This window comes from Sorex araneus, chromosome X, assembly GCF_027595985.1.
Source record: "Sorex araneus isolate mSorAra2 chromosome X, mSorAra2.pri, whole genome shotgun sequence".
Taxonomy (NCBI): domain Eukaryota; kingdom Metazoa; phylum Chordata; class Mammalia; order Eulipotyphla; family Soricidae; genus Sorex; species Sorex araneus.
In genome coordinates this window covers 302,211,156-302,283,244 of record NC_073313.1, presented here as the reverse complement: position 1 = coordinate 302,283,244, position 72,089 = coordinate 302,211,156, and the positions used below count along the sequence as shown (strand labels likewise).

Genomic DNA, 72,089 nt, shown 5'->3' with positions numbered 1-72,089 from the left:
CCGCTCCAAGGGACCCAGCCCTGGTGGCTGAAGTCTGCTACCCAACTGCTGACATGCTCCAGGTTGCTTTCCACAGGCTAGTCTGAGCCTCATGCATAAGAGAATATATTCTTGGACTGCTTGGCCACAAAGCGGCTGCACAACACAGCATCATAAAAGGGAAATATATATATACCTCTCGGAGAGCTTGGCAGGTGATGGAGAGTATCCTGCCCACACAGAAGAGCCTGGCAAGCTCCCAGTGATGTATTCAATATGCCAAAAACCGTAACAATAACAGGTCTCATTCCCCTGACCCTGAAAAGAGCCTCCAATCTTTGGGAAAAAATGATTAAGGGATGGCTGCTAAAATATCAGAACTGGGACGAACAGAAACGTTACTCGTGCCGCTCAAGTAACTCCATGAACAACGGGATGACAGTAATACAGTGACAGCGATATTGTCTGCAAGTTTCATATTTTTAAAAGCAATAACTGAGGGACTGGAGTGATAATATAGCTGTTAGGGCATCTGCCTTGAATGCGGTTAACCCAGATATTCACTGGCATTGCACATGGTGCCCAGAGCACTGCCAGGAGTAATTCCTGAGTGTAGAGCCAGGGGAAATCCCTGAACATTGCTTGGTTTAGCTGAAAAAAACCAAATCAATCAATAAAAGCAATAACTATCTACACTTTGTGTATATGAATTGTTATAGCCTCACTTGTTACAGCATCACTTTTTGAACTAATTTCTTCATTTTCTTTTCTCCTTTGTCAAATATGTTAAATATATTTGTGAGTATGTGTTCGGTTCTTTGAATCTAATTGTGAGACATATGTCTATTGTATTTTTTAAGAACAAGTTTTTTTCTTTTAATTCTCTATTTTACCAGCTTTTAAAAATTAATGCTCTGATTTTTAAAGTTGAAATTATATAACATTGGTATAATATACTTAAACATAAGTTTTGGTATTGTGGTAAAGAAAATATATTTAAAATCTGCATGCAAGACAGTGAATATTTTTTAAGTTTCTTTAACTGCTATATCAATTTGCAATATTTTTTCCACAAGTGTCTTTCAGCTTCTTTTGTCGTCTTTCCATCCTTAAACTCTCCTACCTATGATATCAATCTCCTGATTTTGCATGGAGAATCTTCTACCTATAGTATTCAGAGTTTTTATGATTGTAAATCAAGCTACCCTTCTCCAAGTAAAGATAATGAGGCATTTGTTTATAAGTTTAGTCAACCAAGTCTTACTAAGTTGGAACCATATTTCAAGCATCGACATATGCTCTGGGGATACAGCAGTAAACCAAACTAAAAAAATATTTCCTTCTGTCTGTCGCATGTACTTGATATTTTAGGATTCAGATATAAAACAGAAAAATAGTTATTGTATTAGATTAGATGTCTAGATGGGGAAGATCAGATTCGAACAGGTATATTTGTAATAACCTCCAGAAATAGAAATATGTGTAACATAAGAAAGGAAAAGAAACAGAACAGTTACTCTTCAGTCAGTGATCTGTTCACTTCTTTTCAGAAATTTTCTCTTTTAAGTATAGTTTTTCCCTCCATTGTTTGTTGTATTTATTTATTTGGACCTCACCGGTGGACCTCACCTTACTTCTAACTCTGTGTTCAGTGGGGTCCATGTGTAGTGATGAGCACTGAGGTTTCAACTGGGTCAGGCTGTATGTAGGAGAAGCCCTTTAGCCTACATACTATCTCTCTGGCCTTTATAACTCTGACTTTGTAACCTTTGCAGTACCATCCACATCACCTTAATTTTTGCTAGTATTATCTTGAGTCAGTTTCTGTTATGCATATATAAAATATTTATCTTCAGAGTACTCTAATTGTCATCATATGGAAAATACTATTTCTGAGAAGAGTAGAGTTGTAGATGTTGGAGAGTGCTTTACATACCCTCCCCCCACACACACACCTATTGGTACCAAGGAGATATTTCAAAAAGGCAGAATGCATTGACCTGTATTATGATTTGAGGTTCCAGAGTCATGTGGTCCTGTGTACACTGCTGGATAGAGGCCGGGTGCTTCCTGCTTCCACTGGGCCTTGTAGCACCACATTGAAGAGCTTGAGATTTGCCAGACGGCATTGCCAGGACTAGCTAGAGAACCACCATCCCCCAATTTTCTCTTGCTGCTTCAGTGTTGTATCAAGCTCTGGATTTTTCATTGTTTTTTCTTGTTTTCAAAGGATCACTTTAATGTGGCAGGGTTATATTAAAGCAATCTTGGTTACACGTGTCTCATTCTAAATTATGACGATAACATGGATCTATTCAGTTTATCAAATGTTAAATATAAAAATATCAAAATTATAAGTATTTTAAAACATATTAAAAATATTAAAAAGTAAGATGTAGGTACTGTTGGTTTTGCAACACTATGTTTTACAGCACAAGTGCACAGGTAAATTTCAAAATTGATGCCACCACACCTTATTTAACCCTCAAAGTAACAGAATCTTCCACTGAAGCATACTGGGGGCTCTTTTACCTTTCAACACCATCCCACCCCCTTTGGTAGTCCCTACAGACAGGGTTTTTCATTTGCTTTTGTGTTTTACACATTTTTTTTTAACTTTACTATGGCCCACAGTTTCATAAAATTATCTAGTCTTTCTCTGACTGCACTGTTTTGTTTAGCATATTCCCCTCCAATTCTGTGCTGTCATACATTCTGTTGTGTCCATGTGCTGTGTACTAATGCACACAAAAATCATCGAACAATTGCATCCTGCCCATTTTTTTCTATCATAAAAGCACCTCAGTAAATGTGCATGCATATATATTTTTGAATTAATGTTTTTGGATAGGTACCTAACAAATATTGCTGAATCATAAGGTATATATTTTTAAAATATTTTGAGAAATATTTTAAAATAATACTAGATAGTACTGCAATAATGTTAGATATAACTGTCTTATTCTAAGTTTAACTTTTGAGCACACACATAATTACTTATCTTCATATGCCATATTCACTCACTAATATTATATGCAGCATATGATTATCAATAAATAATTTTATAATAAACAGAAAACAAAAAATTCCTTTAATAAAATTTCCCAGATTCCTTTGTTGAATATCTTTTCTCCCCTGTTTATTCCCTGCTAGTTCTCCAGCTTTTTCTACATATTAACATTTTGTACACCCTTCTGCTTTCAAATAAATCAAAATCAAAATAAAGCAATCTTAAGATTTAATGAGATCTGTGTATGTGTGTATATGCTTGTGCAATGTTATAAACAAATCTAAGTGCACTCATTATTTGGATGGCTAACTTATAAACAAGTAATGCTGTGCTTTTCCAGAATCAGCATTTTTGTGTGTGTTTAAAATTATGCTGGCACCGTGAGTACGACTTTAATTGTCTTTGGATAATTAGAAAAGAAGTAAACTTAATAAGTAAAAGACGACTTTGTGCCAAGTGAAAGTCAATTGATTCATAACATACTTTACAAATAAAGTTTTCACAATTCCTTAAGCAGAGAAATGTGAGAAATTGAGTCCTCAAAGGGCCCAAGGAAGTAGAAAACGCTGAGTCCAAAAAATCTTTACCATGGGAGTCAATAGCAGATTCCTAAATGAGTGGCAATTTAGTTCAGAAACACCCTCAACTGACACTTCAAATAAATGTAGTTAATTTGAATTTTATTGGTTTTTGTAGTATTTTCTCTTATTTAATGTATACATTTGTTTTAATTTTATGGTTGCATAAAAGCTATAACATTAGGAGTTTAAACTTTACTTTATGTTTATACATATTTAAGTAAGGTTATAGTCAAAATAATTCAATTCAACATTGAAAGACAGGCTTAGTTTCCTTTTAATAGCTATTTTTATATTAAATTAAACTGCATAAATAGCATTCTGGACCAACATTTTTATTTCCAAAGTCACATATTTCAATAGCATTAAAAATTAAGGTCAAAAGCATTAAAATATTTACTGCTAGTTATTGTTTTATCTCATTTTTACTATTGTGTTAAATTTTTCTTCTAATCCTCAGTTAATATATCAAATAAATATAAAATCATGGTACTGTGGCCTTAAATTTCTATGAAGTATTTATTGTATAATTATTAATATTTCATGTAAGACTCACCATTATTTTACTCTAAGAGATATTAAATTCTTGATGCTTTTTATAAATGAAAAATACTTTAAAATTATGCTTTGTCTACAGGAAAAAATTGTATCTGTACCTCCGCTTTTATACTCACTAATGTTTTCTAGAATTTAAAACTGATACCACTGATTTTCAATCTTTCTATTCCTGTGGACGGGCACAAGTCTATGGGATGGTGGTTGAAGACCTCTCCTTTCTGTTACATTGAGTAAAAGAACTCTACCCACTGATCCCTCTAGTATTTCCACAAGCATCATTAAGAAAAATTGCCCACGTCATGGATATATATGTGTATATGTATGTATATATATGCGTGAAGGAAAGTTATGATTGTATTATAAGGTGAAATGCATGTAAGATGAAATGGCATGATTTATGGAATACACTATGACAGTTAGACTGTAGGAACAGGGTATATTTTTCTGTCATAAATTATATACCATGCTGTGAAAAACATGAGGAAGCAATCAGCTGTCTCAGAATGAATATCTTTGAAAGGAGTTAAATGAAAAGTGCAGTATAAAAAAATTACAATAGGCAAAAGCAGAAATCATTCTTATACAGATTGTTATTATGTATAATTAATTTATAGCATTAATTTCATTATTACAGTGGAAATTATGTTTTTTTCAAGTGATACCCACTTCCAACTATTTTATCTAAGACTTATGCATTTATATAGATTATGATATAATGTTAGCACACCCACCACCAGAGTTCTAGTATCCCCCAGAATCCTTGCCACTATCCCTCCCTTGATATTTCCTCTGTCCTTTTAGTCCACTCACCTCTTACCCCTTTATTAACCTCAGACTTGATCTCAAAATATAAGAGTTCATTTTCACTGGACTTTGTATATTTCCTTGCTTTTTTTTCAGTATTTTTCACCTAAAAATAAAATTGGTATTAGCTTTTCTTCTAACATTTTGCTAACTTGACAAGAGTTGTCCCATCCATACTAAAGCAAAAGGCAAGATTTCATCTATTTCTGTAATAATTATTATACTATTATAACATAGCATGTAAGCTACAACTTTGTCCACTTATTTAAAGTTGGGTTGTATCCTCAGTTCACTATTGTAAAAAAGTGTCACAGTAAGCATAGGAGCACATGTATCTTTTTAATTAGTGTTTTTGTGTTCTGTGGATAGATGAATAGGTGTCAAATTGTTGAAACATATTAGATACATATTCATTTATTTGGAAAAATCTCTAAACTTTTAGGGCTGAGAAAGAGTACAGTGTATAGGGTACTTGCCTTGCATGTGGCTGACCCAGGTTTGATTATTGACACCTCGTGTGGTCCTCTGGGTCCCACCAGGAGTGATCCATGAGTGCTGAATCCTGTAGCAAGCCCTGAGCACAACTGGGTGTGGCCCCCAGCAAAAGCTAATATAAAAAATCTTCATATTTTCTTTGACAGAAACTGACTAAATTACATCGCCAGTAGTCGTTTACAAGGGTACCTTTTTCACTATACCACTGCAATGAAAATACTTGTTTCTGAGTATTTATTTATTTATTTATTTTTGCTTTTTTTTGGGGGGGGGGTCACACCCGGCGATGCACAGGGGTCACTCCTGGCTCATGCACTCAGGAATCACCCCTGGCAGTGCTCATATGGGATGCTGGGATTCGAACCCGGGTTGGCCGCGTGCAAGGCAAACGCCCTACCCGCTGTGCTATCACTCCAGCCCCATCTGAGTATTTATTTTTTTATGTTGACTATTCCTATAGAAGTAAGATGATATTTCACTGTTTTGTTGATTTGATATCCCAAATAATAAATGTAGTGACTTTTTTCTCACATATATGTTGACATATATAACAAAACTCCCAGAATAAAGCAACACAGAGTCTTTTGACCCCAATCCAGGCTGTCTTCAACGGGGCCCCTTCAGAAGGGGGGTGGGTTGAGTTTCCCTCCTTGCCCAGAGCAGAGCCCTGGCAGCCGAAGACCTCCAGAAACCAGCCACAACCATGCTCAAGGCTACTCTCCACACGCTCCGACAAGCCTCATGCATGAAGGAACCGGCAGAGGAACGCAGGTGTGCGGGACTCGGAGCTGAATTCTTCAAGCTTGCTTGAATCAGGACTGGGCTTCCTCCACCCAGATTCCCCCTTTTCCAGTAAATGGCAGTCACACCCACAAACTGCCACGCTGTGCTGTGTAATCTCATCAATAGCCAAGATCCAGAGACTATACAACAAAACTCCCAGAAGCACGTGGTTGCATTTGCGGCTGTGTGACCTCTTACTGTCTAGTTCTCCATTTAGGAGAACCCAACAAGCTACCAAGAGTATCCTGCCAGCATGGCAGAACCTGGCAAGCTCCCTATGGAGTATTCGGTATGCTGTAAACAGTAACTATGATAGGTCTCATTCTCCTGTCCCTGAAAGAGCCTCCAATGCAGCACCATTAGGAAGGACAAGTTAAGAGAGGCTGCTAAAATCTCAGGGTTAGGACAAATGGAGATATTACTGGCTCCCAGTTGAGCAAATTGATGATCAATGGGGTGACAGTGATGGCAGTGATACAGTGATACGTTGACAATAATTTTGCCTTTTTTTATATATCTATTGATTATTTGTATGTCTTTGTGAAATGTTTATTCAATCCTCACATTTTGATGCAGATATTTTTGTTGTTGTATCTAATGAGGCTTTACATATTTTGATTACTAGCCCTTTGTCAAATGTATTGGATGCAAATATTTTCTCCCACTAGCAGAATATCTTTTTGTTTATTTATTTTTAAAAATTATTTATTTACTTACGCTTTTTGGACCACACCTGGAGATGCACAGGGGTTACGCCTGGCTCTGCATTCAGAAATTATTCCTGAGGATGCTCGAGGGACCATATGGGATGCTGGGAATTAAACCCAGGTTGACTGCATGCAAGGCAAATGCCCTACCTGCTGTGCTGTCACTCCAGCCCCTTTTTGTTTATTTTTTCAGAACCTTTTTAGTTGTGTGATATTCCATTTAATTTGCCTTTGTTTTCCTCCCCATTAGAGCTGAATCTCCAAAGACATCACTGAAACCAATATTGCAGAATGTTTTGCTATTTTGTTTCATTCTTTCTATAATTTCAGTTTAACATACACTTAATGTTTAGAGAGGATATAGTTTCTAGATGAAAACTAGGTATTATATAGCTTTTATGTTCTTTGCACACGTGTTCTTTATATGTAGAGTAAATAAAATCCAGAAATGATAGCTACCAGAAAAGGAAGATAAAAGTGGAATATATTATAGAAAATCAAGGTTTTCAAAGTTGAATTTAGGTCCCTCCCCAGACATATTTCAGATATCTCTCTATTATAGTTGTTGCAGAAAATTGTTGTGTAGTCAAGCAAGAAATTACAGGAGACAAGGAATTGTTTTCTGAGTGTTGTTTTAGATTAACCATTTAAAAATATTTAATATTTCTTTGACTTGAGGTTGATTCAGATTGACTTTACTTTCACAAATAAGTAAAGCCAAGACTGATGAATAAACAAGAGAAAAATGAGTATGATCTTACTCACCTGTGGGGTATAGAGCAACAAGAAAAAAGTAATAGAAAGCATAAAATGATGGCAAGCCCTTGGTCCTGTATCAAGAAATGGAAATAATGAGATGAAGTGGTGGTAGCATAAGGACAATTGATTAAAGGTCTTGGATACCTTAGTGATATACCTTGGATACCTTAGAGGTGAGGTACTCTGTACATAAAAACCATAAGAGTTGACACTTTTATAAACAATGTGGCCAAACCAAAAAATATTCAATAAAAAGTGAGTTTTCTAGGGAAGTAAGGTAAGGTGTTGTAGGGGACCTTGGGATATTGGAAGGGGATGGGTTGAGTGTTGGAACATTGTATGCCTGGAACTCTATTACGAACAACTTTAAACTCTATTATTGTATATCAAGGTGTCAAAATAAAAATTAAAGGAAAATTAAATGTTCTCAATAAAAAAGATTAAGATTACCACCCTAGCACTACACGACACTATCAAAAATCCACCCATTTGGGAAATTAAAAGTACAAAGGACGGATTGCTAAAAGCTTAGAAAGAAATATGGCAAATACCCAAAGCATAAATGACTTTATTGTGTAAGTTATTGAAGGACAGACTTTAGATTCAAACTACTCTGAACATAATATTTATGAAGAAAAAAACATTTTATCTGCCAGTGTTCTAAAGTTTTAAATTATAGTTCATCAAATAGACTAAGTTTTCTATGGTTTGTTCACTGAAAATGAAAACTAGTGGTAAAGGAATTTCATATATTTTAAGAAAATATTTAAAGATTATAGAAGAATCATATTTTCCTATGGATGATTTAAAATATTCTTAAGAGTTTCAGTTTGCTTGGTCTAATCCATGTAAATGAGAACTCAGTGTAACAAGCCTGTCTTTCAAAAAAGAACTCTGGTCAAAATTTATCTAAACTATAGAGGGTTGTGAAGAGGATAGGAAAGGAAATCTTCATTAGCAACATAGATGGTTTTTAAAGCAAGTTAAATAAAGAGGGAGGTCATATGCTAACTCTTTACAGGAAGAAGATAAACTGCAGAAGAGTTTCTTTGTGGGTCTTTAAGGAAAGTTTTGCTGTTTCCTGAAGTATTACAAAGAAATACCATAAAAATATGCCAGTGCTAAAATTAACTGGTGGAGGGGTAAATGTCTTTCTATAAGCAGGAGAAACCAAATAAATATGTGGCAAAATAATATAATAACTAAGGGAAAACCAGGGAAGGAGCAAATCAAAGCAGAAATGTGACCTTATCTAAGAAGATAGAGAGTTTGAATGGATTTCATAACAATGATTGTACCTTTGATACAGGAGAATATTTCAGCTGATTATGAGAAAAAAAATAAATGGGAGAGATATCCCTTCTAGGTAGTTATTTTAAAAAGCCGATAAAAATACACCATATCTTGAAAAAGTATTGAAATAATGAGTTTCCAACAGGGTTAAGAATTAATCCCAATGAGAGCAACAATTGGAAAATCTTTATAAAAATGATTTTTAAATTCCCAATGCAGTGAATACAGCTTGAAGAAAGAAATCACTTAAGTAATTTTCACTTAATTTCTGAGCTGTAAAACCTGCATTATCTAGCGTCTTTTGAAATACCTGGCACAAAGCAATTCCTGGCACATTTCTTCTAGCCTACATCAGCCTGAGATATGTGTGTCTCCTCACCCTTTTTCCTATCTCCTTATATTTCTAAATAAAGCTGTTTTAATTCACACAACAATAAAATGAAATATCCATTTCGGAGGTTATTTTTCTCTAATGTATGTGATAGAGTTCTTTTGAAAAATATATTAACACTTTTGACTAAAGTGAAGATATTGACTTTTTTTATTCACAACTTGACCAAGAAATGTAGAGAGTATCAACTCTGTGTCCAATAGTAAGAAAACACAACTAGTCAGAAAGAATGAGGGAACGTGAGGTATTATTGTTTTATGATGTTCATTACTTCCTACTGTTACAAAAATTTCTTTAAAGATTTGAAAATTGAGGTCACTTTTATTCATAAGACTGTGAGTATATATGTTTTAGGTCTATGTTATTACCACACCACGCGAACCTCTATACTACTGATGTCTTTCTGCTAGAATCCATTGGACTCTGCTCTAAACTTTAAATCCACTAGTTTTTATTGGTTTGTTTTGAGGCCATGCCCAGTGGTGCTCATGGTTCCTCCAAGCTGTGTATTTAGCAACTACTCTCGGGGATCATATGAGGTGCCAAACATCCAGTCCCAAGTTCAATATTTTTCCAACCTCCGTGAATTGTCTTGCAGACTCTAAGTATCTGTTTCCATGACACATTTTCTGTTTCCCTATTTTGTTTCTTTTGCATATGTTTACAATTCCATTGGTATTTGCCCCATTCTGAATTATTTCACTTGCTTTGAGTCCCTCTAGTTTTATTCATGATGTAGCAAGAGGAAACATTTAATATTTTCTAACATTTGAGTAATAATTGATTGTATTTATATTCCACTTTTGCTTGTTTGTTTATGGACAACACCTAGCACTGCTCAGGGGGACCAAATAGGATGCTGAGAATAGAACCTGGGTCAGCTGCATGCAAGGCTCTATCTGCCATCTCATTCCAGTCCCTATATTTATCATTTTATCTTTTTGGGTTGTTTTTATATCTTGGCTATTGTTAATAGAACTTCAATGGACATGTGTTGCATATATCTTAAAATCAGTGCCCTTGTCTTTGAATACATATCGATTTATGGACTTATGAGGACATATGACATGTCTTTTTAAATTTTTTTTCTTTATTTTATATGCCTATTTTCTTTATTTTATTGTTCATTTTTCCTCATTTATTTGTGAGTCTACGTTGGTGAAGTACTTTGTTCAGCTTTATCTTTTTTCCTGATAAGAATATTTGGTTTTTATGTGAGTCCCTTATATATCTTGAATATTAGTCCATTATTAGAGACACGTTGTAAAGTATTTTCTTCTATTTATTATCTCTCAAGTTTAGTGGATTCCTTTAACTATGCAGAAGCTTTCTAGTTTTATAAAATCCAAGTTATGCAACTTTTTTCCAGTAAAACTGACATTTATTCCCCCTCTATTAAGATATTCCAGGAGCTGGAGTGATTGCACAGTGGCTGGGGCATTTGCCTTGCACGTTGTCAACCCGGGTTCGATTTCCAGCATCCCATATGGTCCTCTAAGCACCGCCAGGTGTAATTACTGAGTGCAGAGCCAGGAGTGACCCCTATGCATTGCCAGGTGTGACCCAAAAAAGCAAAAAAATAATGTTTCAGGGATTCAAGGTCAGTGCGTTGATAGCACAGATCTGATGAATCATAGCGATTTTGTTACTAATTTTTTGTAGGTCTTTTGATATTATACTATATTGATTATGTTACTGTCTATATTGATATAGAAGATATTAGATATTTGGCAAATTATTATTCAGAACTTATATTTATCCAGCACTTATATTTGGGGAATATATAATACATATAATATATTTTAAGGATTTGAGGAATGGTGTCTATATAACAATAAACAATTCATATTATATTTTACTTATGAAAAGGGAGTATTTAAGTTTTGGGAATATGTGTGCCTGATAGACAGAAATTGATGAATTTGTTTGATACTTTGGAATTTCAGGTCAGTCAGAGGAAGTTTAACTTTTAATATGCTTTTGAGAATAGAGCTTTAGTAAGTAAGTAAAGTTCAGTGTGAGAAGAATGAATACTTGGATTCTAGCAACTGAAGATACCATTGAGCAGTCAAGCAGAGATGGGGACAAGAGATACACCCCACATTCCTTCTGAGGTGATTGAGACTACTAGATGGTTCTTTATCTGCCAGCATGGTCTTTCTCCAGAATAGAAACTCACAAATCAGTTCTTGACCCATGGTATTCAGTAACAGAACACACACAAACAAAATAAACAAAAGGGATTGTAAACTGTGAGAACAGTATCAGAACTCTATGGTACTATAATAAGAATATATCTGCATTATAAGGATCCCAGAAGGGGAAGAGAGAAATTGTTAAAATGCCTCTGTGAAAAATAAATTAGGAATTTTTCCTCAATTTGAGTAGTAAACATCAATTCAAGAGACTTAAAGGGGGTTAAATAATAAACTCAAACTGACCACCCCCATCAAACATACTCAACAACAAAATACTATGATCATCAGAGGAAAAGAAGATTATGTATAAGGGAATTTCTATAAAACAATCTTACGTCTTTCCTAAGGAAACTACACTAAGAATAAAGAAAGGACACAAGTTCTGAGAATTACAATTATTTGAAAATCCTTTTAAAAAGATTTTCAATGGATATTACTCTACCCTGAAAGATGATCAATTAAGGTAAAAAGAAGAGTAGAGGTTTGTGGATAAACTAATATTAAAGCAATCCGTCACCACCAAAGTGGCCTTGCAAGAAATATTAAGGGTCTTCTGAAAAACAATTTTACATCGAAGTAGTAAAATACCAAAGTATAGAATATGGCATCTGTGTGAGTGAGTGCATGGGCGGGAAGAAATTAAAATGTGACCCACTAAAATAAAAGTAAGATCAACCTGTTTAATAGGTTATCATGATAAAACTTTATACACAAACCTCAGGATAACCTTAAATAAAATCTATGGAAGAGAAACATAAACTGCAGAAGAAACTCAAGCTCACTAAAAAAAAATGTTAAAGTATGAAAGAAGATATATGAAAACAGAAGACAAAGGCAATGCAAGAAAACATTTGAGACAAATAATAAAATAGCAATAAATACTCATATTTCATTAACTATTTTAAATGTTAAAAGTCTTAATTTAGCTATTGACAGATAAGAATTGATGAATGGATCAAGGAAAAAATTAAAATTTTTACTTCCTACAAGATACAGTAACGTTTTTTTTTAATTAGTGAATCACTGTGAGGGTACAGTTGCAGATTTATACATTTTTGTGCTCATGTTTCCCCCATACAAAGTTTGAGAACCTATCCCTTCACCAGTGCCCATTCTCCGCCACTAGTAAACCCAGCATCCCTCCCACCCTCCCCAGTCCCGTCTCCCCCCACCCAAACTGCCACTATGGCAGGGTATTCACTTTTGTTCTCTCTCTCTGATTAGGTGTTGTGGTTTGAAATAAAGGTGTTGAGCGGCCATTGTGTTCAGTCTCTAGTCTACATTCAACACGCATCACCCCTCCCCCGCATGACCTCCGACCACATTTTACTTGGTGTTCCCTTCTCTGAGTTGCCCAGAATGAGAGACCAGCCTCCAAGTCATGGAGTCAACCTCCTGGTACTTATTTCTACTATTCTTCGGTGTTAGACTCCTATTCTATTATCCTATATTCCACAGATGAGCGCAATCTTTCTATGTCTGTCTCTCTCTTTCTGACTCATTTCACTTAGCATGATACTTTCCATGCTGATCCACTTATATGCAAACTTCATGACCTCATTTTTTCTAACAGCTGCATAGTATTCCATTCTATAGATGTACCAAAGTTTCTTCAACCAGTCATCTGTTCTAGGGCACTCGGGTTTTTTCCAGATTCTGGCTGTTGTAAATAGTGCTGCGATGAACATATAAGTGCAGATGTCATTTCAACTGTACTTTTTTGCTCCTCTGGGATATATTCCCAGCAGTGGTATTGCTGGGTCAAATGGGACCTCAACCTCTAGTTCTTTGAGAATCGTCCATATTGTTTTCCAAAAGGGCTGGACTAGTTGGCATTCCCACCAGCAGTGTAGAAGGGTCCCTTTCTCCCCACATCCTCTCCAACAGTGGTTGCTTTTGTTCTTTTGCATGTGTGCTAGTCTCTGTGGTGTGAGGTGGTATCTCATGGTTGTTTTGATCTGCATCTCTCTGATGATTAGTGATGCAGAGCACTTTTTCATACGCCTTTTGGCCATTCGTATCTCTTCCTTGGGAAAGTTTTGATACAGTAGCTTTCAAGATTAACACAAGTTTAAAATTAGGAGCTAGAGATATAGTACATAGGTAGGGCCTTCCATGCAGCCAATCTGGGTTTGATCCACGGTATCCCATAGAGTCCCCTGAGCACTGCCAGGAGTTCAGTGCTTGGGGGATTATATGGGTATAACTCCTGAGCCCTCCTAACTGTGGCCCCAATTTTTTTTTTCACATTTTAATTTTATTTTTTAATTGAATCACCACGAGAGACACAGTTACAATGTGTTCATGATCACAGTTACAATGTTGTTCATGATTGTTTTTCAGTCAGACAATATTCCAATCCCCATCCCTTCATCAATGTATATTTTCCACCACTGATGTCCCCAGTTTCCCTCCTTCACACTCTCCACTTGCCCTACTCCCCCACCCCCTCACAAAGGCAAGCACTTTAAGCCTTGTACTATCTCTCCAGTCCTCCCAACCATTTTGGGGGGATTTTTTTGGCTTGTTTGTTTTTTTGTTTTAGAGCCCCACCCATCAATGCTCAGAGGTTAATCCTGGATGACTCTACACTCAGAAATCACTCCTGGTGGAGGTTAGAGGACCAGATGGGATGCCAGGGATCGAATCCTGGGTGGTGACCTGCAAGGCAAGCACCTTACCCACTATACTCTCACTCCAATCCCAGAAGGGCTAAAATTTTTTGTTAGTTTATTTTGAAGAGGGACACACACAGCAGTGCTCAGGGGTAACCCTGGCTCTTTGCTCAAGAATTACTCCTGGTAGTGCTCAGGATGGCCCAAAAATTTTTAAAAAATTAAATTTAAATTAAATTAAAAACTGTCTTGCAAATTTTAAAAGGCAGGCACAACTAAATGTATATGAGAAAATTATTTCCAGCCTTAAAAAGTAATTAGATAGACATTATACAATTATTATTAATTCTTAATAATTTATATGTACCAAATTCAAGGGACTTCAGCATTCTGATTTTTAGGAGTTTTCAATTTTTTCATATTTTACTTTTCCTTCATCTTAAACTCAGTTCAAAATGTATAACGTTTTATGTATCAAAATATATAACATTTTTCTGACACATTTGTCCTGAGAAAGCTTCCCTATTATTTAGCTTCCTTTGTTATGGCTATAATAATTGGTCATTTGTTACTCAAACATCTGCTCATGCTCCTTTCTCTCTCAGAAGCAATATATTGTCTGCTTTGTATATACATATAAATATGTACATACATATATACATAGCATACACATAAAATACATAACATATTTATGTTTATACATAACATCTCACATATGCCATTACATATGTATCACATATATGATTTATCCTTTTCTTTTAATGTTAATTATTAAATTTTACCATTGTTCAATCAAAATTACCTCAGTTTTAGATTTTTATCATCTTAATATTTATATTAATATATTTCAGTATAATCTTTGCATATGTGTATAATTTGTTCTGAGATGTATATATTGAATAAATATCAATGTTGCATGATGTATATTTATATATTTATATGTATATTGTCTAGGACATAAATATTTGAGAAATAAAAGCAAAAATTCAATGGCTTTGCATAACAAAAATATCAGATTCTTCACTTTAATTAGCCATCTCTTAATCACGTTCTTAATCAGGCTTTACAATTTTAGTCCACTTAATTTACTTTCCAGGTTTATTTCTAATCCAATACATTCAAGGTTATCTTTGCATGTGGGTTTTTAATCTCGCAGCTCAGCATTACAAGTCAACCATAGCTGATAGCCTGTTATAATTTATAGCCTTGGATTCTTTCCAAACATGGGTAATGATTAGCACTCAATCCAATGAAAATCAATATCTCTAACTTGAACTTTTGAAAAATTGTCAGTAAAAAAGAAAAATGGAAGTACTCCAAGTAAGGCTACAGAGACTTGTTGAAGAGACATTTATTTCCTATTTTGAACACAGTGGTAAAATATAATGTTGAACAAACTGTGCATTGTTATATTTGCATAAGATCCATTTTATTATGTTTACTATTTCCTGATGGAATATCAAAGTAATATTCCTGGTTCTGGAGAGATAGTGCAGCGGGTAGTGCATTGAAGGTAGACCTTGCATGTTGCCAACCAAGGTTTGATCCTTGGCACCACATATGGTTCCTTGAGTATCGCCAGGAATGATCCCTGAACAAAGAGCCAGGAATCAGCCCTGAGCACATCTGGATGTGGCCCCAAACCAAACAAATTTATAAAACAATTATAAAAGAGAATTATCCCTGTTTTCCTGTCAAAATTATTTAATAAAATTGCATATGTAGAGATATTTCTCCCAAGGACAACTTATCTTATTACATTTGATTCAGAAAAGATGAAGCGAATTACTTGTGAATGGTCCACAAATACTGGAGCATTTTAAAATTATTCTATATGCTCTAGTCTAGATAGAACACAAGCTGGCCCATGTAGAATTAATTTTTACTTAGTGCTATTTCAATTCATATTCCAAATTTTATAAATTCCTTTAAACTGCAGAAATTGTATCAAATGCTGAAGGCCTCTTGGTGAGGATGTTGCAGGATCTCTATAAATAACTGAGTCCCTTCATAGGGAGGATGAATGGGTAAAAACAGTACATGCAGGAAGAAAGGGACTCTCATTCATTGATGGCAGGAGTGCCAGCTGGTCCAACCTTGTTGGAAAGCATTCCTCAAAAAAATAGAAATTGATCTTCCACATGACCTAATAACACCATTTCTGTGAATATACCTTATGGGCCCCAAAATACAGTAGAAAAGCCATCTGTATTCTATATTCACTGCAGCTCTGTTCACAATAGAATCTGGAAACAACCAGAGTGCCCAAGAACAGATGAGAGGATGAAAAAAAACTATGGTACATATACACAATGGCATACTATGTAACCACCATGAAAACAGGAAATCATAAAATTTGGTTATATGTGAATAGGCATGAGGAGAATCACGCTGAGTGAAATTAGAGGGAGAGAGACAGACATAGAATGATTGTACTCATTTGCAGGATATTGAAAATAAACAATATGAGACTAATACCTAAGGACAGTAGAAATGAGGGAAAGAGGAATGATTCCTGGTTGGAAACTTGTCACATGTGGGGGATGGAGAGGATAGTTAGGACAGAGAAGGGACCACTATGAGGATGATATTTGGAAATGACCACTCTGGACAATAACTGAATGCTGAAGGGAGGTAATGTTGTAAGCATAACTTTTCAATCCGTATATTGAAAACCATAAAGCCAAGAAAGGAGAGAGAGAGAGAGAGAGAGAGAGAGAGAGAGAGAGAGAGAGAGAGAGAGAGAGAGAGAGAGAGAGAGAGAGGAGAGAGAGATGGGGACAGGCAGGGATGGGGAGAAAGTGAGAGAAAAAGTGTCTCCTATAGAGGTAGGTAGTGTGAGGGAAAATTAGGACACTGGTGATGGGAAATGTACACTGGTGAAGGGACAGGTGTTGGACCATTGTGTGATTAAAACTCAATCATAAAAAAATTATTGATGTATATCTCAGGGTGATTCAATTAAAAAGTTATTTCTAAAAAAAATATTGATAATTAATTAATTAGTATGCATTTTAAATTATGACACTGCTACTTAATATAATAACATATAACCAAGAATTGATGGTGTTGAATATAGCTGAGGCAAGCAAAGGGCTTGTAAGTAATATAAAAAAGTGGAGATATGAGGTACAGAAAATTGACAAAGTCATTCCTACAAGGAATAGTTAAAGTAGTATGTGCAATAAAATACGTACAATTACAATGCTACTATATTAGGGGTAAACTTAGCAATTTCTAGCTTTGGACTGAGAATGTAGCTCAGTAGAATACTTGATTTTTGTGTGTGAGGCCCAAGGTTCATCCCCTGGTGCAGTGGATAAAGAAAGAAAACGTAATAATAATAAGATAAAGAAGAACAACAAATTTCTGGTTAATTCCAGAAATGTAGTATTCCGCAGAAAGTAAATCTAAATAAAACCATAAAAATGAGAATTAGACTATAACATGCCTACAATTCTACTTTCTTGAAGTAAACTTTCAAATATAAAAAGACCATATTTTAATGCAGAATCAAATAATTTAATTGTACGTTCAATATACTGCAACTGAAGACTATACTCTTAATGATACATGTGACTTCTTTCTAAATGATGATTTTTAAAATTATACCATATTTTAACAATTGAAATTTATATGAGGTTTGACTTTATTCTTCAATATTAGTACAAACATCAGTCATTTTTACTTTTGACTTTAGGAATAATTCTAGGAGTTTATTCTGAAGAACAAGGTGTTCTATTGTTTTAACTGATCTTATTTATTATTTATTAAAGTACTTCCCATCTTTGTTTATTGTTTGAAAACGTTTAAGAAAAATTTTCAAAGGCAATTGTGTTTAGAACTTTGTAATGAATTTTGTTTCAAATATCCTATTTGGAATGGAATACCTCCAAATTTTATGCTTAAAATGACAATGACATGAGCATAGAGATCAGCTTTAGACATATGTTCCCTGCTAAATGCTGTTGGGTTTAACTGAGTGATCTGCATTTCCCTTGTCAAAGTCTTACATATGTTTCCATTAGACTAAAATCCCAGGTTGCATATAACCCATTACACATGCCCCAGTTGATTTCTTGAATCATCAAGCTGTGTAACAATTGGAGGCATTAATTAGATGCAATTGCTTACTAGAAGAATAATTTAAATACTTGATATAGAGGTGTAAAGTAAGCAAAATACTACATTAAAACGAATAGACTGGGGAGTTTGTTCATTCCATTAAATTGAAAGCAATGCAAAAAAGAAACATTTTTAGTTAAGAAAACCAACAAATGTGTGTTTGTAACCTTATACTTCAGTTGAGAATTTTTGCATTCTCAGCATCTTTATGGGTGAGTTTATTGTAAATTCAATCAGTTCTATTACTTTTTGTCTTTATTTTATGTTATTATCTATCACTATGGAAAATCAATTAAGAACACTGTCAGAATATGACAGATTCAGATGTCTGAGATTAAGTTTGTCCAAAGTAATATCTTCTATGTATTTTAATGTTTGCATAGGAAATAAGAGGGCAGATATTACATAACTGTAAAAAATACAAATGGCGCATGCGGAGAGGGTAATGTGTGTTGTGTTGTTCATGGGCTCTCGGCTTGGCGGCTTGGCGCTCTATCTCTCTGCCACTCGAGTTCTGTGTTCTTGAGCTGCTGTGTACAGACCGGATCCAGATGGCTCCTCCTTGTGCTCTGTTTCTGTGTGTGCCACTGTGCTCTCTTCTGTCTGTCTCTCTATCTCTGTCTCTGTCTCTGTAGTCTCTCCTATGGTCTCTTCCCACCTCTGTCTCTGCTTCTGTGTCTTCCCTCTTGCTTCTGTGTCTTCTCCTGTGTCTTCTCTCTGCTTCTGTCTCTTCTTGCTTCTGTCTTACCTCTCCCCTTTGCTCCACTTACAGTCTTAGTTTATATAGCAATTGCATAGGGTGCTGACACAAAGGTGGGCTGAACATTAACAAATCAACAAGGAGGGGTAAAAGGATTTCTCCAAGAGATTAACAAAATCTCATCTAAGGAGATTACTCCTGTTTACTAGGAATATCTGCTCAAGGGAGGGATCCAAACAAGGGTGTGTCACTTTCTTTCTTCCTCAGCTAGTAATCCACTTAAATAGTTAGAGTAAATTTATTTCTAATATTTCTAGCAATGTCATTCTGTATGAACACAGTAAGAGATATATCAGACTTAGAGTTTGATTCTTCCTGAGGACATTCACTATATATTCTAGACCACAGTCCTCAGGTCAGGTTAGTCTTCCTAACCCCAGCAGGGTCCTATTCTCATTGTTACTTTTGGATCATGACAGCATTTGTCTACAACCATGCTCTCAACTTATAGTTGAGTATTGTGGTGCTTTGGCCTGGCCCATTTCGATGCCACAGTAGCTCTGCCCTGCATTCATTGTGTCCCTCATACCCTGCTTTTGGGGTACTAGGAACTAAGGGCAACTGAGTTGATAAAGCAGATGCTCAGGATTAAATATTATGGGAGTCAATCAGCTCCCAAGTTACAAAGCATAATAATAACTGTTTTCCTATGTCCATATAGAAAAGGCATTGCTTTATGGTAAACTAAGTTCCCTGTGGCAAGCCTGAAAGGACAAAAGCAATGTTATCCTACACATAACAAACTATTTAACTAGTTAGTAAGCAAGTGTGTATTTGTATGTGTGTAGTTGTGTGTATAAGTGTGTATATGTGTGTGTTATGTCTTTGTTTCACTTCTCCCATGTCCCTTTTTAGCATCTGATTGGCATATAAATCACATTACAAAAATAATGCTTTGTGGGAGAGTGTTGAGTTATGTAATCATTATGATTTTTCCAATTTTTTATTCTCTTTCTCTCTCTCCTTTCTTTATCTTTTCTGCTTTTTTGGTTTGGAGATTGTACCCAGCTGTGCTCAGGGATTACTTCTGGCTCTATGTTTAGGGATCATTCCTTGTGGGACTCAGGGAAGCATATGGGATGCTGGTGGATTGAACCCCGGTTGACTTCATGCAAGGCATGTACCTAGCCACTGTACTCTCACTCTAACATATGCTTTGAAATTTTAAGGCTTTATCAAAAAATTGCAATTTATCAAGTGATGTAGCTGAAACTTTTTCTCATAATCTAAAATGATAACGGAATTAAAGAACTATCTATAAAATAAATTTAAGGGTAAGTCTAGATGAACAATGTAGCTGCTTTGAAATATTTGTTGTCAACTCAAATAATCTCTCTACTTTGAATTGTGATTGTGGTTGCAATATAGTTGTAGTGCAAGATATTGGAGATGAGTACATATTGCTTTCAAATATGTTGCACATCTGCTTGCTTGTTTGTTTGGGCCATGTCCGGCAATACTCAGGGCTTATTTATGGCTCTGTGCTTGGTGATCACTCTTGGCAGCATTGAGGGGACCTTAGGAAGTTTTAACTATTGAAACCCAGTTGGCTGCATGCGAAGCAAGTGCCTCACCCATTGTTCTAACTCTCTGACCTCTTTCTTTCTTTTATTTCTTTTGAGCAAGGGAATTTTTAAATTTTTTTTGTAGTTTAGGTATAGTACCAATATTTATAAATTTTAGTATACAAATTAGTGCACCCTTACCACTATTAAATGTCCATGACCCTCCACCACAGTCCTTCCTGATGTTATTTCTAGTCCACCTCTTCCTTTACCTGCTATTATATCACCTCACTGCTTGGTAATTTTATTATTGTAATCAAAGTTCTAGGGCACATCATCATTTTTGTTTGTCTGATTTTTGGAACCCAACTCATCTGTGTTAACTTTTGGCTCTCCATTGAGAGTAATTCCTGGTAGACTCAGGAGTCCATATGGGATGCCAGGGATAGGCTCTGGATCAGTCAAGTGAAAGGCAAATGTTCCACTTGCTATGCTCTTTCTCCATGGTGGAAATTGCTTGTGAGTTGGGAGATAAAAGCTAGCCTGAATCTGGAAAGTTTATAGGCTATTTTGAGGCTTTGCATCACCTCTGTGAGGCTGGAAACCATTAGTTCTGATCAAAGCTGTAAGAGAATTTGATTTATGTTTTAGGAATCTTTTGTCTCTCTATTGAAAGTACATCAGGGAAGCAAAAGGTACAATAATGAAAATTGTTTTAGAGAGCAAATGGCATAGGTTAGAAGGTTGGTGACTGAGTCTAAACAAGTGTAGTAAGGAATGACAAATATTTTGGATTTATACTGAACTAGTCAGCTTCAGTATGAAATGAAATGAATGAAAAGTACTAAATGAAAAGTACTAAATCACAAGAGGTAGCAGCTTTATTAGTATTATTTGGTTTAGATGTGGTAATGAAAGTCAAATTTTAGTTTAAAATGGATTTATTTTGAAAAAATATATCAATTTTCAAAGAATAGTAAAATAGGAAGTAAAATTTTATGAATTATTCACACAAAATGTACGTAGGTAGTATGCATCTATCTATCTATCTATCTATCTATCTATCTGTCTGTCTATCTATCCATCTATCTATCAATCTATCTGTTTTCTATCAATCTAGTCGTGGAGTTCACTCAGTGGTGCTTTGGGACTATTCCTGGCCCTGTGCTCAAGAATCAATCCTGCTGGAATTAAATCAACACCAGCAGTGCATACACCTTAAAATCTATATTATATCTCTGCTCCCCACAATAACATTTTTAAGTTAGTGCTGAGAAGGGTGTCGTGATTTGAGAATAAAATACTGCTTTAGGACTGGATCCTGGGACGTTCTAATGCCTAGAAATTTAGAAATAAAGAAATAGTGCTCCTGGTAGGGTGCTTACCTTATATGCAGCTGATCTGGATTTGATCCTTGGTACCACATATCGTCCCCTGATCCTCTTCAGAAGTAATCCCAAAGTATGTCTGAAGTAAGTCCTGGGAAATGCCTAGAGTGGCTCACTCTAAAAAAAAATTCTTTTTGAAGTGAGAAGTTATCATAGAGCCAGAATGATTATCTAGTGATGAAAAAGGAGAAAAAAAAGATGAGGGGATGGATGGACAGATAGATAGAGAAATAAATACATTATGATGTTGAAGTATAGGTTATATTCAAAGAAAAATAAAATAATAAATTGGGCAAGACATTAGTAATATTGTTTATACCGAGAAGTGAAAAGAGAAGGTTGAATATTGATACGAGAACTATTATTGATAGGAAAAGTGTGAAGTGTAGAGAATAAGACATAAAACCAGAAGATATAAAGAACTTCACATAAGTTTTGCTATAAAATGGGACAGATTAAACATTTATTTGAGAGAATCAGGGAAGAGATTATATAAGTATATCTGTATGCGTGCATGCACACAATTGTGCTTACCTGGGGATAAATAGATATAAATCATTTACATCTATTTCCCCCACACTAGATTTCCTGGAGGTATAGATCAGCAATATTCAGTACTTGCTATTTTCACACATCTTGTACCCTAATCCTGTGTTTTTTAATATTCACTGAAGAAAATATGGGATGAATTTGAATTCAATCAAGATACTTCATTCCTTTATTTTCCCATAGCAGAAAGGTGATGATCTCATCGACCTGGCACTACCCATGGGCTTCAGTACATTTAAACTTTTAGCACTCATTAGTCTAATTCTGGATATAATAGAAGAATGAAAGAGAACAGAAATAATTCAGCAACTCCTTGCTTTTACTGAATATTTTCACTGTATCCCAGTATAATGTAAAACTTCTGTCCTAATCTGACATAAATCTAAACCTTGGAGAATGCCTATTTTGTTTCTTCATTATGTTATTAAAATATACAGTGAGTCTAATTGTAAGCAGCAGTTGGTAAACAATTTTAAGACCGAGCCTGAGGGAAGTGAAAGAGAAGAGCCAAGAAATAAAATCAAATTAGAAAGTACAGGATTGAACATTAACACTCACAGAGATTAAATGTGTCTTCTTGCAGTCGGCAAAACTGCTTTTGTACTGTTGTCCTGTACTCCAAATTGAAGATCATCAGTTTTTCAATATGTTTCTAATAAAAAATTAACAAACCAAACTATTCTAAATGTATTGTGTAATATTTCCATCTGGAACTGAAGAAATTATCTTTTATTCAGAATGGTCTTTTAAAGGAAGGATTCCAGTACTTAAATTCCTACACTGAGGAACCCCATGAGTTATGCCTGACAGCATGGCACACTTTAGACATATGCCTGACAGCATGGCACTCTTCAGACAGTATTATCTATATGAAGTTTCCTGTTAGTGCCCACTACAAGCACAAATATTATCAAATACTGAATTTTGTAACATGGCACTCTCAGTACACTTTCTGACTCGACTGCTATATTTAACACGTAAACAACAAACGGGGCTGGAGGTGTATGGGATACTATTGATTAAGTCTGAGCATGAGAAATTGAAAATAAAAGTGAGCTCCAATTATTTAGAACTTCCATTGATTCTAGGTTATACAACAACCAGAACATTCATTATTAAAATAATTGGAACTTTTCTTTTGAGTTAGAAAACAAATAAAATATTTTTTGTTCTATCTAATGATATGTACTCATCTAAAGCTACATATAGATGTTTCAGAATGATGCATCGATGGAGTCTTGAAGAAACAGGATCTATAGAAACTCTTCAGGTTCACCATATGTCACCCCATAGAGACACTGTGCACTCAGCACTTTTAGAAGAGAAATAGAACAACATGCAGACTTACTGCAAATTTCCTTATGAAGTTTATGGCTCCATATATCTCTACATATTGGTAGCTATCTAATTAAATATCTTCATTTGGTAAATAAGAGATCTAGGTCCTGAGAAGAAATATGCTTGTACATATGGTTCTCCAGAGGCTGTAGGAATGATCTCTGAGCACAGAACTGGGAGTAATCCCTGAACACAGTTGGGTGTGGACCCAAAACAGAAGCGGAAAAAAAGAAAATAAGAACAAAGAAATGATCTATGTGATGCAACTGTAATAGCAATCTACTGCAAAGTCTCTATCAATATCCAGGGTTTGTATAATACAGCAAAGACATTTTTCTCTTTTTTCCATGGAGGGCACAAATATTATCTAATGATGGAGAAAGGAAAAATCTCTGTTATATGGTTAGTCAGCGAAAAGATCAAACAGAGGTGGAGTGTTGGCAGAGTATAATGTGATCACCTCTGTAGTCCTCACAGGGCCGTTAGGTACACCTACACCAGTTACAATACTCATACCTATAATAGTGTACCCGGAGTCACAACTATTGCATGTGTAATAGTAACACCCATAGATAGTAAAATTTGATGATGATGGATATTTATACTTAATTTATCTTGGTATATGAAGGGTTAAGCAAATATCAGGTACCTTTTCCTTCATAAAACTACCATGAATGATCTAATACATTATTGGTTTGGATCTTCTCACATCATGTGGAAAATATTTCTTTAATTTTAGTTATATTTGAAGGTGCTACATAAGTCCCTCTTGAAGAGTCCAGAAAGCTACCAAGAGTATCTCACCTGCATGGCAGAACCTGGAAAGCTACCCGTGGTTTATTCAATATGCCAAAAACAGTAATAACAAGTCTCACAATGGAGATGCTACTGGTACCAGCTTGAGTAAATCGATGAACAACAAGATAGCAGTGATAGTGACAGTGACATAAATCCTTGTCTATAGGTGTCCAGTAGAGAAACTGAATAATCAGAGGGTGAGTTTATTTGTGGTTCTTTCTTATTTTTGTTCAAAAGAGTTTGACAAGGTTCATTCAAATGTTGTACTTCAGATAAAGGATCATTTCTCAGTCTCATTTCTGTCCTAACTTAAATATTTCGTTTCAGTTTTAACTTCATTAACTCAACAGCGATCACACACACGATATCCCGTTAATCATTGAATTCTGGGGAGGGCTCAGTAACATCTCATTTCATCCTTTCCCTGAGATCTTAGAAGTCTATCTCGTCTTGGCCCTCCTAAGGATGTTGCACTGGGGGGTTTTCAGGGTCAGGGGAATGAGATCCAGATTGTTACTGGATTTTGCATATGAATACACCATGGGAAGCTTGCAAGGCTGTCCCATGTGGGCAGGAAACTCTCAGAGGATTGCCAGTTTCTCCAGAGGGAGAAGTAGGATAAAGATATCCTGCAGCCGCTTTGCAGCCACGCGCTTCTGAGAACTTGCTTTTAAGTTTCTCTGGATATTGGCTGTTGATGGGATTACACACACCTGGGTTCTTCTGCCGGTACCTTCATGCATGAGGCCTGTCCGAACGTGTGGAGAGGGGCCTCCAGCATGGCTGCAGCTAGGTTCCAGTGGCCTTCAGCCGCTGGGAGCTCTGCTCGGGGTGGGGAGAGAAGCCGGAGTCCATCCCCTCCAAGCAGCCCCGGGGAAGACAGCCAGGCAAGAGTTTGGGCAAGAGACTCTCAACGGCATAAAATAAAATTTATATCAGCACCTTTAGTAGTTGAAGATGTTTTCTAGTCTAGTAAAATTTTTTCTATAACTCCTTTTTATATGTTTGTAGAACAATTTATAAACTAATCAATTTTTATTCAAAATATTTCCAGGTAAGATATCGAGGAGACTTTGTTCTATTTTGAGGGTAATTTTGACTCAGGCTTATTCTGGCAAGAGAATTTAAGAAGGTCTTTTGTATATGTCAGGCAAATAATTGATGGCCATCTAGGATTTTAGCATCCTAGGTTCCAACAAATATGGGGACTAATTGTGATAATGCAAGTAACTCTAGTCCATGGGCATTCAAGAGGAATACAAACTTTTGTTTGGATTTGTGAAAGCATACCACTTAATTTACTTCAGGTTCAGGATTTAAAATCTATATTTTACTGAATGGCTGTCTTAGATAAGAAGTGGATAATCAGAAGTAACTACCATTTGTCTCCTATAGCAGATGCTGTAAGTAAATGTGGGCAAAAAAGGAAGAGAAGGGAGAAGTAAGTAAAAGATTGGATAGAGAAGAAATACTCCAAGGAGATAGAATGAGGGAAAAATTATTATATATTCTGCAGCGTGTAGCGGAAGGAATTATTAAGTATATGAGCTAAGTTTGTTGCTTACTATTGTTATATTTTTCCATTAGGTTTAGAGAATAACTGACAATAACTCTTCCTAAATCAGTTTTTTTTTTAATTTGGAATTTTGTTTGGTAGTTTCTGCATACCACTGGAGAATTTCATCCATGTGTATGAGAAGTCTTGTTTCATTTCTTGTCACATCCAACCGAATAATTTCATTCAAGTCAACTGTTACACAGTGACTACTAAAAATCTAAAGCCCTTTGGAAATCATGCCATTTAAAGAAAACAGGAACAAAACTATGAATTATAATGAGAATACATACAAAGCACAAGAGATGGCAAAGTTTATTTAAAAGATCATGGTTGTGCATTTTGTAAGTTAAGTGATTCAGAAGACAGGTAGTCAGGTCTGAATACAAACCCAACAGTGTGTCACTGGTGGGAAGGAAAACCTGGAGCAAGTACGGTGAGCAAAGGATCCTGGCTTTATGCTAAAAGACTAGCTGAGTTGAGGAAAGTTGCAGAAGATTTCGATTTACTGAGTTACCTTTATTCTCTTCTCCATCCCTCTCGGAGAGCCCGGCAAGCTACCGAGAGTATACCGCCTGCACTGCAGAGCCTGGCAAGCTACCCGTGGCATATTGGATATGCCAAAAACAGTAACAAGTCTCACAATGGAGACGTTACTGGTGCCCACTGGAGCAAATCGATGAACAATGGGATGACAGTGCTATGGTGCAGTGCTATCTTTCCAGAGAAGAAAAGAAAAAATTGAAACCACAGAAGTGAAATATCTGCAAGGTTTTATAGTCATAACCAATTTATTTCAATGACTAAAGTGTTTCATTAAAATGTAGCTGAGTGTAGGATAAGACTTAGACTATACGTTAGACCATAAGTTAGACGAGACATTTTGGGTTTTGCTTTTGGGCCACACCCTGTGTACTTAGGGCACTGTGTTCAGGTATCACTCCTGGTGGTGCTTGGGCAACCGTATGGGATGCCAAAGATTGAACCTCGGTCAGCTCCGTGCAAGGCACGCTCTACTACTCACTGTATTATCTGGCCCTAAAGTATACTTTTTGAAAAATTTGAATTTACAGTAATTAAAATGTCTAAAATAAGTACATGTTAAGTGTTTGCATTTATAAAATTTATTTTTGGTTTTGGGCCACACCTGTCGTACCCAATGTTTACTCCTTGGTTCTGTGTTCAGGAATCAATCTTGGTGCAAAGGATTGGGGACAATATATGTGTTGTCAACTCCCCCCACCACATACACCCCTTGTGAGAAGTGTACTATATCTCAGTCCAAGTACTTATTGTACTGATTTTAAATAAAGGGAAATATATATATATATATATATATATATATATATATATATATATATACACATTTATATATCGGAGAGCTGGCAAGCTACCGAGAGTATCCCACCTGCACGGAAGAGCCTGGCAAGCTCTCCTTGGTGTATTCGATATGCCAAATACAGTAACAATAACAGATCTCATTCCCCTGACCCTGAAAAGAGCCTCCAATCTTGGGAAAGACGAGTAAGAAAAGACTGCTAAAATCTCAGGGCTGGGACGAATGGAGACATTACTGGTGCCTACTCAAGTAAATCAATGAACAATGGATGGCAGTGATACAGTGACAGTGATACTTATTTTTTAAAAAGGTAAATAAAATGCAAAGAGTGACTGAGAGGGTATTTGAAAGGCTGAGTTATATAAGTATTGTTAGATTGCTAAACTATATGCTATTTATGTATTATTGGAAAAAATCAAAATTTTTTATTGTTTTCTACTGTACAGAGATGATTTCTATCTTGAAAAGACATAGTCTATCAGTTAATATGTGCTAATTATGTGATATTCAATAAAATGTTAAGTAATCCTTTGTGAAGCAATATTCCTAATAACATTAAAAGCATACCCTGCTCAAAATTATTTTTTCTCCATTTTTGGGTAAGATATTCTCACATAATTTTGTAAGCAAAGGCTACCCTAGGCAGACATATTATATGCTTTCATATTTTTTATCATAGTATTGTAACATTATGCTTTAAGTTGGAACCTATTAAAAGCAAACTATCTTCTATATAGAAGCTCCAAATTCCTGTTTTGGTTTCTACTCTATCTTACATTTAAGGAATCATTTCTACTGAAAATGGAGAGATAATACAGTGAGTAGAGCACTTGCCTTGCAACAGGCTGACTGGGGTTTGATTCTAGACACAGCCAGTGTTTCATATATATATATATATATGTATATATATATTCATATATATAAATATATACAGAGAGTCTCTTGCCCGCATGCCTGGCTATCTTCCCCGGGGCCCCTCAGAGGGGGTGGGCTCCAGCTTCCCTCCCTACCCCGAGCACAGCTCCCAGCGGCCAAAGACCATCAGAACTTAGCTACAGCCATGCTGGAGGCTCCTCTCCACATGTTCAGACAGGCCTCATGCATGAAGGTACGGGCAGAGGAACCCAGGTGTGTCTAATCCCATCAATGGCCAACATCCAGAGAGAGACTTAAAAGCAAGCTCTCAGAAGCACATGGCCATGCAGCCTGCTTCTCCCTCTGGGAGAAACTGGCAATCCTCTGAGAGTTTCCTGCCCACGTGGGACAGCCTTGCAAGCTTCCTATGGTGTATTCATATGCAAAATCCAGTAACAATCTGGATCTCATTCCCCTGACCCTGAAGAGCCCCCAGTGCAGCATCGTTAGGAGGGCCAAGACGAGATAGACTTCTAAGAAAGATCTTAGGGATAGGACGAGATGAGATGTTACTAAGCCCGCCCGAGAAATCTGTGATTAACGGGATTTTGTGATTTGTGATATGTATACACACACATATGTATGTATGTATCATTGTATCACTGTATCACTGTCATCCCGTTGTTTATTGATTTACTCGAGCAGGCGCCAGTAATGTCTCTATTCGTCCCAGACCTGAGATTTTAGCAGCCTCTCCTTATTCGTTTTCCCCAATGAATGGAGGCTCTTTTTAGGTCAGGGCAATGAGACCTGTTATTGTTACTGTAGTTGGTATATCGAATATGCCAAGGGGAGCTTGCCAGGCTCTTCCGTGCGGATATGTATGTATATGTGTATAATACTTTTCTCAAGTCATTATTAGTAAATTCTAAAGTTTCTACTTGTAATTACATATTTGATTTAGATAGTTATAAAGTTATAAAGTTAAATCTAAACTAGTTAGATTTATAACTATCTAACTCAAATATGACTTTATGACTTTATCTGACTTAATTTAGAGAAGACATTAGGTTTACTATAGATTGAATTTTTTTATGGGGGGGTTCTATGGTTAAACCTGATATCTTTGATGGAATAATAACTGAGGCTTTTGAGCACTGACTAGGTTATGAGGGAGAAATCCTTATGAATGAAATTAGTGTCCTTAGAACATAGGGTTGTGGGGTGAGGGTTAAATATTTAAAGGCCTAAAGTGAATGTTGTATAGCTAGGAGGTTTGCATTTTCTCTGGAACTGCTTGGTTCCCAGAAATTTCCAGAGCTCTTTCAGCTTCTGCATCTGACTTCACACACACAAACACACACGCACACACACAAACACACACACATAGGATAGCTTCTCATCCAAATACCGAAGCTGCTGAAACTTTCATCTAGCTTCCTCACCTCCAGATGGAGATGAGTGTCTGCTGTCAGGAAGCCACCCAGTCCAGGGTAGTTGGGGAGAGTAACCCAAACACACTGGCAGCCTTTATTATGAATAGCCTTGGAAAGTCATATTAGGGGCTCCTGGGAATGCATCACTTCCATACATAAGTTGCCTCTGAAATCAACAATTACTAAGAGCCTCAGGGGTAAGATCATCTCCAAGTAATTCTCCCAAATAACTGCATCTGTGTGGATGGGAATATGTTTTAAAATTTTTGTGACTTAAGTTTCTTTATAAGAAAAAAAAATCTGTGGAGATAGTAATCTTGATGCATACAACATTTAAGCTACAATAATTGCACTGTCATGAACTTCAAATATATGTGAGGCAGTTGAAATGGGGAAAGTACAAATTTAGATGTGATGTTGATATAGAATTCCGCCTTGGTTTTGAAAGTCTATTATGAGAAAATAATGTAAACGACCTCATTTAAGATTTTGTATTAGACTTTCTCTTCAAGGCTCTGTTCTCCCTGGAATATGTATCTTGCTGGTTGTCACTTTGTCTCCTTGCTTGCTCTCTCAGCCCCGTATTCCTCTTGCACACTTATTCCTTTCCTTCTCTCTCTCCTCTTATCTCTCTAAGTGAGTTTTGTTCAATAGAAACCATCTTTCTTTACTAAAAACATGTGTTAGATGGTAAACTGCAATGTTCATAATAGATAAAATACATAAATATTTTTTCTATGTAACTTTAAAACTAACCACAGTGATCCTTTTCAAAATATATGTAATGCTAATTTCTAACGTGCAGTATTCTTCATTAAGCAAAGATATTAAGTACATAGTTTATATAACATAAGGCATAATACAATGTGGAAAGACATATAAATGGAATGAAATTAATTATAGATCAGCTTGAATACATGTTATACATCAACAAGATAGAGAACTCTTTAGTAAAATTCAACCAAACATTCTGCCCATGTTTGAGGTTATTATACATAGTATTTATTAGTGGCCTAAAAAATTTTATTGTAAGCCTCTCACTGCAGAGTGTAGAAATAAAGGTACATGGTGGGAACCTTATACAAATATGTTTTGATTCTTTTTCTTCGGTGTTGTAAAGAATCTTAGATTTCCCAAAAATGCTGAATGAGCAACTTGAAATGGGGTGAATATTTTGGAATCCTCTACCCTCTAACTTCTTTTCAATTGGGCTATGCAGCAGGATCAAAGCTCTTAGAGAATTTGTCTGAGTTAATATATGTTTCAAGCATATATCTCTGCTATAAAGTAGGTGAAAATTGGCAGAGATACCTTAGCATCTGGGAAATGATACAAATTGTGATAATCTGATAAGAGTAATAGATGGTAAATTTCTGAGGAAACACAAACCAAATCTTAATGCTCCAATAACTAAATGAGTTTCTGGCATCTGGTAGTCAAAAATATTTATTATCTTTGTAATTAAATGGCCAGTTCTTCCCAGAAACATGCTGCTTTTGTTTTAGTCTTCAAACACTTCTCACCCTGTATTCTCCATCATAAATGACCATTCATCCCTGTTCAACTTCCATATCTTCATGCTTTAGCTGTCATATAAATATTCTTTATATCATCTGAGATATCTATTGCTTGTAACGTTTTGTCAATTTTTTTGATAATCATATAGCTTTCTATGTGTCTTATAATAATATTAATAGTAGTTCCATTAATATTATCTATTCTTGTATTTGTCTGCTTTTACACAAAATTATTTCTTTATAGGTTAACTATGATATTCAGCTGCATATCACTAGCTTCCAAGAGAACCTGACTAACCATCTGAATTGAAACTTTAATGCCAGTTCTAGCATATTTATCAGTAACTAGATTAGGATATAAATATATAAATTTAGATTTGATTTGACTTACATATTGTTTTATTTATTGTTTATTTCACTTTAAGGTGTTCAGAAAGGAAAACCCACAGTTTTAGACTTGTATCTCACCATCACCATGTAAGCTCTTCTACCAGCAAGTTCCAGAGATACATAAATAAATAATGAAAGAAATCAATTCATCTCAAAAATGTCATGGTACCTGGTCCAGGCTGAGACTTCTGTGGTCATCTCAGGAGGTGGACAGGCCAGCTTCTGCCATACCAAATCCCCAGCAGTCTCAATCACACCCCAAAGCCATTGGCACGCCTCCAGATCGATTGCCCAATAAAATATTCTGAATTTGCTGAAATGCAGCTTCGTGACACCTCCAAAATTACAATAATGACATCCCAGAAGTAGCATACTAGAATGGATGAGAATGTAATGTAGAAGCCAACCAATCTCAATTAACATAACTATCAATATAGAAGGCTTAATTTGCAGCAACAGCTTAGTAAACCCTCAGACAAGGACTCCCCATGGTAAGATTCAACAATTTTTACATTTTTTCTATGGAAATATTTTTGATCATTCAATTAGCCACTAACTGGTAACAAGCAATATAAAATAGATCATTTTAGGTTGGCTATGGGGGAAGGCTTGAGGGTGGTTCAGAAAATGGGGTCAATGGTGGAGAGAAGATGACAGTGGTGGTGTTGGGATCAGTGTTGGAATATTGAGTGCCTGTAACAAATCATCATGAACAACTTTGCAAACCATGGTGTTTAAATAATGTGCGTGAATGTAGCTGTCAGAAAACATGAAGTCATGAAATTTGCATATAAATGGATCAACATGGAAAGTATCATGTTGAGTGAAATGAGTCAGAAAGAAAGAGACAGACATAGAAAGATTGCACTCATATGTGGAATATAATGTAACTGAGAAGTACAAGTTGGCAACGATGCAACTTCTGGCAGATATCTCTCTGGACTTAGTTACTAAAATACTAAATTACAGAAACCCAAAACTGAGAGGCTGCTAAGTGTGGTCACTCGACCTCATACCTCTTCATCCTCAGCAATGGAAAACAAATTATCTAATGCTTCCTTTTCAGCAGGTCTGACTTTAGGGGAGAGACTCTCCAAACAATAATAGTGAATTTTGTTGAAATATTGTATGCAATCAAAGTGAAAGTAAAGTGAAATTTATTAGTTACACAGGCGGGAGGGGGGGCTAAGGGTGGGGTGGCTAGGGGCATGGGGGGGTTAGGGGTGAGGGGGGGGCGGGGTGGAGCTATACTGGGATTCTTGTTGGTGGAATATGAGCACTGGTGAAGGGATGGGTATTCGAGCATTGTATAACTGAGATTTAAACCTGAAAACTTTGTAACTTTCCACATGGTAACTCAATAAAAAATTTTTAAAAAATTAAAATATATGTGAATCAGTAAAAAAAAATACATAAATACAAAATTAAAAAATAAATAAATAATATGCGTGAAATGCAATTTTAATTTTTATAGTAGGAAATAGTCATTTTGATAAATTAATTTTTCTCTTAATTGGAGAAGTCTTCCTGGCAGTTTTGGGGGCCATCAGGGCTATGCCTGGTGGCAACAGGAGGCCAGAAGGTACCCCAGGGTCCTGCATGCGAGGCATGTTACACTCCAGAGTCTTTAAGCTATTTCCTCATATTTAATATTTATTTTGAGGCAAAGCATATGCTCTAACCGTTTGATCTATCACCCCAGACTTGTAATGAACTCACCTACTTATTTTTCATTTTGCGGTGCCGGGGATCAAACCCAGAACCTCTCACATTGAAAGCAAGTGAGCACAGGCCAATTTTGCTAACATATCAATGCAATATGTTATGCTTCACGTATAAGTGGTATAAAAGTATTTTTGAAAAACTATTGTTCCATGAAAAGCATATGTTGAAATATAATGTACTACAGCTTTAATTCACACATCATAAGCAATATTTTATGTTTATGCCATAAAGTAAATCCTTTCCCTTGGATTCTTCATGCACTACTGATGGGAGTGCAAACAAGTACAGTTACTACTGGTATTAATAAGCAAATTTGACTGTTCTATGATCATACATTTCTAAAGTGCATGCATCCTTTCGTACAAAAATACTCCTTTTAGTGGCCTGAAAACAATCCAGGTCAGTGACAATTAGTGCAACATTGCACAGATAAAATGCCGGATATGAGAGAAGTGGGAAGAAGAAAACAATATGCTTCTCTAGATATATAATAAAAACATGGATGTAAAAACTTACTCTCAAATGAAAAATGTTGCACTTTTATGTGTGCAAATATAAAAACACAAATAACTTATACTTTATAAGAACAGGTGCAAAGAAAACATGCCCAATACATTAGAAAAATTAATTATAAAATAAGGCAAACCATTCTTATTTTCTTTAACATTTAAAGTAACCAGTCCCCTCTCAACCCCCAAAAAGCACCTTGAAGAACAAGAAAAGCTAACAGGTGTCTATGAACTTTTCCTGAATAAGGCCTAGATAATAAGCATTTTAAGTGATAAATGTGGTAATATAAGCCTCAAGTAGTGTGAAAATAGCCAGAGAGGGTACATGAGCATGACGCTGTTCCAACAAAGCCTTATTTATGGTCACTTCAAATTGAAATTCAAATAGTTCCAATACGTTCCAAAACATTTCTTTTTTATATTTATCTCCAACCATTTGAAATATGTAAAAATCTTAGCATGCGAATCATACCTAAGCAAGAGGTTTGCTGGATGCGCGCCACAGGCTGAAAGTAGCTGAATCCTGATGAGAGGGAGAACGTGGCACAGCTTCAGTTTCCCTAGGTGCCTACTTGTTTAATAAATGTATTTGCTCCGTCACTTACACTATCTTGGGACTCTCTAATAACAATATTTTGTGTGCATTTATTATTCACATTACAACAAAAGTTTTATTTATTTATTCTTTAATATATGCAAACCAATGAACTGAGACTTTCTAGTTTCTATGTGTAAGTGCTGATTTTATCACCAGCATCCCTCATGGTCTTCTGAGCCCTGCCAGAAGTGATCTCTGAAAACAGAGACAATCGTAATTCATCCCTGAGCAGTGACAAGACGTGGACCCAATATCAAACCCAAACCCAAACAAAACCAGAACTTGAAGAATATGCTATACATTGGTCCACTAGGTTTGAAGGTTTCATGGAAAATATTTATATTTTCTGACTCCTTAAAAGTATGCTAAACTATGAGTATTATGTATAATACATATGTATGTATTACATAATATATCCAATTATAACTTTCAAAAAGAGGCAAGAATTGAGTTTTATTTAAATTCTAAAGTATCTAACACCACCATTATAATACTTAATTTATATCTGATGCCCTCATGAAAATAAAAATATGAAAGCATAGATGAAAACAAAAGACTGCTATTTGGAATATACTTCATTTAAAAAAATACAGCTATGTAATAATCTAGACCATGAGAAAATTGTTCCATGACTATATGATTCTGGCTCCATCGAATAATCATTTAAGCTAATTTTGACTTTTGCATGTATCATAAGAATCGACTCACGGGGCTGGAGTGATAGCTCAGCAGGTAGAGCCTTTGCCTTGCATGCGGCCGACCTGGGTTAGAATCCCAGCATCCCATATGGTTCCCTGAGCACTGCCAGTAGTTATTCCTGAGTGAAGGGCCAGGAGTAACCCCTGTGCATTGCTAGGTGTGACCCAAAAAGCAAAAAAAAAAAAAAAAGAAATAAACTCTCTGGGTTTATTTCTCTATTTATTGTTCACTGTTTATTTTTTTCACTCAATTAAATCATGCAGGTTTTTATTGGAATCCTTCTAGCGTTTTTCTTTTAGCACAGTAGGTCAAGAAACATGTTGTTTCTTATTCACAGGGAGCTGACTTTATTGTTTTCAAATATTGTAACTATTACAACCAATAATTTTAATATATAGAGATGACTTTCTGCAAAGAAAAAGTTCATACTTGTATATAAAACTGGAGCATAGGTCAATGTTGACACATGAGAAAGCTTGATGACAGCAGTCATCCAGGTGTTGAGTAATCATTTTTGAAATTCCTTTTATTCATGTGACCTGGAACTTCCTGCCGAATAATTGCATTGGTTCAAAGTCCTTTTGGTTAGCTAATTCTATCATGACATTAAAATATTATTAGTTTTCCCTTTGGATCCGGCTGCGGAGCGAGCATGAAGGAAGAGCCCAAGGGAGCGCCCTTGGACTCCAGGCAGCCCACTGAACTAATTCCGGCATGGGACCAGAGACCCCACGGTGCGCTGAAACAGTGGGACCCGGGCATCCCCCAATTCTTTTAACCTGTCTCTCTCTCTCAACTCCTCCCTCCTGAGCACAGCGCAGGACTTCTCCATCTTATGAGCACCATAAAAGGGTAAAAGTTTGTAGTGATGTTATTTCTGGTTGTACTTTCCCTGGACTTTATACAGAAACTCAAAACCTAATGTTATCTCAGCATCAGCAATATGTAATGGTTCGCTTTTAATGGGTCGGACTTTTGTGGGAGATCCTAACAAGAATAGTAAGTCTGTTGCTGAAATATTGAAGGCAATCAAAACGGTAGCCATCTCTCTAGACTAAACTAAGCTATATCCCCACGCCAGCTGAGAAGAAATTTTCTTCTTTCTCGGGAAGAAACGCGGCGTGTCGTCAACTACAGTGTGATGTCCATTAAGCAAACAGACCTGGTGGCGTGGGAATGGGATATAAGGGGAAAAATTATGTACATGGAACAGTGGGACGCTGGTGGAATCTCGAGCCGGAGCCGATACCAGCGCAAGACCTTCGATTCCAGAAACTGCTTCCAGACACTCTACTAGTCTATCAACTAAGCCAGAGCCCCACGTCTGCTGATGACGGGAAATAACCATCCTTTTCGTTTTTTTTTTCCCTTGTCAGGCAGCGTGGCGATTACTAAACAGGCGTGAACTCGGTGGCGCGGGGCAAGGGGGAAAAAGAAAAGTTATGTAACAAACAGCGGGACTTAATATCTCTATATTCTTAGCAGTGGAGAACTATCAAATGCCTCCTTGGCAATAGGACTGCTTTTCTTTTTTGGGGGAAACCCCAACAACGGTAGTGAGTTGTGTGTTGAAACATGGAATGTAATCGAGATAAGGCATAAACGAAGTGAAACTTATCAAGTACAAGGGTGGGGACTGGGGAGGTGGGAGGGGGCGGCAGGTATACTGGGGTGGTTGGTGATGGAGGATGGGCACTGGTGAAGGGAAGGGTGTTTGAGAATTGTATAACCGACATAATCCTGAGAACTATGTAACCCTCCACATGGTGATTCAATAAAATTAAAAAAAAATATTATTAGTTTTGACATCCTGAATATGGTGGTAGCAAAAAAAATTCAATAAACAGCAAGTTTTATTGATGAGACAAAAAAAAGCCCAAGTTCAGAGCTTTAAGCTGTTTTTCTCCTACCCATCTCTTAAGCCTTGTTGGAAAGGCTAAATTTTTATTATCTATTTATTTATTTTTTTATTGAACCACCATGTGGAAAGTTGCAAAGCTTTCAGGTTTAAGTCCCAGTTATACACCCATCCCTTCACCAGTGCACATATTCCACCACCAAGAATCACAGTATACCTCCCCCCACCCCCCCACTCCCCAGCCCCCCACCCCGCCTGTGTAGTTGATAAATTTCACTTTCTTTTCTCTTTACTTTGATTACATTCAATATTTCAACAAAAAATTAACTATTATTGTTTGGAGTGCCCCCCGACCCCCAAAGTCAGACCTACTGGATAGGAAGCATTTGATAATTTGTTTTCCATTGGTGAGAATGAAGAGATATGAGTTTGTGTGGCCAGAATAGCGGTCACGAGGTTTTGGATTTCTGTATTTTAGTAACTGAGTCCAGAGAAATTTCTGCCAGAAGTTGCATAATTGCTAGGTCGTACCTCTCTACTACATTATATTCCATATATGAGTACAATCTTTCTATGTCTGTCTCTTTCTTTCTGACTCATTTCACTCAAAATGATACTTTCCATGTTGATCCACTTATATGCAAATTTCATGACTTCATGTTTTCTAACAGCTGCATAGTATTCCATTGTGTAGATGTACCAGAGTTTCTTTAATCAGTCATCTGTTTTGGGGCACTCCGGTTTTTTCCAGATTGTGGCTATTGTAAAAAGTGCTGCAAAGAACAGAGAAATGCAAATGTCATTTCTACTATACCTTTTTGCCTCTCTGGGATATATTCCCAGGAGTGGTATTGCTTGGTCAAAGGGGAGCTCAGTTTCTAATTTTTTGAGAATTGTCCATATTGTTTTTCAAAAGGGCTGAACCAGTCGGTATTCCCACCAGCAGAGAAGGAGAGTCCCTTTCTCCCCACATCTGCGCCAAAAGCGGTTGCTTTTGTATTTTTGGATGTAAGCCAGTCTCTGTGGTGTGAGATGGTATCTCATTGTTGTTTTGATATGCATCTCCCTGATGATTAGTGATGTCGAGTATTTTCTCATGGGTCTCTCAGCCATTCTGATTTCTTCTTTGAGGAAGTTTCTGTTCATTTCATCACCCCATTTTTTGATTGGGTCAGCAGTTTTCTTCTTGTGGAATTCAACCAGTGCCTTGTATATCTTTGATATAAACCCCTTATCGGATGGGTATTGGGTAAATATCCTTTCCCATTCTGTAGGCTGTCTTTGTACTTTGGTCACTCTATCTTGTGAGGTGCAGAAGCTTCTTAGTTTAAGGTAGTCCCATTTATTTATCTCAGTTTTCACTTGCTTGGCCAGTGGAGTGTCAGCTTTGAAGATACCATTGGCTACAATGTCTCAGAGGGTTTTGCGGACCTTGTCTTCAATGTACTTTAGGGATTCTGGTCTGATGTTGAGGTCTTTAATCCACTTTTATCTGACTTTTGTACATAGTGATAGGTGGAGATCTGAGCCCATTTATTTGCATATAGCTGTCCAGTTTTGCCAATGTTGGAAAGGCTAATTATTTTTATTTTTAAAAATCCTAATGGTCTCTGAAAGTGTAATACAGATATGTTTTTAAATTTCATTGTAGTATTGTACAGTCCATATTGAAAATTATCCGTATTGAATATGCATTTTTTGTTTCTTTTTTTCGATTTTTATTTTTGGACTACACTCAGCAGTGCTCATTGTTTCTACCTGGTAGGGTTTCAGGGAGTAGACCTGGTACCACAGATATAATCTCAGTGGGCGGCATGCAAGGTGAGTGCTTTACTCACTGTAACACCTCTCCATCCCCAACTGAATGTCTTATTAGAATCTAATTTCATGAGTTATTTAACTATCACTAGTCAAAGTTACAAAATCTCTGAATGTGGAAAAATTCAGTGGCTATCCTAACCCTGTAATTACAAATATGATTGATGAATAAGATTTACATTCAACTTAAGTACAATCCTACTTGAAAAAATAAGAATTTATTTTAGGCCCAGAGAGATAGTATAGGGATTAAAACATTGGCCTTATTTGCAACAGACCAAGGTTCAATTACCAGTTCTGCATGATTCCCTGAGTCTGGGATTGATTTCTGAGCACAGAGCTTCTAAAGTTGCTATGAACATAGAAAGACAGTGCCATCCATTCTCAAAATTTCTTGGAATGACTAGAAACATAGGTCACAGATATATATAATATACATATATATATGAATCCACTTGTTCAAAAAATGAAGCACTCAAAATAAAATGCAGAATATATGTTTGAAAAACTGTGTTCAATTATAATTTATATTAGTATCACAATATGACTCCCGCATCATGTGGTAGTCATTTTGTACTAATATTTGAGTGAATGAATGAATGAATGAAATGAAGTATATTTAAATCTAGAAGATCTCTGAATTGTTAGATCTGACATTAAAATAGTATTCTCTGCCATCTGGGCGGCTGATGAAGTATTTAAATTGTGCAGTTTCCAATGGAAACTTGATAGATTCTTCATTTTTCTACTTTAACAGTGTTGACATCTTTGTTATGTTCCTAAATTTCATTATTTTTATAGAAAATAGATAAGCTATTGCTTTAATATGTTTGTTTGTAATATGCTTTCTGCCTCTTAAAAAATTAATTTGAAATAAATTACACATCACTTACCTGTCATGTTAGTGCTTTTTCCAAAGAACTGGAGCTCTTCCTATCAAAATTATAATTATTTTTTGTCGCTTCTCTTGCTTTCTCAAAACATTTAGTTGAAAATATCAAATATGTAATACAATTACCTGGGCTTTTTAATTTTTAAGATATTCACTCCATACTGAATTTCATTTTTATCAGATCCTTGGGGCCATGATTTTGAACAAATTATCTGAAAGTGTTGTAAAACAATGGTTACATGTTATTACACAGTGTGAAACTGCGTGTTTACAACCCCTAAAGACACTCAATCCTTTTTTGCTCCTACTGGATGGATTTGATTAAGTATATACCCAAGCGTGTGATATCTTAGTTTCATCTTCCTTGTTTATAAATATGGCTTTTTTATAAGCCATATTTTATAAGTTATAAAATTTTATAAGATATAAAATGTTTATAATACATAAAAGAGATAGACCAAACAAATATTTTTTGGCTATTATCTTCTGTGACGTGGGAGAATTGGTTTTCTGAGACACATAGATTTTGAATATGCACTTTAGAATTTGGTCATACTAAGAAATTGAATAATGTAGTGATAGATTATTCCAAATGGCTTTGATTATTATTATTTCTCTGGATCCATTTGCTTAGGTTTCTTTTAAGTAAATTTCTGTTCTGATAATATAATATCATCATTTCACTATTTTCAGTCTCAAGAAAGAGAATGTATGAGGCAGTACTCCACAAACTACAACAAACTATACCTGGATAAAAGAGCCTCTTTCAAAGATTTGACATTGCCTTAAATTTATGCAATTTATTTATGCAAAGGTTTTACAGAGCTATGTGTTCATTCGTATACATTATTTCATCCCTAATTGTGTTGCTTTCCAAATCTCTACTTTGCAGGAGGAGATTCCTCAGAGCCCAGAAAAAAAAAATGACAGCATTCTCCTTTAGTTCTCATTCCATCCTATTTGATTATGGATTAGTGGGGTCATAAGTACTGGATGTTGGCCAGGGCTATGGCTTGCTAATTGGCTTATTCTGATGAATAAATCACATTAAAATAGGCCAGGTGTCCAGGAGTGGATAGAGAAAACCGATTCCTCCTTGACTGACATTTTTTCCTGCTGGTCCCAAGCCAGGATCACAGTTTAGCAGTCCTGTGGCAGCTGCAATCACCTGCCATTGTGAAGCTCCATGTCAGTGGGTTTTTGGCCCCAATTCTGTTCCTGTTAGGGGGTTCTATGTCTTTGAGGGACTTGGGACAAAAGGGACTTTCTAAGATGAGTTATAAAGCTGATCACAATTTGTGAATCATGAAATCTGTACCTATTTGGCACTCTGTCTTAAGTTCTGAGGAAATTGTGGACAGACTTCCCCCTCCCCCAATATTTATACTGCATGGCATATTCAACAGAGAGAATTATATTTATAAACAGAGAAATTCAAACTGACATAACATGGACAAATCAGTGTCCTAAAAAAATCAATCTAGGCTGGAAATTTCCATATTTGGACACATAGGAAGAAATAAGATATAAGATCCAAATCTCTCATGCCAATGAAGGTTTATTTTTCCACTATTATGTTTTATGCCTCTTGTCTGACATCTCAGAACTTCTGCTCCCAAACCCTCATCGATGTTCATCTAAATTGTTGCAGTTGATAACTGCCTTGCAAAAGTGTCTTACATCTTAGTTGTTTAAATATCGTTAGCTCTTTTTACAGAATGTATAGGTCAATGTCATTTATTATTTTGTAACTGCTAGAAGTCCCAACTACCAACATGATTTTCAATAGTGTATTGTCCTTAAATTATCAATAAAGCTAAGAGTTCATTATTTTACACACTCCCCTTGGAATTATTCAAGTGAAGAAAATTTCTTTGGTAGTTTAAATCTTCTCAAAATTATTCAACTAAAATATGTACCATTTCTCTTTAATCTCTCTTGCTTATTCTTCCCTTATAGTCTGATGGATTTAAATCTTTCACTCAGTCTAGCTTTGTATTCTCCTAATCAACAATTTGTATCCCAGATTTCTTTTTACTTCTCTAGTTCACATACTTCCAATAAAATAAATGGTGCCTTAGCACATTTGCCTTGCACTGCACGTGGCTGATGCTGACCTGGGTTTAATTCCTCCATCCCTCTCAGAGAGCCTGGGAAGCTACTGAGAATATCCCGCCTGCATGGCAGAGCCTGGTAAGCTATTCATGGTGTATTCCATATGCCCAAAACAGTAACAACAAGTCTCACAGTGCAGACGTTAGTGGTGCCTGCTCGAGGAACTCGATGAGAAGCAGGATGACAATGATAGAGTGATACAGTTATACCCTTCATGTGGCCCCCATCTACCTCTTCACACTGCAAGTTCTACTGTATCATTGAGAAAAGCTCACCTACCTCCAGAAAATTTAAATTTAAATGTGTGCCTAAGAGCACTAAAAAAGAAGCAAAATCTATGTCAGTAGGTAGACGGAAATAATAAGTATTAGAGCAAAAGTTTACAAAATAAATGATTAACAAGATTAACAAGGACTTTTAAGTGATGCTCCCATACAAACTGGAGTTTCTTTGTTGGTCTATGCTGCTTATAGAACATTAACAGAATTTTACCAGATTTCTTTGGTATGGATATAAACCATTTTAGGGTACAGGATTAATAGACATGAAAACAAAAAATGGCCTTCAACACCCTTTGATATCACTGGATGCTAAACTTCCCAAGGGAAGAATCTTTTTCTTTTGTTCTTCTATCTCACTTTGTATTGTTGTGAAGTAGCACTGTCTTCCCGTTGTTCATCGATTTGCTAGAGCAGGCACCAGTAACATCTCCATTATGAGACTTTGTGTTTTTTTAATTTTGGCATACCGAATATGCCATGGGTAGCTTGCCAGGCTTTACCATGTGGGCGGGATACTCTCGGTAGCTTGCTGGACTTTTCAAAAGAAATAGAGGAATCAAACCCGGATCAGCCGCATGCAAGGCAAATGCCCTACCAGCTGTGTTATCGTTCCAGTCCTATTGTTGTGAAGTAGACTAATGAAATTCATATTCATTAAATTAAAGAATAAATTGAGATAAAGTAGCCCTTTCAACCATTTATTCATTCACATGAGTAAGTTATAGTTCCGAGAAGGAAATTATAGACAAATAGAACTTTGGCAAAAATTATAGGCAAACAGAATCACCATGAAATGGTTACAAAGATATTTATATTGTGTTTTAGTAATGTACAAATGCCTATCCTTTCACCAGTGTACATTTCCTGCCATTAACATTCTCACTTTCCCTGATGCCACTCACAATTCTGCCTCTCTCTCTCACAGTTTCACACTCTCTCCTCTCTCTCACAGTCTCACCCTTTCTTCCTTTAGTCACTGTGGTTTTCAACAATGTTACTGAGAGTATACCATGCACATAACTTTATCTTTTACCTCCTTTCAGCACTCAGTTCTTGTCCAGAGGGATCTTTTCCAATTATCATTATCATAGCAGTCCCTTCTCCATCCTAACTGCATTCCCCCACAAGTTATGGCAAGATTCTTACCATGGATCAGTCTTCCTGGCTTTTAATTCTACTGTTTTTGTATACTATATTTATGTATATTCTGCAAATGAATGTGATCTATACCTGTCCCTCTTCTTCTGACTCATTTCACTCATGACACTCTTCATGACATACCATATCTTTTTTTTTTCCTTTTTGCTTTTTTTTTTTGAGTCACACCCAGCGATGCACAGGGGTTGCTCCTGGCTGTGTGCTCAGGAATTACTCCTGGCGGTGCTCAGGGGACCATAAGGGATGCTGGGAATAGAACCCGGGTCAGCTGTATGCAAGGCAAACGCCCTACCTGCTGTACTATTGCTCCAGCCCCGACATACCATATCTTGTCTTATCTCCCAAAATGATTACTTTTTTGACTCTTTTTGTTAACTTTATTTACTCTGCAATGAGTGACTTAGTGTCTGGTCAGTGATTTGAGTTTCCCAGAGGGCAGCTGAATCCGATGTGCATGGAAGGCCCATTATCCTGTGGAGGATGTGGAGAAGCACTCTCAGACAAAGCTAGATTAGTAATACTCCAGAACAAATCCCAGTTTCTAAGGAGATTCTGTAGCTGCTCACATTCACTATGCCAATCTCATTACTTCCAAATTGTAACTCTGAAAAGAGATATACCACCTTTGATTAGTTCATAAGAAGGAGACTCATAAAAAAATCCTGTATATCAATTCCTTTACATAAATAATATAACCGATGGCTCTTCATTAGCATTTTACTGCTGCTTTTTAAAACACTACACAAAATATTCCAGAGATTCACGCTTTCTGGTGCACAGCTCTGCTATGCAAGTCTAAAAGATATTTTATTAAACTAAATACAAGATTTCAAAAATGTACTCTTTTGAAAAAGAAATCTTCCTATATATTTTAGAATGAATGGATCTCTAATTTCTAATACTTTCAGAAGTTTTTTTTTTTAATTTATATTTTAAGGCACCAAGCATCTAATATTATAAACATAATTTTGTTGGGTTATTTATTTATAATATATCACCATAATTGGATGAAATATAAGTGATATCTTTTACAAAATGTTGAGCTGTTTAGTTAGCTGCATCTCTTACTCTATCATTAATGTATTAAAGATTGAGTGTTCTTAACAGGCTTTAATGCCCAGTGATCTTTCTTTGCTGATGAGGTCCTGATCTCTGTGTTCTGGAGGGAGAAAGTAATACTGAGATGGCAGTTATTTTGTTTTTCATATCGCTAAAGGATAAAACTTTTATCTACAGTAAGTTTATTTAGTCCCTTTACCTTGCATTTTTTTTTTTTTTGCTTTTTGGGTCACACCCAGCGATGCACAGGGGTCACTCCTGGCTCTGAACTCAGGAATTACCCCTGGCGGTACTCAGGGGACCATATGGGATGCTGGGAATTGAACCCGGGTCGGCCGCGTGCAAGGCAAGTGCCCTACCCGATGTGCTATCACTCCAGTCCCAACCTTCCATTTTTTTAATCTATGAAAATGGGATCATGATGGTTGAAGTAGCCACTAATGAAAAGAAACAAATTACAGGCAATAAAAATAAGACTGTTTTGACTGTGAAGACTTAAAAAAGACCCATATCCAAGATGTAAAGGAATCACAGAGCTCTAGTTTATTCCCCTTCTTAGCAATGACTTTTCTATTTATTACAATTATGATTCATTTTTTTTGACTTGCATTTGTGCCTTGCTTTGTTGTCCTCATTATAGAACATTGATCTATGTTTTAGAACCTTAAATCTAGAACTTTTCATTGAAATAGATATCTGACATAAAATATATTAGCTTTAGGTATATGAGATGTTTTGACATACATGTGATTCAAAAAGATCACTACAATAAGTCTAATCACCATCTACTATTGTTTTTTAACAAAATAACAATACTATTATTATTTCCTATGGACAACATACTGTATACATACTTGAGAGAAAATTATTTTAGTTGTGGGGATCAGACATGATTTTACTAGAACCAGGGCCACTCTTGGCAGTGATGATGGGTGAAAAGAAGATGCAGTTCTTAAAATACAATCCAGTTCATCAAACAAGAAAGGCATTTCTCTCACTTTACAAATTTATTAATTTATTTAGATTTTGGGCTATGCCAGTTATGCCAGGAATTGAGCCAATGTTGGCCAAATACAAGGTAAGTGCTTTAAGAGTTGTATCATCACTCAGTTCTGATGACTGACTGGCTGATTGATTTTGATTTTAACTTTTTATTTGTTTGTTTTGGAGGACATACCAAAATTGCTCAGATTTAATTCCTGGTTCTACACTCAGAGATCACACATTGAGATCCTCACAAAATCAAATGGAGTACCAGGGATCACTCCATCATGCAAGCCCTGTCAGCTGTACTCTCTTTCTAGACACATGATTTATTCATTTTTAGTTGACAAATTCTTTCTCTTGAACCCACTGATCTCATTTACCTTCTAAACTTTCCCCAAATTTTCTCCTCTTATAACCATCAATACAGTTTTAGACATATTATTTTTTGTATTTTAGTTTTTTAGGTTCTACAATCAGTGAAATCATAGTAAATTTGAAATTTCCTGTGAATTATTTAACTGAACATGATCCTCTCAGGGTCCATCTATGTTGCTGAAATGGAATGATTTCATTCATTTTATCATTGCTCAGTATTCCATTGTGCATTTGTGTGTATGCAAACACACAACATTTTATCTATTTATCTTCTGATGGGGATTTACATATATTTGACTATTCTAAATAATGCTTCAGTAATATAGGAGAGCATATGTATTTTTGAGTTGAAGTTTTTGTGTTTTGAGGATAAATTCACAGACATAGATATAATGCTAGTTAAGTTTTTGAAAAAGAACTATACATTTTGCAAATTAATTGTATTAGTTTACATTACTATCTGTTTACATTGTCAGTTTACATTATCAGCAGTGCATGAGAAACCCCTTCCCTCCACATTGTCACCTGACTTGCTGATTGATGAGAGATGTGAGGTGATACTTCCTTTAGGCTTCAATTTAGTGTTTGACAGCATTGGTAGTTAATAATATTAAGTGAATTTTCATGTTCCTTTAATAATCTGCATATTTTCTTTGCAAATAAGTATAATCACATTCCTTGTCCTTTTTGTTTGTTTGTTTGTTTGTTTTTTGTGGGACCACACCAAGTGGTGGTTAGATTTTACTTCTGGTTATGTGCTCAGGAATAGATTACTCTGGCAGTTTTAGGAATCTAACCAGATTCAGCTGCATGCAAGGCAAGTGACTATCTCCCTAAACTGAAAAGTGACGTGTTTATTTTCTGTTTTCAGTCTTTTTTCCTTGTAATTAAAAGAAAAACGAATTGTTTGTTTTGTTATAATTCTTTATATTTTTAAATTATTGAGTCTTGGCACTCAGCAGAGAAGAATCCTGGCCAGCGGACACCACAGCACCAGAGAATGCTCGGGACCCCAAACCAAGCTGATAACACTGGGGTGCCCCAAATGGAGCAAGTGCAGTCTCCCCACCTTCTCCATGGAATCCCGGCTACCATGAGCTCCTACAAACATGGCTCCGATATGCAGGGGCCAGAACTATTTCTCCAAACCACTTGGCCATTTATGCAGCTGCGTGCTTTCCTGATATACAAAAAAACGCTCAGACTGCATTGTCTTCCTCTCCTAGGGAAGAGAAGAATGATCATCAATGGTAAAAGGCAGCTGCAAAAGCAACACCTAGAATGGGTTTCATGCTCAGGAGATGACCTTCTGGCTCCTCTCCTGGTTTTCGGTGCTCTACAGAATCAGAGAAACTTCTCTAGTAATGAACTGTAGAAATGATCCCTGAAAGTATATTCTTTGATCTGAATTCTTGCTCATGATTTACAGTTGCTGTTGTTTGGCATTTGGTGTGGCATTTCGGTTCGAATAACTTGAGCTTATTATCACATGTACTCAAAAACATACGTTCAGGACACACACAGAAATCTCAGATCCAAGCAACTTGCGGCAGAGATGGCCCAGGACTTAGCAATAGGTCTTGGCTGGGCCACTCTAGATGGAAGCAGGGGTCTTCCCACTGCTGTGACAGAAAATCCCAAGTCTCGTGGGACAGGGAAGGAGTGTGCTGACCTTCCCCTCACCCCAATGGGATGCAGAGATGATGCCACATTCGCCCACCATCTACTTAAGCCCCCACGTGGTCACAATCCAGAGATACATGCAGAAATCTCAGACCTGAGCAACTTGCTGCAGAGATGGTCCGGGACTTTGCAATAGGCCTTCTCTTCTGGGCTGCTCCAGACAGGGCCAGGTGCCATTCCACAACCTGCCCTTTAAGAGCCCCAACGGTCGCCATTTTATAGAAGCCAGCAAGAAGTACCAGTTCTCCTGTGGCCATGATCCAGAGACACACATGAATCTCAGATACGAGCAACCTGTGGCAGCAATTTCTTCAGATCCTAATTATTAAAATCTTAGAATTCCTACAGTGTGCACCTGCTTTTGCAGCTGTGCGGCATCATATTATATCCATAATAAACAATACAGAACATATTGTCTAGCAGTTGTATTTTCGGCAGATATATGGGGTAGTAGGACTGGTTTTGAAATCTCGAAGGAAATTATAAGTAGAGAAAGAATACCTTGCAAATTGTCTGCCACACAAGCAGGAGGAGGTATGGAAAATGGGGGGGGGGAAGGGGGGAATACTGGGGATTTGGGTGGTGGAAAATATGCACTGGTGAAGGGATGGGTGTTGGATGACTGTATGATCAAAGTTCAAACATGAAACTTTTGTTACTGTATCTCACAGTAATTTAATTAAAACTAAAAATAAAATACTAGTCTTTGTTAAACTAATGATCAATAAATAGATAATTAGATCACTGTCACTGTCATCCTGTTGCTCATCGATTTGTTCGAGCGGGCACCAGTAACATTTCTCATTGAGAGACTTATTGTTATTGTTTTTGGCATATCCAATACGCATGGGTAGCTTGCCAGGCTCTGCCGTGTGGGCTTGATACTCTTGGTATCTTGCCAGGCTCTCCGAGAGGGGCGGAGGAATCAAACTAGGGTTGGCCGTATAAATCTGAAATAGATGATCACATCTGGAATTTTGGGTCTGATGCTAAGGAAGGGGTGAAAAGAAGTTGTAATTCATTTAAGAAATAATATTCATATAGCTAGGTATATATGTACATATTATACACATATATGTACACTTTAATGTTTTACTCTTATATTGGAGGAGGAGATGGAAAACAATACACTCTTTGGAATCCTTCCTATGACCCTAACATTTCTAAGATCATTAATTATGCTGTTATACTAATTAAAATGTATGAATTAAATTAACAAGTGGTTACGTATACAACATATGGCATTTTAAGAGTTGAATGTCACTAACACTGTTTAGAAAGGGCATCATAAATTTCAAAGACCACCTTAAAACTGAACCTAATAGATTCAGCAGCTGTCCCATGTAAACTTCTTCACTGGTCCAGCATTACAGATTCATGACCAAATCTCTGAAGAGATGCAAGCCAAGATGTCCAAATTCATGGGGAAACCCATCTTCTGGCTGAAAACTCTGTGGTACGGGGATGCTCCTAGTCTCTGCCCTGCTTAAGCCCCAGCAGCTGTAACTACAGTTGACTGCTGCCACCATGCCAGTGGTCTAACTCTACCAATTCACGGCTAATTTTTGCAGAAAGGCCAAACCGACACAAATTCTAGCTATACCAGTGTTCAGGGTGAGAACTCTGGGATCTTTTGAGTGGAGGCAGACAGTATTCACTACATATTTCCGGAAGCCTAAAGAGATTCACCCACATCCCACGACCACCAGCATATATACTCATCCATCAGCCAAGCTCTACAGACCCTGAAGTTCCTGGAGTTCTCATGGGCCAAATACGTGGACATCCAACACTCCCAAATTCCACAATACTTAAATCCCAGTAGAAGCACACCAAATTAGATGAGAAAGTCACAGAGACACCAGTGAAACTCAGTAAACAAAACAATACAGAAGGCTCAACTAGCACAGAACAGTTTTGTAAATCCTCAAAGATTTAATGACCACATGAGGAGACCTAATGTTTTTTTCAAGTTTTCTTTTACTGAAGTAAGCAATGTTTTGATAATTCCACGAATCATTTAGTTGTAACAAGGGATATAAAATAAGCTGCTTTGTAACGAAGGAGGGATGGTTGGGGAAAGGGGTACAGTGGTGGAGGAAAGGTCACACTGGTGGTGAACTAGTGCTGGATCATTGAATGCCTTTAACAACTACACTATGAACTATTTTTTAAACCAGCATGTTTAAAAAAAATTTTTAAAAACACCCTGAATGTAACTTATAGGAAACAAGGCATAGTACCTTGCATAATTTAGCAGACATACCCATAAACAATGAAGCTAGAACCCTGAAGAATTTATATTTTAATCTGAATATGCCCCATAGCAGTGGCTAACCTAATTTTAAAAAAAGAGAATACCACTAAATATGGAAAAATCAAGAAAAAGGAGGAATTTTTGAAATGGTTACTATGGGAAAAACAAAAATAAATTTTGAAAACGTTTACTTACTTGACCACCAGGTAGGAATTTTCTTATACATTTGGTAATTCAAATGGACAGAATTGGATAAGTTGATACTAAGATTAATTTTCAAAGCATGAGCTTTAAAAAAGAACACATGTCAATGGAAGTCTTCCCCTATTCAAAATGAAAAGAAACTGTTAGAAAGGTAATGTTATAGGATTAGAATAGCTGATGTTATGGGATGCGTTATAGAATCTGGAAGACCCTCTTCAGCTATTATGTGTTGATGTTTGCTCTCACAGTAATAGCTGGATTAAGACTTTTCTTTCTTTCTTTTATGTACAAGTTAGCTACAAACATTATCACAGTTTCAAGATCTCAACATTTTAAAAGTAACAGAGAGTTAGTCTGAGGTAGAATACCACCATAAGCATCTGAATATATCACTGAGAAGTGATTTTATGACACATTGAATGATATTAACCACATAGTTCCATGAACATGACCTCGATTTTTAACCTTAGACACATAATAAGCCATATTTCTGTATACATACTTGCTGTTAATCTATGTTGAAATTATAAATTATTCATTCTATTTAGAAATTGCAATCATTTAAGAGTTTCACATCATTAATTGTGCATTTTAGCAAGTTTCCTTGGTAACAGGGGTTACAGTAGTCTGGAATAGGTGAGTTTATGTGCACCTCTGCATGTTTGTGTGTGTGTGTGTGTGTGTGTGTGTTCATGCTTGTGTGTGTGTACACATTTATTTGACAATGCATCAGTATCAGAAACTATACTATAGTGTGTTTGAGTACCTGAATCCTACTACAAGAGTGCATTTACTGCTATGATAAAAGCAGGAATGAATAAGAAAAAACATAAATATGGTATGGCATTACAAATTTAAATAAAAACATATACTTATATTACACATACTTAAGTGTTTTAAGTATAAACACCAAGATGAAAAACACAAAACTTTTTGCACTATTTTATCTTAGTAAAAATATATGATAGTATATATTTCCATATTCAAACATATGTGTACTTAATATTAAACCACACATCAATATGTAGCAAGAATCTGATAGTAATTATAGTGAATATAATTACATAAAAGATACTATATAATCAAGTAGCATGGGCTAGTCTAAGTACTTTATTTTAGGCCCTGTAACTTACAGTACTGGTAATGGTAGGATTTTATACATAAAACTTTCCAGCTCCACACCCTCACCAGCGTGTCTGAGTCCATCCATCACATCTCACGTACTCTTCCCTATGTTGTTTCCTTCGAATCCCCTCTGCAGAGATTTGTTTAGAATATAATATTCAAGTAGTAATAAATATTACACAGAATCATGAATAAATTGTGTGACTGAAGATAGTTTGTAGATTTTGACAGAGATGTGGAAGAACGTGATTCTACTCATGTATTCTTTGACTTCTTTTATTGCCGGTCAATCTCTTCCCTAGCTTTATGGGACTAATTTCATCAAAAATACTATTTTCACCTTTTATTTTACTTTTAAAAAATTGTGTCTTTCGAGGCCATACCTGGCAGTGCTCAAGGTTTATTCCTGGATCTGAGTTCATGGATCATGACTAATAAAGCTTGGGGGATCTTGTATCACTGTATTACTGTCATTCCATTGTTCATCAATTTGCTCAAGCAGGCACCAGTGACATTTCCATTGTAAGACTTGTTACTGTTTTTAGCATATCAAATACACCACAGGTAGCCTCAGGCTCTGCCATGTGGACAGGATGTTCTTGGTAGCTTGCCGGGCTCTCCAAGAGGGATGAAGGGCTCTCCAAGAGGGATGAAGGAATCGAACCCAGGTTGGCGGCGTGCAAGGTAAAAGCCTTATCTGCAGTGCTATGGCTCCAGTCCTGGGGGACCCTAAGTGGTGCCAATTATCGAATCACAGTCAGCAGTATATAAGAGAAGCACCTTAGACTGTTTTGTTTCTAGATAATGTCTATGTTGAGTGGCCAGAAAGCTGAAATCAGGCCCTTACTAAGATGCACACGGACAGGACAGATTTTTCAAGGTTTTATTCACACACACACACACACACACACACACACACACACACACACACACACACACACCCTGAAACTCACTCAGACAAGGGATTTAGAGCTTGGGGAATGCAAACTGGGATTGATCCCTTGGCTTAGAACCAACTGGGCTGACTCTCTTACACTTTTTACATCCAAGGCAAAGGGATGTATGTCATGTCCTTTATTTTTCCATCTAGACAAAGCAGATGAGTTTAAGCAAACCAAGAGTTTAATGTGTTAATCCTGCTTTTATTCTTTGCAAGTAACAAAGTAAACTGTTTCTGCCCTTGTCACAAGGCAGAGATTAGTCAAGCATCAATATGTCTTGAGGCAGTCACCTCCTTCTCCGTTGTTTGGTATTGGAATCTGCATGTCCCCATTCTTGGGGTCTTTCCTCACTTATTTTTAAACTCACTACCTTTAGGCACAAAATGAAGTCTAGTTTCAAAATGGAGCCTTAGTGGTCCTGTTATCTTTCAGTTGCCTCAAACATATATTACCAGGGCCCTCCCACAGTCCTGCCTGCAACATGGATTTCCCAATAGAATTTTAATGTCAATTTTAATGTGCATACATCACTTTATCACTGTCATCCCGTTGATCATCGATTTGCTCTAGCAGGCCCAGTAATGTCTCCATTCATCCTACCCCTGAGATTTTAGCAGCCTCTCTTTACTTGTCCTTCCCAATGGTGCTGTATTAGAGACTCTTCAGGGTCAGGAGAATGAGACCCATCATTGTTACTGCTTTTGGTATATGAATATGCCACGAGGAGCTTGCCAGGCTCTTACCTGTGCAGGCAGTAAACTCTTGGTAACTTGCCAGGTTCTCTAAGAGGGAGAACTAGCTATCAGACATCATACATACATACATGTAAACTTAGAAAAATTTCAGAAAATCACTGTTAAACCAAAAAAAGTAATTAAAATCCTTTTTTCTTCTTCAGAAAAAAAGATTAAAATGTCTACCTAATCTCAAAATAACTACGTTGTTTAGAGACTATCTTAGTATATTTATAAAGCACGTAAAAGGTAAACCAAAGTCATATCTTCCAATACCCCTTACTTCTCAAAAGCCTAATAATACGATTAACAAGAAACTAAGTATTAACTTTTATCTGTAGTAGGCATTTTCTAAGGCTTTTGAGTAAAAGAAATTCAGTGGCAGTAACCAGTAAAATAATAACAATGGAAATTCTTGATTTCCTTCAGATGTTTTGCCACAAGGAGATTTCCAAACACAAAGTGCTTGGTTCATTTTATCTTAATCACAGATCTAACTGCAAAATCCTCAAGGGCATCCAGTGCATTTGCATTTTTTCCTTGAGAATAGAAATATAAATATTCAAGAAAGGGTTGTTTTGCAGCTTAAGTAAAGTGACTGTGGATTCTTTACAGATTGAAGTAGACAGTAGAGTCTACAAGGTACTGAAAATAAATGTAGGCTCCTAGAGACAGGCCTGAGAAATAGGTTGCTTGCCTTGCACACAGTTGACCAGTATTAAATCCTTGGCACCAAATTAGTTCCCCAGGCACCACCAGGAATGATCCAGGAATGGGACAGGAATAAGCTCTCAGCACAGACAGGTATGGAAAGAAAGAAAGAGAGTAAGAGAGAAAGAAAAGAAAAAGAATAAGAAAGAAAGAAAGAAAGAAAGAAAAAGAAAGAAAAAAGAGCAAGGGAAGAAAAAAGAAAGGAAACAAAGAAAGAGGAAAGAAAGAATAGAAAGAGAAAGAAAAATAAAAAACAAATTCTTAGGATAATTTGAATGCTTCATTTATTATAATACCTCTGTTAGGAACTTGTTATCATATGCTCCTATAATATTGGAACCACTAACTCCTGTGTATTATATAAGGATACCCCTATTTTAACATAAGAAGTGTTAACTGGTTCCAGGTGAATCATATCAGATAATTTCAACACCAAAAGGTCCAGATTCCCAATCTCTGACCACTCTGACTACGTGCTTTTTTGTTTGTTTTCTTTTTGTTTATTTTTGGGCTGGGGGTTGGTTACACTCAGCAATTATCAGGGCTTATTCATGGCTCTATATTCAGGCATCATTCCTGGCAGGTCTTGAGGGACCATATTTGGTGCCAGGGATAGAATCCAAGTTGGCTACTTGCAAGGTAAGCACACTACCTGCTGTACTAACTCTCTGGCCCCTGACCAGGTTCTTAATGGTACTTTTGCATCTACATTTAAGAAACTGGGCAATGGTGTAAGGTATTGGGCACTCAGATGATGGGGCACAGTAATTCTGTATGTAGATACCATAAACCTTAACACTGCTATAACAACCAAAACTTAAATATTTGCAGAGACATGAAAATAATAAAACGAATTTAAGTCACCAGAAGTAAATAGGATCTTAGGAGTAACAAAAGAAAATGAGATTACTGAAAAACAGGAGAATTAAAACAAAGAACAAAAAAGGAGAAAATTGCTTTGCAAAATATAACATTTATTTGCTTTTATCTTGTGGTACCAGGAACTAAAAGCATGGTCTCCTGTATTCAAAATTAAACATTTTTTCTTCTTCTTCTGTTGCCTCCTCTTCCTACTATCAAGTTTTTACCAGTACCATTTATTGAGGAGAATTTCCTTTCTCCATTTTATATTTTGACTCCTTTGTTGTACAAGAACTGTTTATATATGTGTGGATTTAATTCTGAGCATTAGAATGACTATTTTATCACACCCTCGACCCACCCTCGGTGCCATCTTGCCACATTCAACAGAGAAGCCGGGCCTTCTGGTGAGCAACGCGGCCGGAGAATGCTCTGGACCCAAGACGGGGCCAGCAACACTGGGGATACAGACGGAGGAGGTACAGCCAGTACACCTTCTCCAGATGGAGCCCCGGCGACACTGAGCAGCAACTAACACGGGACTGGGACAACTCCAAACCCAGTGGCCACTAACGCCATCACGCGACCTTTTCTAAAAACTGAAAACATACAATCTTTTAATGAAAAACTAATTATAAAATTCTTCCTTGGTAGTAGGGCTGTCTTTCTTGGTGGGAAACTCCAACAACAATAGTGAGTTTGGTGTTGAAATATGGAACGTAATGAAGGTAAAGAGAAAATGAAGTGAAATTCATCAGTTATGCAGTTGAGGGTTGGGGGCGGGGGTGGGGGGTCTACTGGGGTTTTTGGTGGTGGAATATGGGCACTGGTGAATGGGTAGGTGTTTGAATATTGTATAACTGAGACATAAACCTGAGAACTTTGAAAAAAATAAAATGCGCAAGCACACACTGGGTTAAAAAAAAAAAAGAATGACTATTTTAAAAAAGGTAAGAAAGGCTGAGTCTCATATCCAGGGCACTCCGGAGGGGAGGGGGGTGAGCTCATGACCCGCCCAAACAGAGTCCCAACAGCCTAAAACTCCATACTAATCCCTGCCATGCTCACGGCCGGACTCCATAGGCCTGGGACAAACCCAATCCAGGAATGAATCTGTTGAAAAACTCAGGTATGTAGTTCTTGTGGCCAAATCTCTAGGCTCTCATGGAGTCGGGGGTGGGCTACCTCCCACCATCTTCCTGTTCTTCCAGAGCCTAGTGGTCACAGCCATGAACTGCCTCTGGTGCCATATAAGCTCATTTACCAGTCATGATCCAAGGCCATCCAGTTAAAAATTTAACTCCAGCTGTCACCTCATTCAAAATTTTAGAATTTTTGGAGTACTCCTGGCGGTACTCAATATGGGATGCTGGGATTTGAACCCGGGTCTGCCTTGTGCAAGGCAAACGTCGTACCTGCTGTGTTATCACTCCAGCCCCACCTTTTTATACAGTTTTGATATGATTTATCTTTTCTGGATTGTTTCTTGTGCTATATACAATTTTAGATTGGAATTCTTGCCTGCAAATGTTTTCGTTCCTACATTGAAGGGTTGTCACATTGCTAAGTCTATTTGTATGTGCATAAAATGTATTTGATTCATGTTATACTTAAGGAAGTAAGCCTGTTACATGGTTGCTTGATTCAAATTCTTAGCTATTTTTATGTGAAATATTCAATTTCTAATATATTTTTAATAACATATTTACTTGTGATCATGGTATCTCCCCTGCCAGGCTGTAGCGACAGCACAGCGGGTAGGGCATTTGACTTCCATGCAGCCAACCCAGGTTCGATTCCTCTGTTCCTCTCGGAGAGCCCAGCAAGCTACCGAGAGTATTCTGCCTGCATGGTAGAGCCTAGAAAGCTCCCCGTGGCATATTAAATACGCCAAAAACAGTAACAACAAGTCTCATAATGGAGACGTTTCTGGTGCCTGCTTGAGCAAATCAATGAACAACAGGAGGACAGTGCTACAGTGCAGTGCTACTCCTATTTTAAGTAGTTAAAGCAGGTTTCTAATGTAGTAACTCAAATTCTATATCACTGTTCTTTCCATATGTTATGTATTGTATATTTTTAGTTTATTTTATGTAGATACTCAATTTAAATAAAATAGAACCTCTGTCCAGTTGAACTTCATATGTGATACCACATGTAATCCTGGTTACAATATAAAAAATCTAGAAAATAAACTGAACTAAGCTTTTTGTTGCCTGGAAATTACTTAAAGTTACTCAAACTAGCCATGCTTAAAGCCCCTCTCCACATGTTCAGATGAGCCTCAGGCATGAAGGAACTGGCAGAGAACCCAGGTGTGTAGGACCCAGGGCTGAGACCTACAAGCCTGCTTGGATTGGGACTGGGCCTCTTTCACCCAGATTCCCCATTTCCCAGTAGTTAGGCAATCACACCCAGAAACTGCCCCCAGTGCTGTGTAATCCCACCAATGGCCAACATCCAGAGACTATAAAACCAAGCTCCCAGATGCATGCGGCTGCAAAGTGGCCGCACAACATCTTATTGCCTAGTTCTCCCTCTGGGAGAACCTGGTAAGCTCTCGAGAGTTTTCTGCCCACATGGGAGAGCCTCACAAACTCCCCATGATATATTCATATGCCAAAACCAGTAACAACGATGAGACTCATTCCCCTGACTCTGAAAGACCCTCCAATGCAGCATCCTTGAACAGGACAAGTAAAGTGAGGCTTCTAAAATCTCAGGGCTAGGACAAATGGAGACAATACTGAGACCACCCAAGAAATTCTATGATCAGCGGGATGATGACAATGATGATGATACTCAAATTTGGAGCTTTTTTTATCAGACCTAGATCTTTGGACTTAGTAATGTTTGGTAGCTTCCTTTTTAATATAATATTTGTATAACAATAACTTTTATATTGTTAATATGCTGCTCAAATTCATGTAACAGTTCAGATTTTGCCCATACTAGAATCACTGAGGTTGTATTTTAAAAATTTTTAGTTTTTTAAAAAATTCTATTGAATCACCATGAGATATAGTTACAAAGTTTTTATGTTTGAGTTCCAGTCATAAAGTGATCAAACACCCATCACTCCACTAGTTCACGTTTTCCACCACCAACGTCCCCAGTATAGCCCCCATTTCCAACCTTTCCCCTGCCTCCATGGCAGACAGTTTCCCCCATTCTCTCACTCTACTTTGGGGATTATGGTCTGCAATACAGATACTGAGAGGTTATCATGTTTGGTTCCTTTCTCTACTCTCAGCACACATCTCCCTTTCTGAACGATTCCTCCAACCATCATTGACTTAGTGATACCTTCTCTATTCTAGCTGCCTTCCCCCCCCCCCTACCGGGTCATGAGACAGGCTTCCAGCTGTTGAACAATATTCCTGGCCCTTGTTTATACAGTCCTTGGGCGTCATAGCTGTTCTCTCCTGAAAGCTTTATTCAATAATATAAAATATTATACTCAAATAAGTCATGAGGTAGTTAGTCATGCCTCAGATCAAGAAACAGAGGTTGATATCAGCTGTCATAGAACATGAAAAGATTAGACTCAAGATAATTGTTTATGATAATGATTGGACTTTGGGGAAAAACAATAATTAGCTGAGTAAAATACCCTAAAGTATTTTTATGGTCATATAGAGGTTGTAGAGTTTACCTGAATAAAGTCAGTTAAGTAGGGAATGCATTTTAGAGTACTAAAGTGAGTACATCTTCTTGCCCATTTTCTGAATGAGTGTGAGTGTTGATAGCATGTGTGTTTGGTGGCATGAGATAGTTTTGATGATATTTCAAAGATTCTTAAATTTAAGAAATAATGCTAAATAGTTCCATTGCCAAGATATATTTAGAATGAGCATTTAGTTGAATAATACTGGGGCAGTATATGCTGTTAAAATAAGACCTATGCTACTAATCTTACGGACAACAAATGGGTGACCTCAAATACACTGCCTTAAACATAACAAAAATTCTCTCTGAAATTCTTTTGCTTATTTCTAAATCTTACTAGTGTCATGGTTGGGGGAGGATAAAAAAAAAAGATAAAATAAATGCACTATCACCACTTTGGAGAACATGAACATAGAGTCATGATGGATCAATATAATGGAGGTCAGCATATACCTGTAAGATTGTGTCTTATAATTTATACCACCTATTCTTCCTTCTTAAACTTATAAATAGGACATAAAAGCAGACATAATAAAGGCTTCTGTATGCTTATATTTTATTTGATAAAATAATAGATTCAAAAATAACTAATGTGGCTGGCATGATAACACAGTGGGTAGGGCATTTGCCTTGCATGTGGCTGACCAAGGTTCGATTCCCAGCATCCATATGGTCCCCTGAGCACCACCAGGTGTGGTTTCTGAGTGAAGAGCCAGGAGTAACCCATGTGCATCGCCGGGTGTGATCCAAAAAGTATGGGGCAATCCAGTTGCTCATCAATTTGCTCGAGTGGGCACCAGTAATGTCTCTCATTGAGGGACTTATTGTTACTGTTTTTGGCATATCCAATATGCATGGGTAGCTTGCCAGGCTCTGCCAACCCAAAAAGCAAAATACTACTACTACTACTACTACTACTACTACTACTACTACTACTACTACTACTACTACTAATAATAATAATAATAATAATTAGTGCATTCAAGTTTGCCTGTACTTCATTTCTGCTACTCTTTTATAGAATTTCTATTATATTTTAGTTAAGCTATTTTACCATATTCTAAAAAACTTTGTACTATAGAAAGCAAAATGCATACAAGGATGTCATATAAAGTCCAGTTATTGTCCTTTCTCTTACCATTTCTAGCAGGATTTAAAAATAAGAAAATGAGTTCTTAAGATTTCTAACTCATAAAATAATCATTAGAAAGGTATCATTATTCATGTTCAAACCTCTTTATAAAGTCAGCATAAGTCCCAAAGTAATAGTTAACATTAATCTTATTATTCTCATTTAAGACATCAATAAATACAGTGAATATGTGTTTTGCTGTGGGGACATAAAGTTCGCTAACTGAAAGATTCAATTGTCTGAAATCCTAATAATTATAGACATTATTATAAATGTTTTAATGCAGAAATCATATGATACTGAGACTTCTAATTTTAATTTGGCCTTCCTATTGTATTTGAATGTCTTCAAATGAATGAAGAAAGATAAATTCTTCATTTTTATTATGTTTTTTGAGCTAATTTTTGGTCTTTGCATTTATATCTTTTATCAAACATGTGATTAGACCTATGGGCATATAAGCAACTCACAAAACCAGATTGTGTAATTATGTACTGAGTGTCTGACTTGGGATGATGATGAGGTATACAGTTATATGTAGGTGTAAAGGTGTGTAGATAATACACAGAAAATTGATGTTGTTGATGTTAAATAATGACCATAAATCAGATATAGCAGTAAATTGAGGGTTAGTACTTGACAATCTCCAAATCTAATATTCTACGAAAGTAAGCAGAAAGGTTAATGTGGTGTTTGGAAAGACTAAAGGAGATAGAAGTCTGAGATGGAAAAACATCATATTACAAATGCAGAAAGTAATAGACAAAACTTAAGGGGGAAATGCCCTAAAAGTCAAAAATAACAACTATATTAAAGCAAGGAATATGAGAGAAATTCCTTTACTTTTCCATTAAATTTACTATGAATGTATTTCCCTTAAAAATAGTCTTAAAAGGAAAAAAAACGAGACCCTCTTAATCAAGGACAGTGGAACATATTTCAAGTACATTCATGCTTCAAAATTCAAACAGAGATTACTACCATAATATATACAGCTAGACACATACATCCAGAAGGAAGACCCTTAGATCATGAGAATATCTTGGAGGTACTTAGGGAACAGAGATGGGGCCAGTGATGTGAAGGAAGGATTGTTTTTATATATGACCACTATCTGGGTAGAAAGTCAGTTTCTATGTTAAGATGTTTTAAAAAGCATCTATGTATAGGATATGTGGATAATTGCTAACACCAGAAGGCAAAAAATAGTATTTGTATCTCAAAATATAATATTGAGCTGACAGGACCTTCATAGTTTTACATTCTCATTACCACTCCAATATTAATTGAAAATTGTTGCCCTTTACTTTATTCATTTTATGGTATTGAAATCTTCACCACTTTGAAAGCTTTCCAAAAATAATTACATTATATGGGATCAAGTGGCAGAAAAGAGATCTACAGGGAATATTTCACAGCTTTTCTTGGCAACTGTATTCTTGTTATCTCAAGACAGAACTTCATTTCCTTTCATAAAGTTTTCCTCTCATCCAGCTACTGCACAAAAAGAATCGATTTCTCACAAGATGATTAATTCTCGTTTATCAATCTTTGAATCCAAAAGTGGAATATTTATTGCAAGACAATTGTGTTCCTCTTAAAATAAATGAGAAATCATGTTTAAAATACTCCTTTTTTGCAGTTTTTAGCCCTTTGTGAATGCTAAAAATAAACAACAACATAAAGAGAAACCACCATATCTTTGTTTTACATTTTTCTTTTATGTCAGGAGTACTGAATTATATATTTCCAAGTTAAACTGTTTATTTTCTGAAAGCTGTGGAACATACATTTGTTTCCTGCTGAGTCTGAGAGAGCAATCTGGAGGCCCCAAACAGTGTCAAACTGTTCTTGTTCTAAGACCAGCTTCCAAATCTTTGCAAAATCCCCCTGAGAATTTTGATGGCAAATATAGTGTTCTTATTCCTTTTTTGCGATTTGTATGGTGCTTTCTGAGCAGTTTTGTCTAAGATCATATGTCTCTCTCTGAGAATGCTATAACTCCAAATGCTTTTACTCAGGCAGAGAAGAAATTTATGGAAAGTATTCAGCAGTGAGATTGACTTGACACCCATTAAGGGTAAGTGGAGTTGCTGTTTGGATTATACTAAGAGAAATTGCAGATTTGGCTACAAATCTGGATATAAGCCTGCAGTGAAACACAGGAAAAACTCATGATTAGGACAACACTTCATTAACCCCATTCCGAAGGATTGACCAACAAAGGGCAATGGAGTGTCTATGCAAAAGCACTTGTATCACTTGTCATCTAGTTGTGCATTGATTTGCTCGAGCGGGCACCAGTTTCCATTTGTCCCTGTTGCATGCTAGTGTGGCCCAGTGAGAAATATTGAATAAAAAGAGAAAGTTTTGCAATAGAATTATGAACAAATACCTATATACTTCTAACCTACTGTAGTACAATAAAGAGCTAAATAGTAATCTGAACTAAGAAAAGTTGATGTTTCTATGTCTGGAACTTTTCTACAGAGTAAAGACAAGGTCAAGTAGCCTTATTTTATGGTTTAGTTTGCAGTGAGAATAAAATATTTGATAAGAATATTGAGAGCTTGAGGATGGATACTTGGCCAGGCAGAGGCAAGAGGAAGCACAGACAAACCTCTGTCTAACTTGCTGTTTTAGATGATAGTTAAGGCTCACAGTGAAACCGCTGGTAGGATATGAAATTCCTCTTCTTATGAATTCTTTGAGGACCAAGTGCACAAGTAGTATTGCCTAGATTCCCTACTGACCAAGTGAGGTATAGTATTATATAGACACGTGATCTATTCATATTTTCACGGATGTCTCTGAACACTCCTTGAGAGTCAGCCCTGCCAATTTACAAGGATCTTTGTAGCAGTGTTACTAGTAAATCATATCCAAGTAACTCCAAAATTTCTCAGAGAATGAGAAATTCAAATGATCAAAGAGAGGTAGCATGTTTATTACAGAATGGACATCTCTGATAGACCAATTAAAGATCACTTATACAATGCCATTCGGAATTGTGGGAAATCCTTTGCAGCAAAATGAATGTTGAGTCGTGATTTTGAGTTATGATAAGAAAGGACTTGTGAAATTCCAATGATCTTGTTTTTAATGCAAGTTCATTTTATTCGTAATGAAAAAATATTCATTATCAAAATCTTTAATTTTAGATAATTTCTATCTAATAGTCAAAGACTAATATCAGGGAAATAAAAGTTATTATCAGAATTATATGAATTAAATTTTCCCTGACCTTGAAGTATTTGTTTCAAAATGAATTTATCTTGATTTTTTGGCTTGCTCTTGAACAGAACTATTGTGGCATTTTCTTTCTTTTTTTCTAATTTTATTTTATTGAGAGTAGCCTTAAGCATGGCTGTGACTGGGTTCTGGAAGTCTTCGGCTGCCGGGGCTCTGATTGGGGCAAAAGAGAGCGAAGAAGAGTCTCTTGTCCCTGAACCTGGCTGTCTTCATCGGAGCCCTTCAGAGGGGGTGGGTTGAGTTTCCCTCCCCAGCCCAAACAGAGCCCCAGCAGCCAAGGACCTCCGGAACCCAGCCACAGCCACACTCAAGGCCACTCTCCATAGTCTTGGACAAGCCTCATGCATGAAGGAACCAGCAGAGGAACCTATGTGTTTAGGACCCGGGCTGAGATCTCCAAGCCTGCTCAGATCAGGACTGGGCCTCCTCCACCCAGATCCCCCATTTTCCACTAGCTTAGCAGCCACACCCAGACACTGCCCCTGGCCACCATGTAATCCTATCAACGGCTAAGATCCAGAGACTATAAAACAAAGCTCTCAGAAGTGCATTCTCCCTCTTGGAGAACGTGGCAAGGTACCAAGAGTATCCTGCCAACATGGCACAGCCTGTCAAGCTCTCAGTGGTGTATTTGATATGCCAAATACAGTAACAATGATGGGGCTCATTTCCCAAACCCTGAAAAAGCTTCCAATGTGGCACAACTGGGAAGAGTGAGTAAAGAGAGGCTGCTAAAATCTCAGGGCGAGAACAGATGGAGACATTACTGGTGCCCACTCAAGAAAATCGATGACAACATGATGACAGAGATACAATGATATTTTATTGAATCACCTTGAGATGCAGTTACAAGCTTTCATGTTTGAGTTACAATCATACAATGTTCATTCCTCCACCAGTGCACATTCTCTACCACCAATCTCCCCAGTATACACCTTCTTTCCTACCCTCCCCCTGCCTCCATGGCAGATAGTTTTCCACATATTATCTCTCTACTTGTGGGCATTATGGTTTGCAACACAGATACTGAGAGGCCATCACTTTTGGTCCTTTATCTACTTTCAGCACACATCTCTCATACTGCCTCATCTTTCCAACCGTCATTTTCTTAGTGATCCCTTCTCTATTCCAGCTGTATTGTGGCATTTCCTTAATGTTTCCCTTAAAAACTTTAATCAATATTACTAGTAATGTCAAATTCCTTGTATAGTACACTGAAGAATATTTGTGGAATGTTAGTGGATAAAAATCGATTAGGACAATTTCAGAATATTGGGGGTAAGTGGAAAAGTACGCTGGTGGGAAATTCCCTTACACACATCCACTTTGTGTTTAATCCACAGCACCATAGCTCAAAACTGCATAGCTTAAGAAAAATTATTTCCAAATCACCATTATATAATACAGATTACCTAAATATGTTAAATTTAAATCAAGAATTTTGCCATTGACATTTCCCCTAAAATTATATTCTGTTTATATTGGAGTGGAAAAAAGATTACTAACATTGTCCCAAATGAATATTTGAATTTGTTTGATGAAAAATGTATTAATATTACTATGGGGCATAACACGAAAAGTAAAATAACCACCACTGAAGAGAAGTTATGGATTTCAGTTATTATGCTGAGTAATATTCAGAGTTGAAGAAAGAAATACTGATAGGGAATGTAATTATATGAATATGGGGACCCAGCCTGCTCCGCGGCCCTGAGCACCCCGCTCGTCCTTCCCCTCCGGACTGCGAGTGGCCGGCACACCGACCCCAGCCCGTTGACCTCTGCCGGGTTGTGGGAAAGGGGCGTGGCCTAATCATCAGGGGGTGTGGCCTAAGAAAAGTGGGCGTGACCTCATTACCAGCGGCTGCTGCTAACGCGGCAGCAGATAGTTTCCTCAACATCCTATTCAAGACTAACATCCTAGCTATTCGCAAGCAGTAGGACAATAAAACACAAGACTTCACATAAGAATTGAAGGAAACATCTCAGTAGGGGACCAGGTTCTACAACCAGCAAGTAAAAAGGCAACAATTATTAACTGAGCCTATCCACAATCCTTTTTTGCAACAAAAGGGAACAGGGATACTCATCTTCAAGGGACCTCTTTCATACCACAACAACATGAAGAAACAGCAAAAATCCCAGTGCAAGCAGAGGACGATCAAAGGAGTCCGGAAAACTCAATGGGCGTTTCCTACAAACTTGACCTCTCTGAGAAAGAATTCAGAGTTGAAATCCTCAACATGTTCAATGAACTCAATGCAAAGATGGACAACTTCAAGGAAGACCTGGCAGAAACAATACAACAGACAGCCGACAAAATACGAGAAGAAATGTGAGCAGAAATAAAAAACCTTCAAAAAGAAATGAAGGATTCGGTACATGAAATCAAAAACTCTCTGGCTGCCCTCAACAATAGGAAGACTGCAGCTGAAGACAGAATCAGTACGCTTGAAGATGAGCTGCAAGAGGCCTACAGGTAACAACAAACCATGGCAAGAGACCTCAAAATAGCTCTAGCCAGAATCAGAGACCTAGGGGATGATTTCAAGAGGAACAACATTAGAATAATTGGACTACAAGAACCACAGGGAACTAACACCAACGAAAAAGACACAGTCAAACAAATCATTGTGGAAAACTTCCCACAGCTGGACAATGCGGGCATCCAGATTCAAGGCGCCCGAAGAGTGCCAGCTAAAAGAGATCCTAACAGAAAAATCCCAAGACATATCATAGTTACAATGAAGGACATTGTTCAGAGAGACACAATACTGCAAGCAGCAAGGCCCAAGAAGGAAATTGCATACAAAGGAGCACACCTTAGACTCACAGCAGATCTATCAGAGGAAACCCTCCAAGCTTGAAGGCAATGGTGGGATATAGTGAAAAAACTCAATGAAATTAATGCTTCACCAAGAATACTTTATCCAGCTAAACTCTCATTCAAACTAGAAGGAATCATACACTAATTTGGGGATAAACAGCAGCTCAGGAACTTCATAGACTCAAAACCAAACCTAAAAGAAGCACTAAAGGGGCAATTGTAAGACAAGAACAACCCCTACAAGCACAACAAACCCTTGCACAAAGATGGCACAAAATCCCATAACAATAATCTCCCTTAATGTCAATGGTCTCAATTCACCAATTAAGAGACACAGAAAGGCAAAATGGATTCAAAGACTGAACCCAACATTCTGCTGCCTGCAAGAAACACATCTGAATAGCCAGAACAAACACAGGCTCAAAGTCAAAGGATGGAAAACAATCCTGCAAGCAAACAACTCCCTCAAGAAAGCTGGGGTGGCGTTACTAGTATCGGACAACATAGACTTCAGGTTGAAAAAGATTAGAAGGGATAGTGAAGGCCACTTTTTATTAATCACGGGATGTGTACATCAGGAAGAAATCACACTCCTAAATGTCTACGCACCCAATGAGGGACCAGCTAAATACCAACAACAGCTGCTAAGAGACCTTAAGAAGGACATCTCGAGCAACACAATAGTAGTTGGAGACTTCGACACTGCACTGTCTCCTCTGGACAGATCAAGAAGATTAAAACTCACCAAGGAAATATTGGCTTTGAAGGAAGAAATAGAAGAGAGAGGGCTAATATATCTATACAGGGCTTCATATCCCCCCAAAAAGGAATACACATTCTTTTCCAGTGCACATGGAACATTTTCCAGAATAGACCATGCTCTAGGCCACACAGCATACCTCAACAGAATCAAAAAGATAGACATTGTACCAGCTATCTTTTCAGACCATGATGCACTGAAGATAAAACTTAATCGTGGACAGATGCAGAAAACCAAATCAAACTCCTGGAAATTAAATAGCTCGATATTGAACAATGAGAGAGTCAGGAAGGAAATCAAGAAAGAAATCAAAAGGTACCTAGAAACAAATGAGAATGAAGACACGAGCGACCAGAACCTGTGGGCCGCAGATAAAGCCGTTTTAAGGGGAAAATTTATAGCTCTGCAAGCATATCTCAGGAAGGAAGAAAGGGCCCACATAAATAACTTGACTTCACAGCTCAAGACGTTAGAAAAGGACCAACAAAAGGAGCCCAAACCAGGCAGAAGGAAAGAGATAATAAAACTTAGAGCAGAAATTAACGACATGGAAACCTAAAGACAATCCGAAAGATCAGTGAAACCAACAGCTTGTTCTTTGAGAAAATTAACAAGATTGATAAACCACTAGCAAGACTCACAAAGAAAGAGAGAGAGAAAACCCTTATAAGCCGAATAAGAAATGAAAAGGGGGACATCGCAACAGAAACCAATGAAATTCAAAAGATCATCAGAGACTACTTTGAAAAACTCTATGCCACAAAACAAGAGAACCTAGAAGAAATGGATAAATTCCTCGACTCCTATAATCTCCCAAGGCTGAACCAAGAAGACCTGGAGTACCTGAATAGTCCAATTAACATCAAGGAAATTGAAATGGCAATCAAAAGTCTTCCCAAAAACAAAAGCCCAGGTCCAGACGGATTCACTAGCGAGTTCTTCTAAACATTTAAAGAGGATCTTTTGCCAGTCCTTCTCAAGCTTTTCCAGGAAATTGAAGAAACAGAAACCCTCCCAAACAGTTTCCATGAGGCTCATATCTCCCTAATACCAAAAGCAAACAGAGACACCACACAAAAAGAAAACTACAGGCCAATATCCCTGATGAACACAAATGCGAAGATCCTCAACAAAATATTAGCAAATAGAATTCAACAACTCATCAAAAAGATCATACACCACGACCAAGTGGGATTCATCCCGGGGATACAAGGATGGTTTAACATCCGGAAATCAATCAACATAATCCATCATATCAACAAACGAAAAGATAAAAATCATATAATCATATCAATAGATGCAGAGAAAGCATTTGACAAGATCCAGCATCCGTTTATGATGAAAACACTCGCCAAAATGGGTATAGAAAGGACCTTCCTCAATATAGTCAAAGCCATTTATCACAAGCCTATGGCAAGCATTGTTCTCAATGGGGAAAAACTAAGAGCCTTCTCTCTGAGAACAGGGATGAGACAAGGATGCCCACTCTTTCCACTTCTGTTCAATATAGTACTGGAAGTACTTGCAATAGCGATTAGGCAAGAAAAAGATATTAAGGGCATTCAGGTAGGAAAGGAAGAAATCAAGCTCTCACTATTCGCAGATGATATGATACTATACCTAGAGAACCCTAAAACCTCTACCAAGAAACTCCTAGAAACAATAGAGTCGTATAGTAAAGTTGCAGGCTATAGAATCAATACCCAAAAGCCAATGGCTTTCCTATATGCAAATAATGAGAGAGAAGAAAGTGACCTGAGAAAAGCAATCCCGTTCACAATTGTGCCTCAAAATATCAAGTACCTCAGAATCAGCTTAACAAAGGAGGTAAAGGACTTGTATAATGAAAACTATAAAACACTACTTCAGGAAATAAAAGAGGACACGAGGAAATGGAAAGACATCCCCTGCTCATGGATTGGAAGAATTATTATTGTCAAAATGGCAATTTTCCCCAAAGCATTGTACAAATTCAATGCGATCCCTATAGGAATACCCTTGACATACTTCAAAGAAATGGAGCAAGTGCTCCTGAAATTCATATGGAACAATAAGCCCACACAAATAGCTAAAGCAACCCTTGGGAAAAATAAAATGGGAGGAATCAACTTCCCCAACTTCCAACTCTACTACAAAGCGGTAGTCATTAAAACAGCATGGTATTGGAACAAAGGCGAGCTGCAGACCAATGGAATAGGGTTGAATACTCTTATATACACCCCCAAGTATATGATCATCTAATCTTTGATAAGGGAGCAAGAAATGTGAAGTGGAGCAAGGAAAGCATGTTTAACAAATTGTGCTGGCAAAGCTGGACGGCTACATGCAAAAAAATGGGCTTAGACCTCCATCTATCACCATGTACAAAAATCAGATCAAACTGGATTAAAGACCTCAACATCAGACCAGAATCCCTAAGGTACATTGAAGATAAGGTCGGCAAAACCCTCCAAGACATTGAAGCCAAAGGTATCTTCAAAGCTGACACGCCACTGGCCAAGCAAGTGAAAACAAAGATAAATAAATGGGACTATCTCAAACTAAGAAGCTTCTGCAGCTCAAGAGAAACAGTGACCAAAATACAAAGACAATCTACAGAATGGGAAAGGATATTTATGCAGTACCCATCCGATAAATGGTTGATAACAAGGATATACAATGCACTGGTTGAACTCCACAAGAAGAAAACTGCCAACCCGATCAAAAAATGGGCTGATGAAATGAACAGAAACTTTTCCAAAGAAGAAATCTGAATGGCTGAGAGGCACATGAGAAAATGTTCAACATCACTAATTATCAGGGAGATGCAGATCAAAACAACAATGAGATATCATCTCACACCACAGAGACTGGCCCACATCCCAAAGAACAAAAGCAACCGGTGTTGGCGTGGATGTGGGGAGAAAGGGACTCTCCTTCACTGCTGGTGGGAATGCCGACTGGTTCAGCCCTTTTGGAAAACAATATGGACGATTCTCAAAAAGTTAGAAATTGAGCTCCCATTTGACCCAGCAATACCACTCCTGGGAATATATCCCGGAGAGGCAAAAAGGTATAGTAGAGATGACATCTGCATTTCCATGTTCATTGCCGCTCTGTTTACTATAGCCACAATATGGAAAAAACCAGAGTGCCCGAAAACAGATGATTGGTTAAAGAAACTCTGGTATATTTACACAATGGAATACTACATAGCTGTCAGAAAACATGAAGTCATGAAATTTGCATATAAGTGGATCAACATGGAAAGTATCATGCTGAGTGAAATGATTCAGAAAGAAAGAGACAGACATAGAAAGATCACATTCATATGTGGAATATAAAGTAGCTGAGAGGTACAAGCTTACAATATTGCGATTCCTGGCAGATATTTCTCTGGACTTAGTTACTAAAATACAGAAATCCAAAACTATGCTGCTGCTAGTGAGGCCTCCTGACCTCATATCTCTTCATTCTCAGCAATGGAAAACAAATTACCAAATGCTTTCTTTTCAGCAGATCGACTTTAGCGGGGAGAAATTCCAAATCAATAATAGTGAATTTTTTTGTTTAAATATTGAATGTAATCAAAGTGAAGTGAAAGTAAAGTGAAATTTACCAGTTACACATGCGGGGTGGAGGGCTGGGGAGGTGGGGGGAAGGGGGGAGTTATATCGTGATTCTTGGTGGTGGAATACGTGCACTGGTGAAGGGCTGGGTGTTTGAGCATTGTATAACTGAGACTTTAACCTGAAAGCTTTGTAACTTTCCACATGATGAATCAATAAAAGAATTTAAAAAAATAAAAATAATAAAAATAATTATATGAATATGTAGTTAATCATTAGATTGAAATTATCCAATACATAACAAATAAAAGTTAAAGAACATAAAAATAAAAAAGAGAGGGTTTAGAGCAATAGCACAGGTGGTAGGGCGTTTGTCTTGCACTTGGCCGACCAGGGTTCAATTCCCAGCATCCCATATGGTCCCCAGAGCACCACCAGGGGTAATTCCTGAGTTCATGAGCCAGGAGTAACCCCTGTACATCACCGGGTGTGACTCAAAAATCAAAAAAGAAAAAAAAAAAAGGAAAGGAGTTAACATTGAAACATAAAATTGGTATTACCCTCAATAGGAAAATAAAGTGTGTACTCATTATATATCATCATAATATTTTTATATACTACCAGATTTTCTGATCATGAAACAATTCTGTGATATCAGAGACAAGGAGAAAATCTAATTAGAAATATAAAGATAACTTGAATAGATTTAAAATAATACAGATAGCACAGGTATATTACCAAAAACTAGATAGCATAAGAAATATTTTAAACATATTTAAGAAAATATTTGATTAAAAATAGATGTCAAGAGTTCTGATCAAGTTTTAAGTTTGAAAAAGCATTAGTTCCTAGATTTGATTTTGATTGTTATAATCCACAAATTTTTTCTTATATCCAAGATCTTTTTACATTTACATGTATAAAAATTTAAAATCCTATGAAAACTCAGCATTTCCTACCAGAAATTCATGCTGTCCCCCTCCAACTATCCTGATCAGAATGCTTTTTCGGTTGTGTTTATTTTGTATTAAAAATGTTCAACACTTGGGAATGCACCATCTGCTCATTTTATTTTAGCCTTGCCAAGTTCACATATGCTTCAGGAATAGGTAACACAAGAGAATGGATTTCTTGCATTAAAAGACATCTACTCAGATTTCTTTTATGCATACTCCACTTGGTTTAAACCATGATTAAATTGAGTGTTATCTCTCAAAATATCATGAAATTATCATGTTGAAATTGAATGAAGGAATCTTTGAAAATTTCAGAATGATCTCATTCTATGTTCCCATTATTTATTATTTTGACTAAGTGTGGAATAATTTTTATGAACAACTGACTATGCACCATGATTTTTATTAGATTCTTTATAGTTTTGAGAAATATGTCGATCGCAATATTTTTAAAATGAAATGTATTGACTATAAAATCTCTGGGCGTCCAGGAGACCTCAACAGCTCTCCCCCTCACTATCAGGGTCGCGTGGTCTGGGGTTGCTTCCCCAGCCAGGGTGGCACGTGCCATGGGGCAGATGGAGGAAGAAACTATTCAATGTCCAGTCTCTCCCATTTCACACGCTCTTCCTTTCTAGCCCCTCATTCCTTGATCCCAGCTCTCCGGCTTCTCCAATTCCCCCACTCTGGGCTGATGCTACACCCAGTCCAGTAGCAAAATCAACATAAGAAATCTCTTCCTGACTGCCCATCATGCTCAAGGATGGAATCACCACCTAGGGGTATTTCTCTTCTCCTCAGTTCAATAAATTAATTAACATCTTGATTAGCATCTTAATTCTACTTAATATTAGTTATTTAGTATGGATACTAAAACATACATTGAGCTTGTAGGGTGGCTCTCCTTGAAACATTTTGCCACAGACTCAGACCACAGTGCTCAGACCAGGTTAATCATTCCTAACCCTAGCAGGGTTCTGAATCTAGTTATTGCTTTTTGGATCATGACAGCATTTGTCTATGACCATGCTCTTAAATTATAGTTAAGCATTATGCCACTTTAGCCAGGCCCATCTCAATGGTTAGCACATAGCTCACCGCTTGCCCTGGGTCCATCTCTCATTGGAACTTTGCTTTGGGGGAGTGTTAGGAAATTAGGACAAGTGAGGTTTAATTCGAGAGACAGAATGCCCACAAGGACATTTGAAGTCAATTAAGTCTCATGTTACAAAAGCATAGCATTAGCTGTTTTCTTGTGTCCATAAAAAAAGGACATTTCTCTGAATTAACTATGCAAAGGACTTCAGGAGAGGAGAAACAAAATATTTACAAGTCAACAGAGCACATAGAAAGACGTTACAAATAAACACAGAGGAATGGAAGCACTGTGATGGAAGTAACCCAATAAACCTAAGCTTCCTTTGGTGGAAAGTACAAACCCATGTTATCCTACAACTGAGCACAGTTTTCATTTTGAATAATCAAAAACTTCCATATGCTATTTTCATATGAAAATGTGATTCTTCGAGCCATCATTTTTACTTGTATTCTATAGTCAGTCTTGATTTACAAACTCTAGATAAAATATTTCATTTGTATTGGGGAAGTATATTTTTACAAGCAATGCCACA

At 36.9% G+C, this 72,089-nt stretch overlaps 1 non-coding gene across 1 annotated transcript; it reads right to left on the bottom strand.

Moving 5' to 3' along the window:
- Nucleotides 1–46,993: 46,993 nt before the first annotated feature.
- Nucleotides 46,994–47,199, bottom strand: LOC129400339 (small nucleolar RNA U3). Its single transcript, XR_008627597.1, has one exon. It is a non-coding gene; the product is annotated as a small nucleolar RNA U3 (small nucleolar RNA).
- Between the last annotated feature and the right edge of the window lie 24,890 nt (nucleotides 47,200–72,089).